Source organism: Saccostrea echinata, unplaced genomic scaffold, assembly GCF_033153115.1.
Source record: "Saccostrea echinata isolate AGI-Se365-2 ecotype Australia unplaced genomic scaffold, CSIRO_AGI_Sech_v1 ptg000030l, whole genome shotgun sequence".
Lineage (NCBI taxonomy): Eukaryota > Metazoa > Mollusca > Bivalvia > Ostreida > Ostreidae > Saccostrea > Saccostrea echinata.
This window is the reverse complement of record NW_026889779.1, coordinates 22,663,165-22,735,253: the sequence shown is the minus strand read 5'-3', so window position 1 is coordinate 22,735,253 and position 72,089 is coordinate 22,663,165. Positions and strand designations below refer to the sequence as shown.

Here is a 72,089-nt window from a genome sequence, read left to right as displayed (position 1 = left end):
AATATTATTTAATTTAGTATTATTCTTAATCACAAAAAGGTCTAGTCAGTTTTATTAACTGTATTTCAAACTGAAGTGCACTCCCTGTACTTACAATTGTTCTTTGACTATTGCTTCCAAACTTTTTAATTAAATAAAAACAAGAAAATTAAAAAAAAAAACTCTATCATGCCTAGATATCGATCATCTGAAATTAAACCTTCATACGGGTTCACGTTCTTCGATCGATTATGTTTTTTTTGTCCATCTTTACTTCTCCTGGGAATGTAAATAAAGTTAAAAATCATGGCCTTAAATTGCGCGTATGAAACGTCCAAAATATTAAAGCACTTAGATATCTTAAATGGCAACACAATTTCGTAAATATTATGAAGTATGTGGAGGATATGCCAGACGATGGGTCAAATACGAAGGAGAAGGTGTTGAAACTTCGTAAGAATTTTTAAGATAAGTAAAACGTGGAAAAAGAAATCGAAATCGCGTGTGCTAATTTAGTATGCTATATGCGAACCACCTATCATCATTTCTTCAGTAATTCAAAATTGACTTTAAAATTAGATAACATGATCAATGTGTACTGGTGTCAGAGAGAAATGAAATGAGAAGATAACAAACAGTAATGATACTGAAAAGTCATATTAAACAATACAAACTGTTAAGCAAGATCAAGTATCTTATTCCTATCCCGCCCCTCTCCAATGAAATACAAGATTACCAAAAAAGTTCTTTTTTTCTGCTTTTTGGTCTTAAATAATGTGAATAACGACCTTCAATTTGACCTAAAATTCGAATATTATCTCACACCCAGAATTATGTAATTAGATACTTACTTTTTTTTTTTTACTAAGATGATCTTTATCATAACTCCCTTGAAAGAAGACTTTGCCAGACTGTCTAGCTTACGGAGGGATGTATTTAAAGAAATCCCGTGCCTTTTCAAATCAACATTGATTATCCTGATATACGTCTTGTGGTGCTATTTAATTATACAGATTTTCGGTATTTAAAAATATTTTCATGATCTTTTAAACAAACTTTTATTTGTCGATCTTAAACTGCCGAAATTTTATTGATGGAAAATTGATGTAATTATCTATATATTGAGGATTTTTTTTAAATCGACGTTTGTATTTTATTTTTTTTTTTCTTTAAAAGACAACAGGAATCATTAGAACCTAGCAAATTTAACTATTGGAAAAGAATATTATTTCATGTTGATAAGATAAATATACAATACTTACTATACTCAGACATAGTTTTGGAATGTATTCTAAAATCAAAAGGTAATGTGTCTTTTCTAAACAGAGAGTAGAAGACCAGTATACCGTTTTACACTGCGTTTAAATAAGATAAGTAATAAAAGAACACATATTGTTATTGAGAGTCTGTAATCATATTAAAAGGAGTACATTTTTTCATCTGTATTTAATCAATTAATACACATTTATGAAAACAAAACATTGGGATTGGTTGATAAAATAATCTCAGTGAATCGTATTAATATACTTCTAGAGAGGAAAAGAAATAAAAGCTTAGGCGTTAAATCTGACCCTGCCTAATCAAATTAAAAAAATTACTTCTAGAATTTTCATTCAATGAATTATAGAGTTTCAAGGGCGGATACTGTTCTTATGAGAAATAAAGCAGAAAAAAATTCTCCATATGTTTTCTATGCAAATGAAATTGTTAAATAATAAAGATGTTGATTACACAATTCAACATGTAAAATATTACAAGAAATTATTATTTTGCAGTTTTATTCACCGTCAGAAATTCAACAAGATAAGATGTTGTTCTGAAGCTGAATTGGAGACGACTTATTAACAAAATCTTGAGTAGAAAATACCAACAAATAAACATTTTCAGATTAATAATTAAGTAGATTTCAAAGAATGACGATCAAAGGTAGAGTTAAAGTCTATAGCGCTTAAGGATTAAATATTATTTATTGCTTATACAGATGTTGTTTTCTCCTCGTCAAAAGAAACATAATTGTAAATTCCTTTTGACATCTGTGATTTTGAATACAAGTCTTTGTTATATATAACACCCAATGTAGACATCAATACTTAATCTGAAGAAATGAAGTCTGTGTTTTTGGTAATACTGTTATTTCTGTACTGTTCTGTCTCTTCCGTACCGGTCGTATCCTCTACCCCCGGCTGTTTGTATATGGGGAAGGTATATCCCCCGGGACAATCTATCACAAAGCTATCTGGTCGTGACAACGACGGCTGTTATGGAGTAACCTGTCTGGACATGGGGGACGGATCTTACAATCTTCTGAAATGGAATAACCACAATTGTCCACCCCCTTCAACAAGTATGTCAATATTTTCACTTTAACAAAATCAGTGAATTTCACATACTTCTCGATCAAGTATGTCGGTTTGTTTACTTTATCTAAGTAGTATATGTCAGTTTGTTCACCTAATCTAAGAAGTATGTCAATATTTTCACCTAATCTAAGGAATATGTCAATATGTTCACCTAATCTAAGAAGTATGTCATTATGTTCACCTAATCTAAGAAGTACGTCTAAATATAATTTTCAAATTGTTATGACTTCATTCCTGTGCTGAAAATTTTTCCAAAAATAATATTTGGATGCTAGAAGTTTTCTGATACGATTAATTCAATCTCCAATATAATAATTGCTTAGTATTTCACAACTCTGAGAAAATGTTAACTTTGCTCTGTATCTTATCAAACCATTTCTTATTCACCAACTGGTTATCAAGAAATCCGTACTATAATTAAAAAAATATAATAAAATTAATGATTTTAACGGGGTTTTTTTTATACAAGCACTTTTTTGATTTTGTTTAAACTTCGATATTTATTTTCGCCCAAAGGCCATATTCACTGTGATTTTTATAATCTTTGAGATGTCAGTCTGCTGTATATAATTCGCGTGGGAATTTGATTTTATAACTAAAAAATATTCAATCCCACGCAAACTGAGTATACACTATTTCCTACCAAATTTCCTATATTTCGTTATAATAAAAATAGGGGTGACTGAGGTAAAACTGTAAGACTAAGTACAATTGCTATATTTTTTTTTATATAAGAACTCTATACAAAAATAAGACAGTTATCTATACCTAACTCCCACTTCGATATAGAAAGGTATTTGTGATATTGTTTACATCTTCTGGCATTTGTAAGGGCAACATAATAACAATTCCCATTGCATATGGAATGATAAACAACTGTAGAGAAGTCATGAGACAATATATATATATAATAATATTCAAAGATATATAATCATAATAAAGAAATTTCAGTTGTTCAGTCACGAAAGATTTCATTCTCAATTCGGAATATAAAATTAAATTAAAATCCAATTTCGAAATAGGAAAACCATGCAAAGTCACAAGATTTCCGAAAACCGTAAACGTACTTTTGTTTTTTAGCTGTAATCATATTTTAGCACGTTTAGTGTTATTTCTTGTCTAATTTAAGTACTCTCTAATATATGATTAAGTCAAACCCATTAAGGAGCTTAGCCTCAAATTCGTTAATTCAGCATTGGTACTAATTAGTTCCCGAGGAAGACTGCGCTAATTCTTAAGTGCGCTTATTTATGTACATATAGAGTAGTCCTGAAACATATGACTTAATCTGGTCTTCATTTACAGTATGTCACAATATACGGCTAAAATTCTCACAAGGAAAGTTATTCACTCTTGTGTCTTTTTAATTACAGATGAAAATGAGTGAAGACATCCACGCATGGAATCAAATTCCTGAAGAAGCTGTATGATCTATGTGGATGGATTTTAAATTTTAAAGTTAATAAAGGTTCTGAGTGTGAACTATGCCACAGAAGGATTGTAATATTGACAAAGACTTGCTTATATTGTCTAAAGAAACGTAGCTTTTATTTCAGATATCCCTTGTAAGAAGAACACATAACTTTTCTTAACTTTCAAATGTCCGTATAACTTAAAAATATTACAGCAAAGTTATATCTATACATTACTCATTCCAAATAAAAGTACAAAAAAGGCAGTGATTACTGTTTTAAATTTAAAAATTGAATAGAAATCAATTCCAGTTGCAGTTGTCCATGATGACCGAACACCACTTTGAAAATATATAAAGAATCTACTTTTGTAAGAATTTTTGATTATAAATAAAGGCTGCAGCATGCTCTGGAATCAGTGAAATTAATGAAGTTGAACTATCATGAGACACAGTAAGCATGCAAAGAGGCCGCAATCTAGGGTGGACATCTGTATTTCATTCTTGATTCACGCTCTTTTTACATTAATCATTTGGCATGTATGTCTATATTATTTATTTGGAAGGTTATTATAACTGTATTTTAGAGGAACCTGGTTTTGATTCTACACCTAGAAATCCAACTTATAGTCATAGTTCACTTTCAAAGGATGATTTTTTTTTCCAAAATCACATTTCAGTCTTTTATACCTTTAACATTCCAGCAATCAAAAGTAAGTTCGATCTACCCTACATGTAATGGATTCCTAAACAATCACTCTTATTCTACATACAAGTACTCTGAAATTGATTTAAAGGAAGCATTATTTCTCATTGATATCTATGTAGTCCTTGGAGATCAGGTCGTCAAATAAACTGTTGCATTTTCGATAGGCAATAATTGTCATCCTCTCTAAGCCAACCTGTTTTTATGTCCCTGTGCAGCATAATGTATTCAAAACCTTCTATATGAGAAGAAGAAAACACTTGCTGTGACCTTCAATTCGACATTCAGATATTGATGACTTTTATCTATTAACAATAGTTTCTTCCATTCATATGTCGACTAGATTTATCCAAGTAAACTCGATATAAATTACACTACAGAGTCTGCCTCATCTGTTTTATATTCGGATGTTTTACTGACAATAGACGATAATGGGCAACTAACAACTGAATGACTTCAGTTTTTCCATCGTCATCTTTCCTTATTTATGCAATATTATTCCGTTTTCTATATTTTTTCAATATCATACATTGATTTAATCATTCAATATTTTATTCAAATTCCTAGGGGCATAAATATGTTCATTCGCTTCAAGTTGATTATTAAAGATGAGTTCATAAAATGTTCTTTTCTTAATGTTACAAATGTTCAGTATTAAGCTCTTCCATTCTGTGAATCTTTGACACTTTCACGCCGTGAATGAACCTTCAACTAAAATATTTCAGCTAAGTCTTGCATTTATTTAATCAATCATTATTTTATTCAAATTTCTAGGGACACACTCAATAACAAGTATTATAAGAGGACTACATTGATATTTTTTTTCTGTGTTACAACTCTGCCATATTTCACTCTTTCCTAGCTGTGTATCTTGAACAAACCAATGTTCATGTAGTAAAGGCAAATAAGCTGACCCTTAAGCTGAAATATATATACATTATTAAATGACTACCCATTTTTTTCTTGGATCTTTTTGGGGCAAACGTAAAGTCCAAATTCTTATGAATTAGTTTTCATAAGGAAATCGAAAATTTTAAAAATTAAAATTAAATTAGTGACTTTGATTGTGAAAAGAAAAAAAAATGAGGAAGGAACTGTTCATTTTTTTTTTTTAAATCAGTAACCAGAACAAATTGATATTTTGAATATCTATATTCTTTCACAATTTCGCTTTGAAATCTTTTAGGCAATTAATATTCTTTATTTTTCATTCAGCTCCTAACTTCTCAAATAATCATGATGATGAAAATGTCATTCAGAAAATAACAATTGTGAATACAATTTGAATATCAAAGCATGAGTTAGGTAAATTGTTAAAAAAGCCTTTCGAGAAAAGTAAAAAGGCGAATGTACGAACAACATATTTTTCTGAAAAAGTGACACTTGAATTGACCTCTGATGTTTTTGGAGGTCCGTGTTTGTTCTGCTCCCAATTTAGATTGTCTGAATGGACTTTAAGATTGAATACTGTTTGTTATCTCCATATGAAATATATGAAGATAACGAACAGTATTCAAGCTCAAAAGTCCATTAAACAATACAAATTTTGGAGCAGAGCAAACACGGACCTCAAAAACATCAGAGATGGGATCAGGTGCCATGGAGGAGTGAGCATCCCCTGCCGACCGGTCACACCCACCGTGTCTACCTTGTCATCATCAGGAAATAACGGAAAAATCCGTAGACAATTCAGTGTGTAAATAATGGTCTAACAATTAGTATGAAAAACATCAGTCAGCATTTGACTCAATGATAAATTGTATTTGCTGACAAGGTCATTGTATCGACCATAGAACTTACGAAATGATGACTTGTTTGTCAATAATTTACCTCGTTTTAGAAATTGTACATACGTAGAGCATGCTCTTACATATCGAATCAATTGAGAGATTTGCAGGCGACGAAGGTATATTGCTGCATAAGTAACGGAAGGTGACGATTGAAAAGTTAAAGTCATCACGTTTTTCATAAAGCCTGGTTGTTAGATTACCAAAGATTACCGTCTTTTTCAAGTAAAATATCCAAATATGAAACAGATATGTCAGACTGTGGCATCTTTTATCTCAAGTTCACCAGGATATATCGTATCGACATAAGAATGGAAATAACCATTGTTAATAGACAATACGTCGTCGATATTTCTAAATGTCGAGTTGAAGGTCACGGCAAATGTTTTCTTCTTTTCACGTATAAGATTTTGGACAAATTCTGCTTTATATGAATACAAAAAAAGGTCTGATAATAACGGGGTGCAATTGGTACCAATGTGAACTCCAGTAAAGACCTGGTCTCCAAAAACCATATAGATATTGTCAATCAGAAACTCAAGCATCTTTTTCATGTCAACTTCAGAGTACTTGTGTGTACAATCAGATTGTTTTGTAACAAAATAATTTTGCAAATGACCCATGAGTACGTAAATGTACGAGTTCCATTTTCATTGAAAAAGCAGCTGTCAATGACATCAAAAAGTCTGGACTTTAATTTATCGTGTGGAATGGTTGTGTATAAAGTTGAAAAGTCGTAAGTTTTTAAGCTGTTGTTTTTGGTAAAATTTTGTGATTTCAAATTTTTCAAAAGTTCCTTGGAATTTTTAAGTATCCACATCTGATTTACACCACATCTCTAATATATTGTTGCACATTACTCTTGAAGTTGCTCCTTCATTATTGTTAATATCTTAGTGAGGAGTAAAGAAAGAGGCTTGGTTGAACGTTTACATGCAATGTATTTTTCTGAAGAAATACAAACAAACCACATACATTAGAAACAGTGACCCTTTTTTCCTGTCACTAAAAGTCTGTTAGCATGTGGTTGGTCCAAATACGTGTGATCATAAGGTACGCGAAATTTTGTAAGAGTTGTAGCCCATTCCCTAACAAAAATTTTCGATAGTAAACTATATGTTGTTATACTGCATGCTTTAATATTTTGTTTCCGAAAGAATCCTTAATCTGTATTTTTTTTGGAGATTTTTAGCCTTAATATCCCTTAAATTCCATGCCAATGATATACTAATAAATTTTGGAAATAATATGTGAATACACAAGTAATATTTCCTTTTGATATAGAGAATTTGCATGTAAGAATTGAAGAACATGACATAAAATACTTTAAAATTTTAAGTAAATTGCTTTATTTAAGTATAAACTTCAATTTACTATTGTAAACTTTGTTTAACTATTGTAAAATATTATCAACAATAGTTAGTAAAACTTTTTTATTAGAGTAGGACTCATCTTTGAATGATTTCTTATAAAAAGCATTAATGGTTAATAATGGCTAATAATTGTCAACGGGTGGTCAATCTCGCAAATCCTATTAACAATAAAATTATGCACAGGGCAAAAACACGGACCCCCTGAAACACCGAATGCGGGATGAGGAGCTCTGAATAAGTAAGTACCCCCTGTTAACCGGTCACACCCGTCTTGAGCCCTCTCTATAGTTTAAGTGAAAAGTGTAATCCGTCAAAATTTATATGAATGTATGGATTAAAAATTGATATGAAACTCAAAGATCTTTCGAATTTGATCCCACGATAGTTGTATTTGAAAACAATTTCATTTTAACAACCTAAGAATACTGACTTTAAACGAGACTGCTTAAAGACCTGATAAATCAAATTATTTATCAGTATCCTGCCTCAATGAAAAAAATGATCGTACAAAGAACATGCTCTTGGACACTGATTCAGTTGGACACAGAAACATGGTATGCAGCTGATAATGAAATATAATTACATAAATAGAAGTTGAAGTAATCCTTTTTATCATAGAGTATATTTGCTTGTTTACCGTTATGTCTAGTTTTTAGTAAATCATATATAAATGAAACAGATGTTTTTTTTTTATTCTGTCGTGTCCTTTTTTGGATTCAACGGGATATTGTGAGTTGACATATGAATGAAAATTAATATTGCAAATTGATAAAATATCCTCGATATATTTAAATGTCGCATTAAAGGCCATATCAAAAGTTTTGAATAAATTCTGCTTCATTAAAATATAAAAATAGGATAGCTAGTAAAGAAGCACAATTTGATCCCTTTAAAGACTACATATCACATAGATATTGTCAATGCAGTACCTTAGCATCTTTTTAATTAAACAAACATCCGTAAAGATTCCTGTGTTACTCATAGCTGGAGTAAGTCACTTGGGTTAGGTTCTTTGACTGTGTCCGTGAAAAGCAGACTTTCTCCTTAGACCATTCAGCTCTGGGATCTAGTTCCTTTGTACCTTGGTGACCAGCCGTAGTGTCTTGGCGATGATAGGTTGTGTCTCGGTGAATTAAAGTGATACATGTATATATAACTTTCATAATGAGTTCTATAGGGTGTTTAAGTTTGTTGCAACAAAATTGTTAATTAGACCCCTCAGGTTGCAGCTTGAGGAGTAAATTTATAAGTTAAATTGGCATGTTCTTTAATTTATTATTGTCGGTACTTTGATTCTTTGAATTCATTATTATTTTGTTTAAAATTCATTATCAGGATAGGATATGAATTTATTTCCGGATTCTGGTTTTTGTGCTTTCAGGATTTTTCTATTTGTCATTGTATCCCCTGCAAGGATTCGGGCAATTAAGTTTGTTTTCATTTTGTATAAAGCATGATTCCTAGGACAAAAACTTAAGTGAAATCAATATTTATTTGAATCTAGTAAAAACTTGATTTCTTTTCAGTCGATGTAAATCTCGGACACATTTGTGACCGTTGATTGATTGTTTGCTGTTTTTATGTCATTTGCGAGAAGACTCCTCACCAATTACCGGTGAAGGGCTCGAAATTTAATCCTTTATTCGGAACTCAGTATAGTAAGTACTCTTTAATGTGCTAACACCTACAGTGAAACGTCACATACATTTATAAGGTCATATCCGACCTTGAATTTCACTTGTAATGCCTGACGACTGGCGAGAAGCGACAGTCAAGGCTAATGTTAAAGGTCTTAGATTTGACACGGCGCCTGGAACCAAAATCAAACCTGGATGTCCCGAGTTCGAGGTAAGTGCATTCTCCTTGATCTAACACTGGTTTAGAGTGTCCATTTTGCTTCTAATGATTTTAAACAGCAGATTTTATTATTAACAAATTGAATTTATAACTAGTAGACTAGTTGTTCTCGAACAATTAGAGGTCTTTCCACCTTCTTTAAATTTTCTTAATTTTTTTATACATATTTAACTCTCGATAGTTAAATTTCGAACAAAAAGAAATTAGGGAACGACTTTACTTTACCTGTCCCCAGAGAAACGCGCTAAAATATAGTGTCGCCGTAGGCGACTTCAATATATGTGAGATCGCGTGAGCGATCGAAAAAAAAGTATGAGGTTTTAAGCCTTTTTGATACCAAAATCGAATTCTACGGTTAAAAGTTTAGTTTAAAACTTCGTTTTTAAAGGAAGTTTTTAACCTCATTATCTGAAGAAAGTAATAAATATTGTTTATTCATTGAAAAGGAGACAAAAAAATAATTGTCAACGAAGCGCGTGCGGTGCATGCTTAGTGCCGATTCTTTTGTACTTTTTTTTCATGCTAACAAACCAATGTCGTTGAAGCTAAATTAAGATTTTACAAAAAATACAGATGCATCTGAATTTCCTAATTAATTTAAAAAAAAAAACAAGACACTAAACCTAATCTCTCGGATGGTATGCGAGGACTAACCCAAATCTCCCGGGCGGATGCTAGACTAAACCTGTGCGAGGACTAACCCTAATCTCTCTGATGGATGCGAGACTAACCCTAATCAGTCGAAAACTTGTGCAAGGACTAACCCTAATCTTTCAGGTGGGTGCAAGACTAATCCTAACCAGTCGAAAAAATGTGTAAAACTAACCCTAATCAGTTGAGTGACGTAAATCTTACATCATAGTGCAATGAGCGCACGGATCTTGCGGATCTGGGAACCGGTAAAGTAAAGTCTACCCGGAATTAGAAATGGCTTGAAAGTTTGCAAAAATGAAAATTTTCAAAAAGATTAATTGACCTTGACTTTTGATCTTTAACAAATATTCAAGTCTAAGGTCAAGGGTCACATTACCCAATGCTTCTACAACTTTTAGTTTTAAAGTTATAAGGTTAAATAGTAAGTGCAAAGGCATTAAAGGGCGATAACTCATATAAGAGGTCATCGGATCCTTTCCCACCGTATAGCCTGAAGTTGCATCTAAAGACCCTTAAGACATTAGTGAAGGTTTCGTGTCTCTGCGGTTTAAGAAGAGTAGCGATAACAAGGTTTTTCGCACAAGGGCTACAACTTTTAAAGGGGTTAAGCTTAGGGGACAAGAATGAAATCTTTGAAATAGTTTTAAATGGACGTATTAAAGATGCAAAGATATATAGTACGAGGGGTTATCAAAAAGTTCGTGGATTAGCGCCATAAAAATAAAACCGCTTTATGTACATCAATGAATTTTTTAACAATTAATAAGCATCATCTTTTCTAACTGTAAAATAAACTATAAATCATAAGTTTTATTTTTTAGTGAATCGTAAATGTTTTTGTAAGCAATGGTATGTCCAGGCGGCGCAACCTCGAAAAGAACGTATTTTATACCTGAGTGTAATTGAGAAAAACTCTATCTTATATGAGCATTTGGCATCTGAAAATTCCATTATTTCACTCAAGTGATATGACACAATTTTTTTCGTAAAAGTTGCAAGTTTTACCTCATTCTGTACATTCAATGAAATTTTATCGTAAATTTTATTTTGAATGTCCAAACAAAAAAGGGGTTAAAAATAACGTCGAAAGGGGGTAGGGTATCATTTTACAACCTTCTATAAGGTTTCAGCCCCTGGAAAACCTGGCATAACCTTAGAAAAATTTTCATTTAATGTTTAAACAGGCTACAGAAAAAAAAATTCATCCAAAGTACTTGTTTTTAAATACCAAAAGAGATTCAGCAAGAAAAGAAACACACGGTTAATATCGATTTGTAGTCAGGGTGTCCAAAGTTAGTCACGTCGAAAAGTGACGTTAATCATTGGTTGACGTTGAACTCCGACGAGCAAATTATGTTGCAAAATCAAGAGAGGATCTTTTCCTATGTATTGATTTAATATTTACAATGTTGATGCATTGAAATCAGGAGTTCATGGCATTGTAAAGTCATATAAACTTGACGGATTTAGGTCTTTACTTTACTCCCGAGAATCTCATCAAGATAAGTGTATTGAGGCAGAAGGAGTGTGCATTGAGAATTAATGACTTTGTCGGACGTCATGAAACTAAACGGCGACAGCGCCGGGTGATCATATAATTCCCTTTTTATTTAATGATAATTTGGCAAATAATCAACATATCAAGCTGAAATTTTCAACACTTCTTCAAATTTTGTTGTTTTATGTTCCCTATAAATTTTGTAATGAACGACTACATAGTATTAATTTTATCGCATCAGTCCACGAACTTTTTGATAACCCCTCGTATATGTTGAAAGACAAAAGAGTTGTTAAAAGAGCTATATTTCTTAAATTTTGAATAACCTTGACCTTTGACCTTGACATAAACTTCAAGGCCTAAGGTAAAAGAATCTAATGCAGTTGGTTCCATGTCTCTACGACTTATCATTTTGAAAATTTTCAATTATTCGTAAACATTAAAAACTTTCAGGGCAATAACTCAGTAAAGGGGTCGTCGTGATAAACTTAAGAGAGTACTCAATTAGTCAAAGACATTAGTGAAGGTTTCTTAACGATTTACGGTTTTTGAGGAATAGCAATAACAAGGTTTATACTGAAAGGGGCGATAACTTTTAAACTGGTCAATCTTAATTCTTAAATTTTATTTTTTTGAAATTGATTTAAAAGGACATATTTTAATATTATAATGATGCAAAGATATATATATTAAAAACAAAATTTAGATATAAAAAGAGCTAAATTTCTCATATTTTGAATGTCCTTGACCTTTGACCTTGAAGTAAGTTTCAAGGTCAAGGGTCGAAGATTCATATTCAATTGGTTCCATGTCTCTAAGATTTATCGTTCTCAAAATTTTTCATTATTCATAAACACATTTAAAACTTTCAGGGGCAGTAACTCATAAAAGGGGTCTACAAATCATTTCGTAATGAATAGATTGAAAAGTTTTCTTAAGTAGTCGAAAACATTGGTGAAGGTTTCGTACCTCTACGGTTTATGGTTTTGGAGGAGAAGCGATAACAAGGTTTCTCGTGCAAGGGGCAAGAACTCCGACAGGGATCATAGTTCATATTCAATGCGTCAAATCTCTTCATAACTTTTAATGACCTTTACGATGAACAAAAAAAATTTTCGATAAACCTTGAAACAAAAAATCAGCGGAAGAAAAATAATAATAAACAGAACAATTTCAATAGGTCTTTCCACAGAAAGGTGGAAAGACTTAATTATTCTTGCTTATGCTTTAAAACATTACATGTGCTTTGCAAATAATTGTAGTGTTATACGCTAACTCTTACAAAGTCTACAAACTGATGGAGAACACATTCACAAATACCATTTAATCTTTTATATAAGATTTGCTCAAATTGCAAAACAATAATTTTTAAAAATAAATTTTACTTGTTTAATACTGAATAAATATGTGAAGCATGGGGAGATAAATCTATCGTATTATCTAATTTCTTTCCTAAATTCAAATTTTACAGTAAAATTACTTTTGCAGAGATAAGAAGGATTCAAATCAGCCTTTTAATTTGTTTCTATAAAAATTAATTTCCTTCGATAGTACAGTATAACTTGTCGAATCCGGACACTTCTGGTTCCAAGGAAATTGGCCGTATAAGACAACATTCCGGATTAGATCACATTGTAAACAATTGAATCTATTGTAAGGGACTTAAAGTTTACATCGAATTAGGCAATTTCGGAATACATAACATCCGAATCAGAAAAGTGTCATTGTTTAATGCATTTAAGGTTCTTTATATCTAGGGCTTTATATCCAACTTATACCCATATCTCCCTTTCTAAGGAGGAAATTCTTCAAAACCTTATGTCAGTTTAAATATCTTTAATATTCCAAACAATCAAAATGAATTTGAATTACCATACTATACTGGATTATTACAAACAAAGATACTTATCGGGTTCCAGTAAATATTCTACCAAGCCTCTTTCTTTACTCCTGACTAAAATATTTACAGCAGTCAAGGAGAAACTCTGGAGTACTGTACAAGGGTATATTCGAGAAGTGGTGTAAATCAGATGTGGATGTTTAAAAACACCAAGGAATTTTAGAATATTTGAAATTACAAAATTTTACCAAAATCAATAACATCAAAACGTACGACTTTACAACACTTTATACAACCATCCCCCACGATAAATTTAAGTCCAGGCTTTTTGACATCATAGACAGGTGCTTTTCAATAAAAAAATATACTTAACTTGTCATTGGTCATTTGCAAAATTATTTTGTTAAAAACATTCTGATTGTACAGACAAGCACTCTGAAGTTGATATTAAAAAGATGCTTGATTTTCTGATTGACAATATCTATGTAGGTTTTGGAGATTAGGCTTTCCAAGAATCTGTTGGAAATACTATAGGTACCAATTGTGCCCCCTTATAAGCAGACCTATTTTTGTATTCATATGAAGCAGAATTTATTCAAAAACTTAAACATGAGAAGAAAACACTTGATGTGGCCCTCAACTCAACACTTAGATATATCAACGACGTATTATCAATTAACAATAGTTACTTACATTCATATGTCTATTCGATATATCCAAGTGAGCTTGAAATAAAAGATGCAACAGAGCCTGACACATCTGTTCCATATTTGGATATTTTACTAGAAAAAGACTTTAATGGTAGTATCATAACAAAAATTGCATAAAAATAAGAATGTAACATATTTTTGGTGTATTGGCACTATTTGGCGGAGAGAGTTATACCAAAAATATGTTACATTCTTATTTTTATGTAATTTTTTTTATGATACAGGTTAAAAGGTCAAACCCTAGTGGCCAGCATCTATGTTTAATCTTCAGAACTCGTATCTGTTACTTTCTCCGCCAAATAGTGTCAATACACCAAAAATATGTTACATTCTTAATTTTATGCACTTTTTGTAATGATAGTAGCCTAATAACAACTCTTTATGATAAACGTGATGAATTCAATTTTTCAATCGTCAGCTTCCCTAACTTATATAGCAATATACCTTTATCACCTGCCTAAGGAGTTTTTGTCTCCCAGTTGATTCGATACACAAGAGAATGCTCTACGAATGCACAATTTCTAAAACGAGGCAGGCTATTGACAAGCAAGTTGATGAAACAAGAATATCAACAGTCTTGTTTGAAGTCATCATTTCCCAAGTTTTATGGCAAGTTATAATGAACTTGTCAACAAATACAACCTATCATTAAGTCAAATGCTAACTGATGTTTTTCATACTAATTGTTAGGCCATTTTGTACACACTGAATTATCTACGGATGTTTCTCGATCATGACAAGGAGCACACTGCGGGTGTGACCGGTCGACAGGAGAAGCTCACTCCTCCATGGCACCTGATTCCAACTCTAATGTTTTGGTAGGTCTGTTTTTGCTCTGTCCCGATTTGTATTGTTTAAATGGACCTTGAGCTTGAATATATAGAGGATATTCAATGTTTTGTAGATGAATATGGAATTTATTTCACGAGTGGGACAGGATTTTTTGATATTTTCACGAGTGCGAAACACGAGTGAAAATATCAAAAAATCCTGTCTCACGAGTTTGCCTCAGTCTTTTCTTAACACAGTCTCATAGGCTTGATGTCATAGTTGAGCGGTTGAGACGTCATAGCATAGCAGTTGTGTGATTGAAAACATTACATAGCATGGATTTTAGCAACATATTTGGGAAGAAATTTGCAGTTTTACCTCTATCAAGATGCTTAGTTATTATATCTATCTTATGACAGGCCAGAAATTATTTTTTACCTAATTTGATATCCTTTCACACTGCGAGAGATTGTCATTTTGGTATCCTTTCACACTGTGAGAGAATATCACTTTTATTCAATAAATAAATCACAGTATTTCACTGTTGAACATGTAATAATGTTCGTTATCTTCAAATTTCATGATTGTACTTCAGTAAAGTTATGAAGTACTCAATTATATGCGGAAAAATGCCAAATAAATTGCGAAAGCTTCGTTTTACTGAATAAAGTTAAGGTTTTCAAACATAAACAGCTTATAGATTAATAGGTATGATGACTCGGAAGCATGATGTTTCTGGCATTATTCAGAAAAAATCCTTGTATGAAAGTGTTAAGGCGAGGATAAATATCTTGATCATTTTATTTTTCCTGTTTTAGGGATTCCGAGAGAGAGAGAGAGAGAGAGAGAGAGAGAGAGAGAGAGAGAGAGAGAGAGAGAGAGCTGTCCTCTCAAATTAGGAAACTATAAGGGTTCATAGGAATCAGTTTTACTGACCTTAGAGCGTTAGATCAAAGATGGAAAAAATGGTAGATTGCAATAATGAAGGAAATGAAATTCAAAAACTCAAAGTTCAGGGAACCACTTTAAAACTTTGAGATTTCGTGAGATCAAGAGCTGAAATATATATATTCACATTTCCAATTAATTTTCCCTATGATTCTTTACAAAATAGAAAACAATTCATTTTCTCATGAACTACCATGGATGAGCATGAATATCTCCATTGTTACGTCATAATACCCTAGTTGACGTCAAAACTATAGTGCGAACTGATTCTTGCTTTAAAAATGACAGTTGAACGACGTAATTTGTGGCAACTCATCAGAAAAATAATGTAAATATAAGAAATGAATTTAATTTTTGAAAATTCATAAGATACATGAACTGCAACGCTTCACGCCGGCATATTAACGCACTTCATGAAATATGGCGGCTTGAAGCGTTGTAATTCATGCCCTCATGAATCTTCAAAAATTAAATTCATTTCTTAAATACATGTATCAATTGATTTCTTAATCATATTTTTATTCGTATAATTTTTATGATAGTTGCATAGTTGCTACTAAAAAAATAATTGTTTTAGCTTAACGTTCTAAGTTCATAATTTATTTCATATTATAAATGTCATGGTCATATAAAAACAAAAGTAGAAAATTTTCTGCATAAATGTAACTTAATAAAGATAAATAAACGAAATGCCCTTTGCAAAGTTTTTCAGGTAACATTATTGAGTAGAAACATGTTTGGGATGTTTTATGCTTATTTTGCTTTGTTTTCATAGTTTTGTTCCGTTTGGGAAAATAAACAAAGCAATAGGTCTTTAGTCTTTACTTTAAAATATAAAAAGAATAGATATCAAAGTTAATCCAATTTTTTTCTTACCAAATTAAAAAAAAAAAAAAATGGGTCCGCCAAAATATGGAAATTTTCTCACAAAGATGTAATTCTTTTAAAGTTTGTTTTTTCACATATCAGCTAATCAACATTGTAAATAAATGTCAGTCAAATACCCAAAACTTAACATTAATTAAAAATCTAAAAATATTAACTATTATATCTATCAATATTTTTCTCACTTTAAAAAGGTCGGAGTGTATCCAATAATTAAATAAATCACAGTGATTTTTTATATGACGAACTGATTCAGGCAATAGTTGCTTGACAGAAAAATAAATAAAGGACCCAATATGACGTATTGATTATAGTTATAATGAACATTCATACTGTCATCAGCCACTCATTGTCTGGACATCTAGATTTATCACAACGACAGATGTTTCTCAAATCTAGGATGTTAAAAACCACGTCAAAGTTTAATCACTCACTGAATTCTCACCGTGCTTGGCACTTCCATAAATACAGCACAAAAGCAAGAGACTGCAGTAGATAACGGCCATGCAGTTTGCCTTTTTCTTTGTTCTGCTCTTTTGTTATGCAGCTCAAGTTGTATCCACTTCAACCACGATACCACCAGTCGCTGGTTGTGAATATAACGGAAAGATCTACCCGCCAGGAGACATTCCGGAAATGTCCGGTCAAGATGGGGATTGGTGTTACGGAGGTTACTGTGACTACTCCGGGGGAGCATACAACATCATCAATTGGGATAACTTTAACTGCGTACAACAAACTACAACACCGGCGCCGAGTATGTATTGTATTCTTAGCTTTAAATAAAGGAAATTGTCTTCCTGAACTAGCTCAATATTACATGTTATTTAATTTTAAAAATTGCTTCAAAAAGTAATCATATTATTCTATCGATAGGATTTTGAAATTATTCACCATTTTTAGTATATCAATCAGTTTTTTAAAAAAAAATGGGAAAATGTTCATGAAACACACAATTTAAAGTAAAGCTTCTGTAACAACCTTCCGTGAACTCTAAATAAAGAATACTACAAGACGTTAATGACCAACTTACAAATACATTACAACTGTATATGACAAACGGGGTGACTCCAGTTTTTCCATCATCAACTTTCCTTATTTATGTACATGTAGTACATGTAATATTCCACAATCACCTACTTATGGTGTAAATATTTAACAACTGATTCGATACTCAATAGCATGTTCTGAGTACTTTCATTTTTAGACTTCTGAAAAATAAGCTGATGTTACAGATTTCTAAACTATCGTGTTTATAGTCATCATTTCGTAAATTCTATGTTCCCTATAATGACGGTGTTTGCAAATACAACCTATCATTAGGTTGTATTTTGACTGTTCCCAACCTATTGTTGGGCGATTATTTTTATACCATTTTGAACTACAGATTATTCCTTCTCTTGGTCTATAGAGAGGGATTCTGGCGGATGTGACCGGTCGGCAAAGGATGCTTATTCCTCGTAGGCACCTGATCCTATTTTGGTGTTTTCAGGGATCCGTGTTTTGCTTTCTTCACGATTTGTATTTATGAGATTGATTACTGTTCATAATCTTCATCAAAATGAAGTTTAATGAGTAATTAACTTTTCATCAAGCTAAAACAGGAAAATTAAAGACTCTTAGTTATTATATCAATATAAAGAATATATATTGTATGAAAAAACTTGATTACTTACTAATTACAAAATACAAAAAAATTAAACTAAATAGTTCCATGTGTAGGACTTTTAACAACAGTTGAATTAATTACAAAAATAATGAAATAAGACGTAGCAGGGAGAGTCGTAAGCCAATTTTCATGAAATTTCCAGCATAGACACCCCACCTCATCCGAAAAAGTGACTCGGAACAAAAAATATAAAAGACATATTTGAACACATTGCCATATTAGTATAAACTAATATACTAAGTATCATTAACCAATGTTGCAAAATTAAACAGTTAATCAGCTTGATATATCCTCATTCACGTTCACATTTATATTAATTTTAGTTCCGTCTTCGAGAGAAGCCATAAATAATCACATTACAAAATCTGATATATATTTATATGTTTCTGACTATAAAAAAGTGTATCAACAACTAACAACTGTATGACGAACGGGATGACTTAAGGTTTTCCATTGTCAATTTCCCCTATTTATGTGGAAATACACTGACATCACCTGTCTATGGTGTTTTTGTCGCCTAACTGATTTGTTATGTAAATGCATGTTCTAAGTACGATGATTTTTAAACCGAGGCAGCTTACTATCAGCAAAAGTTTATCACTCACTTACCTGATCAATACATAGGGCCAACGGCGGGTGCGACCAGTCGACAGTTATGATTACTCCTCCTAGGCACCTGATCCAACCTCTGGTGTATCCACGGGTCCGTGCTTTTGTCTTTTTCACGATTTGTATTTTTTTTTTACTAAATTTATGAATTTAATCACTGTTTGTTATCTTCCCCTTTTATACCGATGTTACAGGCATTCAACAATCTCACTTTGCAAATTCCCCGGTCGTTGTAAAGACCTAGTTTGCAAATGCAACTTGGGTAATACCAATTGTTAAGCCACAGTCCTTTAGCAATTTTGAGTATGGATTTATCCGTTTTCCTGATTAATGCTGAGGGCTCATGGGGGGGGGGGGGGTTGTTTCGGGTCGACAGACGTTGCAAACTCCTTCTCGGCACTGATCCCGCCTCTGATGTTCCAGGGGTTCGTGTTTTTACCCTATTCGAGATTTGTACTGTTAACAGGATTACAAGGTTAACGTTGTTCTTCATATACGAAATATTTTCTCAAGAAACCACAGAATTTTTTTTTTTTTTTTTTTTTTTTTTTTTTTTTTTTTTTTTTATAATTTTTTAAAATTTATTTTATTGTTAACACAGATGATTTGCTTATAGTTTTGTGCTGTATTGTCCTGTTTATGAACAAACAATATCTACATTTTTTTTTGTAATTTTCAGACAGCAGCTGATTTCCCTGGAAAATGAATGTGCAATGTCAAAAAGAAATTACAAGGCAACTAGACAATACATCTCGGCAAGCGTTAGAATAGAACATTGTCTTTCTTTCCAAATTTCAACCAAACTTTCAAGATTAAATTTTGAAATAAATGTAAGGATAAAAAAGATAAAAATGTACCATAATGAAGTGTTTTGTTTAATTTTCCAAAACAATATATATATATATATATATATATATATATATATATATATATATATATATATATATATATATATATATATATATATATATATATATATATATATAATAAATGTATTACTTTCTCTATGTTGTTTTAGTGATACAAATGTAATTCATTTCATTAAATATATGATGCAAAAGAAATTGAAGATATCTCATTAAGGACCCTCTGAGACTAATATATATATATATACACACAAATAACAGATTAAATATCCTGGAATCAGATAGTAAAATTGGCACCATACTTACTTCTTCATGTATGAATTCATTTTAGTGAGTTATTTTATTACGTCATTTCTACTATTCGTTTCTGGCATGTGACAAAAAATTCTCTTCCACGTGCCTTAAGTAAGTAGAATTCCAATATCATACAAAAAATTCATGACAATTATTAACAATATATTCTTATCTAGAATAGTGTATCAAAAGGAATAATTTGGCACTATGTTATAGTATAATTAAGATAAAATTTCTTAAATAATTCTTCATCCTTCTTCTTTGGTCTCTCCGACCTAAAAGCAAACAAAATTGATTTCTCTTGAAAACACTTTTAGCTTTGTAAAAAATAAAAGTGAAATTAAACTAAGCTTTTGATAGTTCATTGTTGTGAGTTTAAAAATGTTGTAATGTAACATTCTAAAATTGACTCCCCGAAATGTTACAACGTTTTAACTGTTAGAATATCAAAAATATACGAGTATATTTTAGCATTCATGAATATTTAGTAACAAAAGGTGTTTTGTGACCAATCATGGCTCTTTTGTTGAGAATTCAAAAGATGAACATCTTTTCGGTCACAAAAAATCATATTTAACATTCATATTCAACTTGTTAATTTACGTAAATTATTTGTAAGTCTTCCCCCTCTTCAAACAAAAAGCTTTTTTGCATTTTCCCCTTTCTGTTTTGGTTCTGTTTTTAATTTTGCAGTTATATAAAAAGAAAACCAGAGTCTGCCTAACACTTATATATCTACAAAGTGATTTGCTTTTATCGACATGTATGAAGATTTACAGACTAAATCAAGATAAAAGAAAAAAATTGATCTTTCTTTTGTTATACATTATTCACTTAAAACATATTAAATTTCATTCACTTATGTGGAGTGTTTAAGTGTATAATTTCTGATGCAATCTTAACATGGCGCACCTTTTAAAAAGAGTAGTGTTTGTTTTTTACAACATCTGTCGTGGAAAATATTGACGTTTAATGCCAATCTTTTTGTGTTCCTTAGCCATAATACACAAATAATAATTGAACGCACCTCGTTGACAGCTAAGATTTATACATATATTGTGAGAAAACTCGGTTATAATCTATATTTTTCATATATAAAAATATGGATTAACCTTACTTCGATATGCCATTAACACATATGGGAATAGAGTAGATCCTTATATACTGCTGGAATATGGGTAGTAATTTTTAAGTATTTCAAGTAAATTAAATACAGTGAAACACGCTTATAACATAGTGCAAGGGATGGGCAATTTTGCTTCGTTATAAGCGTAATTTGTTATATCCGTTTACTGTAAACCAACTATTATTTGCGCCATCTTTGATTTACGATTCTTCAGTTTGAAATTAATCCGCGACGATTAATTTCCGCGACTGAGGAAACATTCTCTTCAAATACAAAGCAAAATAAATGGTTTGCGGCGATTCATTTTCGCGAGTTAAAGTTGGTCGCGAAACTCGCGGATATATCTCGCACGCGAATAAAAGTTTGTTTACAGTAGTTAACAATATATTTTAAAGTCCCGGAGAAATGAAAATCACTCCGCTGTAAGCATCAATTTAGTATAAGCATGTTCGTTATAGCGTGTTTCCTGTAATATAAAGCCGATTTCCTACTTACTACTCTATTCCTCCTGTACTTCTTCCACAATACTATGGCCACCACCGCCCCAGACACTGCCAAAAATAGCAAACTACCACCAACAGCAGCCGGTATCACAGAGGAAGCTTAATATAATGTTATAATCATCATTAACACCTAGCAGTGACTTAAATACACTTCTGTTTAGTATAGAGGAATACACATAGTAAAAATTCCATGAAAAAGGATTATGACTTAATAGAACTTGATCACATTGAAACATATCATAAGTTATTTACTCATTTAATTGTGACAGAAACATATATAACTTTTACAAGATAAAAAATAAAGAAACCTGAGGATAATTTTGATGTTTGGGCTTGGTTCGATTTCTGTTGGTTTGCTGAATTTGGATCGCTGGACTGTAGGTTGTTAGAGGTTGAAGTAGTAACTGAAGGAGCTGTGGACATTGCGCCTAAACACATATAAAGAAATATCAAGTTATGATACGGGATGTAAATTGATTCCCATCTCAAATCTATTTGAAATTTCCATTCCTTACAAACAGTAATTAATGTTTTAGATCACAAAAGTCATTAAACTTAAATAAAGAAGCATGTATACTTTTATCGAACAAAAATTAATGTATGTCCTTTTTGTTATTCAAATGAAAATTAAAACGCACTCCTTACATGTGGATGATTTCCAAATTTGAATCAGAAGCTTGGCAGATTTAGAAGTCTGAGGATACATTGAATTTCCCCAGTCATCGTTGATGTAGATGAGATATCTAGAGCCAGACAGTACTGGGGTCCAGATCCGCAGGGTATCACTGGAAGCTGAGTAGATGACGCCGCCATAGGGAGACATACTGTCGTCATTCTGCACTGCTCCAGAGGCCGGAAATAGAAAACCCTTATTATACCCATTATCAGCAAGGACCTGAAAAAACTTCACTTTTAAATTGTTTTCTCTCTCATATATTGTTAACTATTGATTAATTTAAAGATGTTTTTAAATCATGACCAAAAAGCTTCACGAAAACTCACTCTGACTATCATTAAATCCTCGTTTTGGTTGTATATTGTGTTCAGAGATAATTCCTGGTTGCTGTTCTGATTAAGCTGAGTTGTGACGTAGTGCATATTTGTAACCTTCCAGGATTTTATTCTTACTAGACCACGTGACCATAACTCTGTTGCAGAACCCCAACCATCATTAGCAGAAAAGAGTTGACCTAGTAAAGCAATATAAGATATTGGTAATTTTCCTTATTAGCTTTATGTGTACAAATTATGTGTAAAATTAATTAGGAGGTTGAAAATCATCTGCTGAAATTACATGCATAAACTTATGTATATTCGTTATTAGCTCGGTAGATCACAGTTAAATTCATTGGCTGTATAAGACATTTCTTCAATACATTACTTTTTAATATTCATGCTACAATAAAGTTTCTAAAGATGTGCATTTTGTGTTCTGTTTTGAAGCAGAAATATCTTTAATTTTATCAGGAAAAAGTTAATCCGGCATTAATGAGTGTTGTGGGAAAATTGATCCGTACACATGGTTCAGGACTTTATGCACATTCATGTGCTACTTATTGTAAAAAGTTGCAAAATAAATTCAAATAGTTATTTTAATGTAAAGAAAACATATTTGTTATGCGAGAGGAGTAATACGACCTTTCCATAGATTAAAACTATATATTAATGTACACAACTTTTAGGAACATAAAATGTAACATGCATGAACGTTTTAAATCCATGAAGTGCCATTTTTCAAGAATGTTCTGAAGAGCAAAATGCAAACTCCTGATACGGCCTTCAACTCAAATTTAGATACATCGATGTTGTTTTATCAATTAAAATAGTTACTTTCATTTATAATTCGACTCGATATATCCCATTGAGCTCGAAATAAAGGACACTACAGTGTCGCCCACATCTGTTTCATATTTTGATGTTTTACTGACTAATTAAAGACGATAATGGCCAGCTAATAACTTTATAACAAACGGAATGACTTCAGCCTTTTCATTGTCAACGTTCGTTATTTATGTAGTAATATTCCAATATCACCTGCATATGGTGTTTATGTTTCCCAACTGATTTGATACGAAAAACATGCTCTTATTACAATGAATTTTTAAACCAAGGCAAGCTGCTGACAAATACACTGACAAGGATTTCCACAATCCCGTTTATAATCCACTTTTCGCCAGTAATGACCTTGTCTGTAAATACAACCTATCATTGGGTCGTACTTTGTCTGACATGTTTTATGTCATGTTAGGTCAGACATATTTCATGTCATATTAGGTTATTGCTGTTATAATAAAGATGACTACGAAGTATTCCGTCTACCTGCTCAATACATACATGTAGGGCTCATGGCGAGTGTGACCATCGACAGGGGATGCTTACTCCTCCTAGGTACCTAATCCTAACTCCGGTGTTTCCAGGGGTCCGTGTTTTGCCATGTTTTGATTTGTTTTGTTCACTGGGTTTATGAGATTGATCACTGTTTTGTTATCTTCGACTTTTACGTTTCAAACAAAGTTTATTTGAAAAAGATGAAAATAACGATCAGGTGGATGGAATATTCCAGAGTCAAACTAACTATAAAACAAAGGCCTAGCAATTGATATGTGTGTCTATCAAAATACGATCCAATAATAGATTATATCACAAATTATTACTCATTATGTACTATTTTTTGTATCTTTTAATTGTCTTTTAATCAATAAAATAAGATTTTCTGAGAAGTTTTATGAAGCAATTAAGTGTCTGCAATTTATCTTATCAGAGAGATATATGTTCAAAGCAATTGATTTGTAGAAGATTGTTTTAATTCTTAGAACTACATATGCATTCATTGCTGATAATGAGAAAAGAACTTAAACAATGATATAACAGGAAACAGGAGGAAAGAAATTCCCCCCTAAGACAGAAGAAGGTAGATTAGATGGGTTTTTTTTGGGGGGGGGGAATATATTTTCAATACTTTAATTGAGGGTAAGTATTAACTTTTGAGTATACACCTGTAGATGTGCTTAGAGTTTAAATTCTAAAACAGCAAAATAAAGTTTCAGCAGTATATCCTTTTAATGTGAAAAGTATAAAAAAAAATCCTTTTCCTTTACCCAAGTGCAACTTTATAATTTTTCTTTTTAATGTTCTAGAAAGAAAATATTTGATCAAAATCGTCCTGTATATTGTAAGACTATATTCAATACATCTTTCAGAATAAATGTAAAAAAGATGCTAAAGTCAACTTGAACACAAGTTTACCATTTTTACGATATGGTGCCCATACCCTCACGTGACTTCTATTATAACCGTATATCACTCCTCCCCAAGATGTACTGGTGTCTGGTTTTAGAGCAGACATAGATCCTAAAAAACAGGAAAAACGCTTCAATGTAAACGATATTATTGTCAACAGCTGTGTAACACGAAAATTAAAACGTATGACACAAATACCTATCCCGTCCGACAGCCATTCAGTGCCCTCTTGGCGGATCTGCACAGTAATTAAATCAGGAAAATTTCCTTGGTTATGAGGAATTTCCAAGAATGAACCCTTTCCTAAAATAACAATTTTCATGATATTATTCACAAAAGGTAATAAAGTTTTAATCATAAGAGGGAAACACGTGAAGAAATTATAAACGCATGAATATTATATGCAACAAAGTGGAGAAAAATTTATTTGTTTACGACCTAGTAGATAACATGACAATTTTACCAGAATTATTGAATGGGATCCATTGTGATTCGTATGAGGTATCCGGTAGATCACCAGGGCACCAGACTAAAGTTCGTACCTGTGCTCGACTTTCATTTTGGGCAACAGGGCCTCGCCAAGTAGACGCACCTGTAGATTAAATTACTGTATACTGAAGTTTATTATTTGTTCATCCCTACTTTTAAAGACTTTGTGAAAGGTACAAATCATTGGATAAAAATGATATCCAATCACAATACATGGGAGATCCTACATGCCAACATGGAACAATTGAATGGTCATCTATCAATTTTTTTCTTAATAAGTGAGAGACAAATATCCAAAAAAATATCGTTTCACAGCAACGAAATGTTCTCTAACATACTAGTATTTTTTCTGAGTAAGTTAATTACATCTAAGTGTTGGACAAAATTTGCATGCCATTGAGTAATTAGCAAGGAGTAAAAAGATGCAAGGACAGGGAATAAGGAATCTAGATAAAGTTTTATAACTTCGATATTTTTGCCAAGAGTGTATAAATAATTTGCTTTAATAATGGTTTTGAAAATACATGTATTATAAAAACTTTCATCCAATTTGGCAATAGCCTTATTGAGAACTTCAACCAAAAAAAAAAAAAATTGATGTTCATCTGTGCTAATAACTCAAAGAGGAAAAAAGCGAATAGGAAACCTTATAAAGTAAATACCTATTATTAATAAATCAATATCAAAGCATAAATACAATAGAAATTAACATTACTGATAAAAGATTTCTATTGTGAAGGTACATTTAACTTTTCACAATTGAAGGAATTGCATTCTTAAAGTTATTGAGCAAAATATACTTGTTATTCCTTACCCGATATAACAGTGCTATATTTGGTCGTCAGAATAGTGCTATACAAGCAATTCCGGGCCATTAACAGTTTTTACGAGGGTCGTTCAAAAATTATTTGAACTCTATTATGTACTATTACAAATGTCAAATAGCTATGATATTCTACAGAAACACTTTTTTAAAAAAGATTCTAGTAAAATTTTCGAATTTTTAAAAAAAAATATTGATTATTTTAATCTAAAAATATTGTTTTTTTTTTTTTTTATTACCGATGAGGATGTACGGAGCACTGCAAAAAATTTGAAAAACGAGCTTACAGAAGCCAAATATTTTGTCTGTACAACAAGTCCATGTAATTTTTTAACTGCCCTCATAAAATTTGATTTAGAAACGTTTACCTGTATATATTATTGTTCCTGAGGAATATCCGTCATTAACACCGGGTATAATCAAAACAACTTCGTCTTTGTTGTATTTATATACAATTCCGCCGTATGTTTCATTTCTATCATCATCTCTTTGTGAAGATCCGATTCCGGGAAAATAAAAATTTGTCCAGTTTCCGGTTTTAGGTCGGATCTGGATCTCTACTTTGGCGGGAAAATCTCCACATTCGTGTTCCAATGTAATAGGTTTCCTTGTTCTTTGTGCTTCCACGTCCGTCCATTGGCTGAGGAAGTGAGGACTATTAAAGCATCGATTGGCTGACCGAAATTCTAAAAAATCAAACATTGCAATTAGTATCAAAATAAAAGATAGTACTGATGGTGCACTTTAGTTTTAAGGTTAAATCAGTAAAAATATAAATTAAATTTACTGATTAAATTTTTTTGTCTCAACTTTAGATTTGCAAATAAAATATACTGATTAAAATTTTTGCCACAATTTTAGATTTGCAAATCATGTTACTCTTGACTTTTCCTACTACAGCATTGAAGAAATCGATAAAATACACAGACTTACCCAATAGGCAATAGATGATAAATACTATAACAAGGAAGCTGTTGAAATCGTTCTTCATTTCTTTTTTTAATAAATGAAATAAAAGAAATCGTTCTGGAAGAATTATATATCAACACCCATCTTAGGTTTAAAGGTTACAAACTTCTACTACCCGGACACATACAAGGAGCAAACACTTGAAAAGAGTGATAATCTGAAAGACCAATCACATAAATAAGCATTGTAATCTTAAATCTGGGTGACTTTATAGAAGACCAGGGATTATCTCTGTCATAAGCAAAATGATAAATCTCACACGATCTCCGTGTCCAGAGATATTAAATAGTCAGACATTATTACATCTTATCAACACAGGAGGAAAAAAGATGAAAATATTGAGATAGAAAAGGGAACTAGCCCTTGAGTAATATTACCTTATTTTTAAAAGTGTAAACAGAAAGACGTGCAGAATCTATACTGAGTCGAGGCTTTTTAAAATACAATGACTCTGTTTTGTCTATTGCAGTCCCGGACATGCATTATAGGAGATTTTATACCATTTTCTTTCCGTTCTTTTAAAATAATAAATGGATTGAGTAGACAATATCAAGTGAGCGTTAGGAGGCTACAACATTATTAGGATATCATTTCCTTGATAACCATTTCAGTGCTTTGTTGAGCAAAAATGGGTAGTGGGTGAGAGAAGAGTTTTATTTAACTATGAAGGTGGAGGGTTTCCTTAATTCTGGTTCTTTTAATATGATTTAAGTTCCCAGTTATTTACTGCATTCACACTCCATAGGCGTGCCTATCGGAACTAAAGTGAAAAAGAGAAGAACATGAACACATAGTAAAATTTTGTTTCAGATGGTCGATATCTAGGCACTCTAGAGGTTGTCTTTTTTGGTAATAAAAGAATGAAATGTTTGGAAGCAATAATTCAAAGAATATTTATAAGAAATAAAGGGTTTGTACTTCAACTTTAATTATGGTGGAACGCAAGACTGGATCTTTTTGTGATTAAGAATATTGCTTATGTTTACAGCCTCAATTCCTTTGTTGGAAGATTTGTTGAAGAAATAGGCGGGTAACTTGAGAATTTATCTTTTCTGTAACACGTGGTGGTTTAAAAAGCCCGTGGTTTTTAACATCCATACACAGAGTCAATGAAATAATGAAAATTATGCCTAAACATGTATTTTTAAATATATATATTCATAAATATTTGAAGTGAAACTTTGTGCGTCTTTCAGATAAGACCTTAAAAACCGAGGTCCCGTGTCACGGCAGGCGTTGGCACAATAAAGATCACTCATTGCTCAATGGCCCTGAGTACCGCATAAAGCCCTTCACAGGTATATGGTGACGTCTCTATATGAGTGCAAAATTCGAAGGGAACGTAAAACAACTTGAATCATTCATCTTTTCTAAATTTTCATTCGGTGTAATTTCAATATCCTTAACAATCTTTAAACATTAACGTGATGCTATTCCTTTGTTCTTATAGTCTGAACTTTACCTGCAAAAGTATGGTATGACAGATTACTGTGAATTGGTTGAATATTAGTGTCCAACAATACCCTTGCCCTTCTAGATTAAAAAAAAAAAGTTTACAAACATCACAAGCATTAAGCCTGGATGCTGCTCCGATACCTAAAAGAAAAGTCAATGGAGCAAGTAGAAACCAAATGTTTTCTCTTGCAAATGTAAGACGAAATTTTCATGGAGAAAAATTAGGTAAATCAATATTATGATTGTGAGGACAGTTTGACTATGTAGAAATTGTGTATTTAGTTTATTTTGGAAAGAAAATAATCATTGAACAAGAATTACAAAAGAACTAATGCAGCTATATTTTCTTATTTTCCCTTATTTATGTAGCAATATACCATTATCACCTGCATATGGAGTTCTTATCTCCCAGTTGATTTGATACGCAAGAACAATATCTATTCTCTAAAAATCAGGCAAGCTACTGATTAATAAGTTGAAGAAACAAGAATATCAACAGTTTCGTTTAAAGCCAACATTTCGCAAATACAATGTTCGACACAATGGCCTTGTCAGCAAAAACAATCTATCATTTAATCGAAGAGAGATGCATTTAATGTTCACTAAAAACCGTTTTAATCAGTTACATATTTTGAATAATCTAGAGATAAATTTGGTTGAATTGTTCAATGTTAGATGATCATGATCAGTATAAATCTGTTCCAAGCAGAAAACAACAGTCATGTTTTACATCTCAAGCGTCTCCATCGTTATGCGGAAAAACCTGTAATGCAAAGTCGAGAAATTAAAAAAAAAAAAAACTGAAAGAAAAATGATTAAAAATTGTATCAAAGTGACGCAATGCTGTATTTTAAGTAAGTTATAAGAGCTCTATTGACAATTTCATTGATATGAACTTGCATGCGATTTTCCTATTAAAATGTTTGATTGTATTTTTTACCTCATTTGATGAATTCTCTTTGCATATACAGTAAATAATTATTGCCAGGAGGAAAATAAGTAATAAAAGTCCCCCTCCACCGACTACAAGCCAAAGAACGGGAACCGTCACAGACCGGTCGTACCACAATTCTGCAACAGTAAGACAATACTTACAATATTTATATGGCTCATTTAGATACCAGCATTGCTAACCTAAAGTCGCCTGTAAATTTTTAAAAATAATTTTTGCCTTCTTATATTATCGCAGATGGAAAAAAAAACTGTAGCACTATTTTTTTCAATCATTGATTAGCTGTCAAAGCTGTAGTTAAGCAATAACCAATCACCATAATTTTTATATGCACAAGTTATATAATGCAATAGAATGTTAATATTATTCCTCAGGTAGAAATATTACTGTCTACTGTTTATTGAAATTATGCTTTCCGAAATAAATAAGCGTTTTTTGATATTTTGGTTCACACATAGTAAATGTGATTCCCTTTTTTATTTCATAGTTCATTTACTTGCCTTTCTTATTTAAATCTCTAGCTGAGGCATTCCCCAAACTCATAGATGGATGTGACGGCTTCAGTGTTGTGACGGGAAATGTAGTCGTTTTTGGAGTTGTCCGATGGCTCGGAGGAATTAGACCTAAATTATTTGGTATTAATTTTTCTTACATCTTAATGTTAGTAACATTAATACATTATTTTCTTTTCTCTAAATTGTTCTCAAACATATTTTTATCTCTCAAACAAGATGTTACCTATAAGTAGCATGATATCCAAACCTTACTGAAAATACTTGTTTGTATACTTTTCTAAAGTACGTTTTACTGCTTATATTTCCTGTATTAATACTCTTACATATTTGTCCAGCTTTCCACACGGATATCCTGGCAGTAACAGATTCAGCTGATTGTGTATGGTGTCCTCCGCCCCAATCATTGCTGACGTAGACCAGGAAGTGACGTCCGTCTAATTTTGGGTGCCACAGTCTGATTTTGTCTGAGGAGTAGGAATACATAACTCCTCCGTATTGTGTATTTGTGTCAGCATTTTGAACTGACCCCACTCCGGGAAAAGCAAACCCTCTATTTTCACCATTCGTGGGTGAAATCTACAGATAGTTGGGAGAATCATTAAAGCTTTAACTGATATTTCATAAAACTAACACATTAAATTTCAATAATTACACGAAATGTTCAGATTATGCCCTCGTGCCCTTATATAAGTTAATTGATATTTCTATACAAAGGGGAAATTGGTTGAATTGAAGATGATGATATAATTGATTTTCTTTGGATAATTTTTCTCATTATATATTGCTTATTAATAATTTATGAGATTTGATATTTAGATATCTTCAAGGAGTATGACCCTAATGTCTTATTTTAATTTCAGAAATACTGTCTTTGGGAGTGAGAAGTTTGAACACGTGGTGTTTGTATGAACACTGAAGGCGTTAATTTAAGCAATAACATGTTTAGTTGTTTGTTAATGCGGGAAGTAATGGTTGCAACTATTGCAGAAAAATGCATAAACCGCGTAAGCGTGTTATGTAATTGTTTTCTGCAATGGTTGTAACCCTTGAATCCACACTTTTCAAAAGTTATGTCCGGGGGGGGGGGGGGAATCGCAGAATTCTTACATTGACTTTTGTAACTTTCAGGCTTGTAATTTTGGCTTAAAAAATCGTTACAACTTGTATTTTGATTGCCCCAGGATGAAGCTCCCCGTACACTGAAAGAAAAATTTTTAAACTCAGTGAATATTTCTCGCAGCATGCCTAAATGTTGCAGTGAAACGAAGAGAAACATTGGGATCTTTTTCCTATTAACCTTCTGGTTGATCCCACAATGGGAAAAAACTTCTGCAAAGGGTGGATTGGACTATTGTGGATTTGACATGGAGAAACTAATAGGATTATGTTATATACAGCTGGATATACCATTTACTTTTCTATTTTGAATTAATATATATGCAGAAAACACAGGAATGAGTTAAAAATAAACTGAACAATGGACCTATCAGTCAGGACAGAAAGGTCAAATTAGATTGGTATCATGAAGATGTTGGTAGATATAGATAAATATGAATATATGAATTTAAATTAAATTTTTTTACTCAGAAATTTTTACTCATCTTTTAAACAAAAATAAGTTTGTTCATAAAATCGAAACTTGTTGAAATAAGAGTACTTTTAAGTGGAATATTAAAATTTTGCAAATAATTGTACCTTAGATATGACTAAGTTTTAGAAATACCAACTTGTATATTTTTCTTCAGTATAAACGAAGGTCCCAACATTCACATATTTAAATAAGTTTTTAAACCAAAGTGTTTCTATGCAAGATTCGAGCATTTTAATATTTCATATTTTGTAGATGGCAAAATGCCAACTTTCGTGAGTTACACTATATCACCCATTTTGTATCATTAAAAAACTTTATTGAAAAAAAAATTATTGCAATTGATAGAATGATGTGTCTACTTTTCAGATATACCTGGTTTACCTATACTTAAGGAATAAGTGTCTAATTTTTTGGATTCATGATGTGATCAATCGAGTGGCTTGCGTGATGATTTGCATAAACGCCAAACGCATTTATGCATAAAATTATCACGCAAGCCAATCGATTGATCATCGTCATGAATCCAAAAAATCTGACAGTTATTCCTTATATTTACATGCTCCTGATTCTGCAAATTCCCGTGCTAATAGCCCCGCTTCTGTCTCTATTTGTCCCGCCTTGCAGGTGATTTTTTTTTTAACCGCGCAGGCCCCTATCGATGAACCAATAGATTTATGTAGAAATAAAGTATTTTTACAATTTGTAATTTTATCTCGGACAAAGACATTGGAAATGTAAATACAAGATTTTAAATGAAAGGTAAAACTTATTGTTGAAAAGGGTGATATTTTTTCCACAAATATAACTGGATAATGGCTAGAAAGGACAAATTATAGGACGTTTGGTTGCCATAATGAATTGATCGGAAAAATATATTGTGATTTATTATACTTGCGGATAGTGTAACATGTCAACAAAGTCTCATGAAAATTAGAGAACACTGCATCCGGACGACTTTGCATGGTTTTACCATAGACATGCTTTTAGGAAATTCAAATAAGACATATAGTTCCTTATTGAAAAAGTGACTAGTTTTCTAAGGAAAGTCCGATTTACCTTTGTAGAGTATATTCAATTGATTATCACAAACAAATTGATTACCAAACAAATTTTCTTTTCTCCAGAAAGAACACAGAAGAGTTATATAGCTATTTTTCAATGGAAATCTAATTAGAAAACTTAAGTTACGTAAAACGTAAAAAAAAATATACTTTTAAAAATGTTCTTAGAATCATTACAGTAAAAACAAACTACATAGTATTTCTAAAAAATTTAATTTTTTTTTATATTGAACTGAAAAGTTACGTTTTTCACTTTTCATCAAACTATGTGGCTTGGCCAAATATAAGTTGTTTAACTAAACATATATCACTTCTTTAGTGAGATGGGCACATATTTAAGCAAAGATATTTGAATTTCGGAGGGACAAAAATTGTTTATGCTATTTATCCTTAAAAGAAATGTTATTAAGCACAGTTTCTAGTGCTTGCAAATTTTTCTTTCATGCTAAAAACATTAAAAAAAATTTGATGGTGATAAAACTGAAATAGAATAAAGTACTCACTGTAAAGTATAAAATATCATGGTCAATGTTTAATGGAACAGGCAAGGGAACTTGTAGATTAGGAATCGATGTTCTGCGATCTATTGTTACGCTTTTACTCTTTGTGTTCATCAGGTAGCTCCATACGTAAACTTTCAACTGACCGGAAATAACGGTGTCCACATCTCTCGGCAGTCCCCATCCGTCAGCTAGGTTAAACAAGTTGCCTACAGTTAGAAAAAAGGATACATGTAATGCAAAAGGTATATAAATTAACAAGTAAAATATATGCAGAATGTGCATGCAATAGATCATCATAAATTAAGACAAGTGTCTTTTCATCTAACAATTGTATTGACCATTAAACAAAATCGACTAAAAAGTTTCTTCCTTGAGTGTTAGGAAAATAATACCATTCTCTGGAGCCCAAATCCTGACAGTTCTGGAGTTGTATGCGTAAATTAAACCACTCTTTTCTTTTCCAGTTCTTGAAGTAGACATTGACCCTTTAGGAATATCATCAGAATTAGTGAAAGGAAAATCATTTCGAAAAAAGAGATAAAATTGTATAATTGTTATGCACTTCTCTTCACCGATTAAACAGATAAAGATTTCAGCTGATTCCATCTAGCAAAATAGACTACTTTGTTTATGTTGCTAAAAATGTTTGACATTACTATACTCTTGGTAAAAAAAATTACAGGAGTATTTGAATGTTTTGTGGTCTTTCAATGAATATACTTCAATCAAAACCTTAAACATGCATTAACAAATCTCTTAACAACTTTTACCCATGACGTCAGATACCCAGTCCCGGTCTGTTGAACCGTGACGGAGCTGTACAATAACCATATCTGGCATGATTCCTAGTCCATGATTGATCTCCAAGAAATTATTGTTTCTCGCTAAAGGAATGAGTAGCATTTTTATTATTAAATTATCCATTTATTTAACCATAATGTTCATGTATTTAGTGTAAGATGGAGTGTACATGTATTTTATACGCTATTCACCTTGGTTGACAAAAACAACACCTACCATCTATATTTGTCCAACTGGATTCAAAGGCAGGTGTGGGAAAGTTACATCTACACCAGACACGATATCTGACATCTGCGGCTGTCTCGTTTACCTGGATAACGCCATCCCATGACGATCCACCTTAAATGGACGAATATAAACTACATGTGTCTAAAATTACTTTCTAATTTAATATAACTGGCGATTTTCATTGATGTGTAAAAATTATCTCTATGTGAAATATTTTACTTTATCATAATCCCTGATGATATTTGTTGAAGAGATCTCATTTTTTAATTCTGCATGGCGAAGAGAGAGGGATGAGACTAAATTAATATTAAACTGAACTTGAAATAAAAGACACCACAGAGTCTGCCACATCTGTTTCATATTTGGATGTTTTTATTTTTATTATGGACAATAAGCACCAACTGTAACAACTAAACTGTATGACAAACAAGATGACTTTAGCTTTTAAACTATCAACGTTCCTTATTTATGTAGTAATATTCCGCTATGGCCTAGAAATGGTGTTTATACTCCAAATTTATTTACTAATCAGAAGCGTGCTCTAAATACAATCAATTACTACTGACAGATAAGTCGGTGTAACAGGGAATTCAACAACCTTGTTTAAAGCCAGTGTTGTATCTATTACTATGGATTATTGAGGATGCCCTGCAGACATAACCGACAACCATGTGCTGTTGACTCGTTTATTATAATAGTACACTTCTGGTACATAAACTAATAATAGAATGATGATAAGATATAATAATTCCGGCTACTACATTCCTCCCCTCTTTAGATAATTGTTACAATGTTAAAATTCTAAACAACTTCTAAAATTATCCTTAATTTTAAACAATTAATATTTTAGGTATCACTACCTAAATTATCCAGTTTATAGATTAAACACCGAACTTAATGATAGTCATTACATCTTTTGCGATCATTACAAGAATACAAAAAAAAAAAAAGAAAAACAATAAGGACTTCTTAGTCCGGTGACCTGCTGGGGACTATTGTGCCCCTTTTCACAGCATGATCACAACTTAAAAGAACATCAGGTTAACACAAAATCTTTAAGGTTTACATGAAGCTGCTTCATTCTCTGGCTTCGCCTCAGTGGTTGAGCAACAGGTTTCTGTGACGTATTCTCAACTAACGGACTTGACTTGCACTGTTTCATAGCACAATTTATTGGATCAGCTGTTGGAATGTGTGTCTCCAACTCAATTTCTTCACAATTAATCTCGTGCCTCCTTGATCTGTTCCCCAACTCTGCGTTGACTGTTGAATTAACTTTCTTGAACTGTGACATGTTGCGTGTCACCTCTCCGTTGACTGTGATCATGGATCCTTTCTTGTCTGTTACAATTCTGGGCTCGAGTGAGAAGTATTGCTGCATTTTATCACCACGTTTTTCCTTTGTCATCACAACTGTATCTCCTACACCAATGTCACGTGACTTTGCTTGGTTTCTCCTATCCGCATAATGCTTCATGTTGAATTTCTTCTGGCTATCTCTCTCTCTAACTTGAATGTCTGTCAAAGTTGAGTCTCTGTTAGTGATAACTGGTAGCCTTGTCTTCGGATCCCGATTGAACAGTAGATCAAATGGTGCACGACCGGCGGATGAGTGTGGTGTTGCACGGTATTGTCTGAGAAAGCGATACAACTCTTGCCGCCAGTTAAGTCCATCAATATGTGCAGAGCGCACAACTTTCATTAACGGCTTATTAAAACTTTCGGCTTGAGCATTGGCTCTGGGCCATCTCGGTGTTATCCTTCGATGGATGAACCCCATGTGTTCTGCATATCTTCTGAATTCATATGATTGGAATGGACTTCCATTGTCACTTTTTATTATCTTAGGTATCCCATATGCACTTATAACTTTATCCAGTACAGGTATGGTGGATTTGGCTGAGACGGATTTTACAATCTCTACTACTGGGTAGCGTGAATATTCGTCTATTATCACAAATAAATAGTCTCCACTAGGTAACGGTCCGCAAAAATCAATGCTCAAATTCTCCCAAGGTCCACCAGGTAGTTCGGACATTTTCAATGGCCCCATGGCATGACGTTCAAGAGTAAGGAGTTGACAGGCTGTGCAGTTTGTAACACGCTTTTCCACTCTCGCATCCGTGCCAGGAAACCATACTTTCGACCTAAGAAAAGCTTTTGTTCTTGCCATTCCCTGATGACCTTCATGTGCGATGTCTATAGCCCTGTAAGATATTGCGTGTGTCACGAAGCAGAATGTTATCACTGTGAACAGTAAGTTCGTCTCTCACTGAGCAGGGTAGCCTAGTAGATATCCTCCTCTCCCCTTCACTACATAGAATGTACACACAGTATATTTCTGTGGAGCTTCTATTTTCACATCACATGTGCCGAGCACTTTGATTGTGTCCTTAACACCATGTGGAACTAATTTTCCTTGTACTTTTCCTGTGTGTAAGCTTGGTTTTCCAATCTTCTCATTATCTGTCTCATCTAGAATGTTCACAGAGGATCCACTGTCAGCCAACAGTTTAATTTTCTTGTCGTTCAAGTTCACTGTAACATAGGGGCCTCGTACTGTGTTGACTCTCTCTGCATGTCCTATGAGTTTAACTCCATAGCAGTAACCATCAGAGTCACTGTCACTACAGTCTGGATTATTGTGCTCTTTGTTCACTGCCCTCACTTTCTGAGATTTCTTACTGCGACACATTTTTCTGTAGTGTCCTACTTTATGACAGTCATGACACTTTTGTCCTTTTGCTGGACATGGGTGGTCCGTGTGTGGAAAGGGTCCACCACAATTCCAACACTGTCCTTTGTGTTTTGGTTTTGAGACATGGTGTTGTTTTTGAGTGTTTTTGAGTGACGTCGGTGTAGTCGTTTGCTAAACACTTTGTTTACGCTCGCTGTATCAAGCCTCTCCATTGCTGTGGCTTGCGAGTCTGAGATTTCCATTGCACGTCCAAGCTGGACAATTTGATCGAGGGTTTTGTCAGCTTCTCTAAGTGCCCTTCGTCTTAGCTGATTAGACCTACAGCTTTGGATGATTTGTGATAAAATTTCACTGTCTGTGTCAGCAAATTCACAGTTTTTCGCGAGTTTCCGAAGTTCTGTCAAAAACTCATCAAGTGACCTTCTTTTTGTTTACAGCAACGAAAGTTATAGAGATCCAACTGAGTATTCTTTCTAGGGCGAAAATAATCAGTAAGTACCTTTTTCGTACCGCTGTAATCCGGAGTTGATGTCCCTTTCTGCGCCTCGTATATGTCGTAGGTTCTTTCGCCCACATAGTGTAAAAGTAAAGCTCTCTTCCTATCGTCTATACTTTTAATTGCGTTTTGATCAGGTTCCTAACCTTCAGGCACTACGGGATTCACTAATTTCAGGGCGATAAACAAATTTTCCAGGCGACCAATCCATCTGTACCATCGGGGCCCTGCGTTGTTTTTGTCTGTTTCTGGGTCGAACTGTGGAAATATAGGCAACGTGATGTCCATCCTCGTCGCCACTTGTTGTATCTATTACTATGGATTACTGAGGATGCCCTGCAGACATAACCGACAACCATGTGCTGTTGATTCGTTTATTATAATAATACACTTCCGGTACATAAACTAATAATAAAATGACGATAAGATATAATAATTCCGGATACTACAGCCAGCATTTCATAATTTCTATGGTCGTTATAATGCTTTTGTTCGCAAATATATCCTATCACTAGGTCAATTTTAACGGACACATTTCATATAAATTGTTAGGCCTTTGTTTTTATACTAGATCTGACTACGGAGTATTCCGTCTACCTGATCAATACATAGGGCCGGTTGACAGGGAATGCTTTTTCCTCCTTGGCACCTGATCCCAGCTCTGGAGTTTCCAGAGTCCATGTCTAATGCCATTTTCACAGATGTGTATATATTGTTTGTTGACTTTTTAAAAAAATATATCGATTACTGTTCGTAATCTTCACCTTTTTTCACTTGTAAATTGACGTTGTCATGGATTATCCTCGATTTTATATAACGTTTACGTTATTGTGACGTCATTTATGCTTGAAAGAACGTTACGTTACTACAGCTTTTAACAAGACTTCTAAATAAACCACTATGCAATCAAAAGTGTTTTCTTCCATGTGTGATGTCAAAAGCAGTGGTATCGTCTGTTTTAGTTTACATACCTTCAATAGAATTTCGGGTTTTAAAGGTAAGCGCCATTTTAGGCTAATATTATTATTCAAAACATTCAGTGAATAAACCGCCGAAGAATTCAGCGTAATTAAAAAGTCCTTCTCGCTGAAAAGTCAGACCCTGGAATTGAACGACTACATATTGGAGACCTTATCTATAGAGACATTTAAACGGAAGTCGCAAATGCACATGAGTACATGAATGAATTAGATTGTAAAATTATACAGACTAAAAAATTCAAGGAGCTCTGCATATATCTGCAATAGAATCAAACCAAAATGAGTCGTGACCAAGAATAGAATTGCATCGCTTAAATCACTCACACTTCCGCAGTTAGAATTCATGGCAGCATTGATCGCTGCGAGATTGGAAAATCACTTGCAAAACTCATTTCCATAAAAGAATATAACCTACTGGTCACACAGCCAAATCCTGTTACAATGGCTGTCTAGCAAGAAACTGGTCGTGCTTCTTTGCTGCAAAGTTCGTGTAAAACAGAATATTCGAAGATATGTAGTACTTTCACATGGAAATACTATCCCAAACATGACAATCCTGCTGATCTACTGATTCGAGGACCAGGCGCAACTCCATGCATGAAAATTACGTTATGGAAATGCGAGCCATCATAGATTTACAACAATGAAGCATGCCCTGTTGTAACCCGCAACCGACCTCAGTATATTCCGTAGTAGACACACGTTGTCGAAAGACATTGCTACTAAACCTGAAAACATTTTGATCATCATCAACGTATCAAGATTAGGCAGTTAGAGAATACTACTACCGGTACATTTAATTGCCGACATTACATAATCGAAGAAAAATCGACAATTTAACATCCGAAGAGCTGTTGATAGCTCAAAAGAACTTAATAGAGGGATGTCAAGCAAACACCTTTTCTGAGGAGATTTTGAAAATCACCTTCAGTGGAGACAAACCATCTATTGTCAGACAACTTCATCTATTACTTGATAACGATGGATGCATAGGCTTTAGAGGTTGGATTTTGCCAAAATATACAACCATACGAATTGTTATTTATTTCCACAGAAGGATGTTACACACTTGATCATTAGGCACGCTCATAAGCGCAGTAGCCATATGATATATGCATTCTAGTACGACTGCAACAGTATCATTCATCCGACAGAAATTTTGAATACCAGCAATCAGGCAGGCTGTAAATTCTGTTACGACGAAATGCGTGGTTTGCAGAATACTAGTAGTAAATGAAAAACACTAATCATTACCAGAGAGACAATAGCTTTGCCCAATTCTGTACATAGGAATCAGCATCATTTGCTACATCCTCAAAACGTCAGGGGCCGTCAGTCAACTCGTTGCCGTTGGACCACTGACAAATTTTATTCGATATTCCATGGGCTTGTTTCTCTAATTGAGAAGGACCAATCAGAATGTTTCATAAGTTCAAAGGTAAACAGGTGACACCTCATTGCATGTGTCACAGGTTGTTATCATCGAAAGGTTTAATGTGATCAGTCGAGATATAAGAAAACCAATCAAGATTTTCCCCAGCTGCTTTAATCTAAAACCATAAAGAAAAATCTAAAAAAAATATATATATATATATATAGGAGTTACTGGAAATTCATTCCAAATGTAGCTTCATGGTTTGGAGGTTTTAGTGAGCGACTAAAATGATAGGCCATTTATATATTTTGAAGCTCTACAAACTGTAGTCAAGAAGGTTAAAGCGATAGTGACTGATCGACCTTTAACGTAGGTCTCACCCAATCTCAATGATCCAGACAACATCACATTTGCTGTACGGATACCATACCCGACAGAAGACACAAAGAATTCAAACGATTCTAGCTTTTTTGATTTGCCTGGATAACGAGAACACAACTTACCATCATTTTTGGAGCCGTTGGAAGAGAATAACATTATTTTACTTCACTGAGAGAGTATCATAGAGCAAATGGAAACTGAACGCAGAATATAAAAGTCGGTGATATTGTCCAGATCTACCTCTGATCACGTTGCAACTAGCTGTCGTGAAGGAACTCATACAGGAGAGAGACAGATTCCTCAGAGCCTCCACTTTACAAACGAAAAATGGACATACAATTTCAAAACTTTACCCAATGGTAGGGAACAATAACGATCTTCAAATACATTTTTCCGATCGAATGTCAAAGCCAAAAACCAAAGAAAATATCGTAAACCTTAGAGTTTAGTGATTGTGATCTTAATATAATTTGAACTGTTAATTTAATCTGATTTTTAAACATGTATTTTTCATTTAAGTGCCCTGAGTGCCATGGTCATGGATTATATTTTATATAAAGTTAACGTTATTTTAACGTCATAATGTTTGTATACTATTTACAAGAGTTTTAAATAAACCACTTTGCAATCAAGACGTGTTTTCTTCCTATGCGATACTAAGTACACTTGAGAACAGACATCATCTTCCATTTTTTCCCAAAACTTTTAGGATGTTATCCGCAATAGTCCTCAATTCATAAGCAAAGAAAAAAGCAGAAATCTTACCAAAATAGACAGTTTATTTCTAACGTTCAACAAATGAAATTTTCATACTATTAGATGTGATGAAAATAACTCTAAAATGCATTAAATTCGGAGAATTCAAGCTCTGAAAACATACCCGAGAACAGTGTAATACCCGATGATTTCCCGTTTTCTCTTTTAGGAACCATAATCCTGATGCTTGAATCAGCTTTATACTTATAAACTACCCCTCCATAGGGACTGTCAGAGTCATCCGTCCTTTGCGTAATACCGCTCCCCGGAAAAATAAAGTCTGAGCCAGTGTGAGCTTTGACTTGAACGTCTACTTTCAACGGGAGTTCGTTACAACTCTCCTCCATTTCGGCAATAAAGCTGACGTCATTGTCTTGGATTGTGCTCTGGGCTTTTACTGAAAACCACGTTCCAGAAACGGCTTTGGGATTAGTGGTACAATTACCCGCTTTACTGGTAACGCTGCAGTTTCCTCTAACAAATACTACAATGAATCAAATTCTATAATCAATAAAACCATTTTAAAAAGAAATTTTAAAAATTGTAAAAACTAGTAGGAATGTCAACGATTATAAGACTATCGTTCGGCCATACTGCCTATCAACTAAATAATTTTTACTCATTTACTCTTAAAAATGTACAACTTTACGGTAATTTTGAATTCGAGGTAATAAGACTAGATTCACCTTATTTATTTCAAATGCATCAGTGTTTTCGTGAGTAAAGTCGCGTTATGGAAAGGCTTAAAACCGTTCCTACATTGTAGTTCATTGTTCTCGGCAAGGAAATAATTTGCGCGATTATTTTTGAATGTTAAACATGCTTCAAAATGAAAAATACATGAAACTGAACTGGTGTTTTGTGTCTTTAATAACATCAAATTTATATATCATTTTAAAGGACCAAAGGTCAACATCCGTCAAATTCGTCGAAATCTTAAATTGGAACTTTTCTCGCACCTTCCCTCCAAAAAAAGCTCTAAGGTACAGAGCTAAAAAAATTATGCTACCACAAACGTAATCGGAACTGATTTTTAACCTCTTAGTGCTGAAAATGGAAAGAACTTTAAAGAAGTATTTAGATTCATGTTTTAAATTTAAAAATTCCGACAATATGTAAGATCACACATGATATACAGATGCATGTAATTTATGAAACATTTCTGTGTGTCATTTACTGTTGTTTTTTCATGTTTCATATCAATTCATTTCTGAATGTATTGGTTGTTCATACACCATTTCCTTACTAACAATTGTTGCAAGCTATGTATGTTTTGATGGAAGAACATTAAACTTTTTACCAAATGCATGGGTTAATGATTTAGCTGGAACTGACACGTGTACACGGTCTCGGTTGATGGATGAAATATGAAGATAACCAACAGCATTCAATCTCGAAAGTCCACTGAAAAGATACAAATTTGGAGCAGAGCAAACACGGACCTCAAAATTTAGAGGTGGGATCAGGTGCCATGGAGGAGTGAGAATCCCCTGCCGACCGGTGACACCCGCCGTGTGCTCCTTGTCATGATTGGGGGGGAAAACCGGAAAAATCCGTAAACAGTTCAGTGTATAAGTAATGGCATAACAATTAGTGTGAAAAACATCAGTCAGCATTTGACTTAATGATAGGTTGTATGCGCTGACAAGGTCATTGTATCGACCGTAAAACTTGCGAAATGATGACTTACTTGTTTCATCAACTTGATTGTCAATAGTTTGCCTCGTTTTAGATATTGTTCATACGTAGAGCATGCTCTTGCGTATCGAATCAACTGAGAGACATAAACCCCATATGCAGTTGATAAGGGTTTATTGCTACAGAAGTAAGGGAAGTTGACGATTGAAAAGTTAAGTCATCACATTTATCATAAAGCTTTGTTGTTATCTAGGTTACCATTAACGTCTTTTTCAAGTAAAATATCTAAATATGAAACAGATGTGTCAGAATCTGTGGTATCTTTCACTTAAAGCTTTGGATCAATCACGTATAATTAGACAGGACAAGCGAAAAAAATTTGAAAAGCCTATTTAGATAACATATACAGAACAAATAATTTGAAATCAAATATGTTAAGCTCAAATATCAATTCTACTTGAATGTTAAAAATACTAAGAATGTGAAATATATATAAAGCATCCTGTAACAGTATGAAAAAGACAGACTCTTGACATTGACACACACACAAAAATATTTGAACGAGTACTCGGCTATCGTTCTTCTAAAGCATCCGAGTATTCGAATAAGCTGTCCGAGTAAAACTGACATCCCTAAAAATAGTAACGTTAACAGCAAGATAATCACAAATAAAATGCTAGTAAGTAAAAAAAAAAGAAATCCGGATCTACATGGAGAAAAATTATTTTATATCACATACCCTGTAGTGTTTCATCCCTGATACAGGTATTTTGCAATATGTGAGATATATAGAGAATATCACACTCTTATTTTGATCTCAAACCTGAGATTGGCCCTGAGATGTGGTCTCGGTCCGAGCCTTTAGCCCCAGATCAAATCAAATTAATTAGAGTGGATGTTGTTTATAGCATATGCTTAAAACACACTAAGAATTCAATGTTTAAAAATTTTTATCAGTATTTACAGGAGAAGAATACAGCACATACACATCGCTACATTTTACAATAATTTTCATTCATTCAAGGGATGTACATTGATTGCAATATTTCCACCAGTGTTTGCATTTGTAACATGTTGATATTCGTCACACCCGTCATCAATCATGTCACATTGTTCTTGATAATTGTCTGTAGCAGTGCCCACAGTTCCCCTAGAAAATACGGTGGACATTTCAGTTTTCTTTTTGCATGATTGTAAAGTGGTTGTAGTTATTTATTGACTCCTGTAATTTGCATTATCAAGAACCATGTGACACGAATTTTCTAAGCCAGGCAGTCCAGTTTATCGAGACGTCTGCGCATGTAAACACCGCTGGACAACAGCAGTCAGTTCCATGGTTGATCTTCGCATCTCTTTGAGAATCAACGGAATGAAAATACAGCCAGAAAAACCTTCAACATGTCACAAAATAACAACATTAGTGGAAATATCACAATCAATGTATATCCCTTGAAGGAATGAAAATTGATGTAATAAGGAGCAATGTATATATGCTGGGTTTTTTAAATTTCTAAACTTTGTTATCTTGTGTTTTAGGCATGTAATAAAAACAACATCACACTCTAATTTTGATCATGGACCTGAGATTGGCCCCTCGGGTGGTCTAGGCTCTGTAGGCTAGGGCTGAGACCACCTCTCAGAACCAATCCCAGCGATAAGAGAATACATAAATGTGTCATACTTTTTGTAAAGCTCGTAAACTGCAAAATTATATCGCATCTTTTGAAAATAATAATTTCTTTATTTTCCTATTGAAACCTACTTTATTGTTGAAACATGTACCTGATGATGCCACTTTTAAGTAGTCCATTTATTTTAAGCTTTAACACGTTTGAATTGAATAAAGGCAAACCATAAACTTGGAGAAAAATAGGAAGGACGAGGTTTGGTATTAGAGAGACACAAAGAATACATGCAGGCATGTATCGATATTCTTATGTTATGTATGTCAATGGATTAAGGATGACAAAAGAAAATATGCTCATTTTAAATGTCGGAGATTTCAGGAGAACCTGATCCAATACATCAAGCTTTACTCGTTCTCTCTTCAAAGTACAAAATTATTGTTTATAAAACCAAGTCGTCTGTATTTTCGGTTCCCAATGTAATCCCGGTGAATTAACTTAAAGTGTGCATGTGTTTCAGAACAAAGCTCCATTGTGATACAAAGAGAGGGTATTGAAGGGGATTGAGAAATTACATTTTGAAATCAAAACATGGTCAATATTTCGGTTATCTTTAATCACAAGTCTTAAGTATCAAATTTGTGATTTTTTTATTATAAAATACAGTCAACACACAGTTTTAAAAAAATGTACTCCGGTACCGTTATTGGTCATGACATGTACACGAAAGACCTTCTGAATGCCAAAAAATAAATAAAATCTACATTTTTGTGCCTCTTAATACTAGGAATGGGTGCATGTAACACTTTTTAATATTTCTATCATTTTTTCTTTTTCTTTTTTCATTTTGGTCATTTCGCTTTGTCCTTAATATTGATCACATCTTAAGTGCACAACATGAATGCTTCATTTTCGGTTCAGATGGTAGCTCATGACAATAAAACGTGTCTTGAACCAAAATCGATGTCATTTGAACAAAGTTGGCTCACAGAGAATGGAAATATAAAATTCATGTAAAGTTCATATTTATGACGAACAACGACAGATCGGTACAGATATCTACAGATCAGTTAAATGACTCTGGTGACCTAAAGGTGGATTTTTTGAAACAAATTATACATGTACATTGTAGTTATGATGAAGAATATAGGGCATTTTTTATTGCATGGTCTAACGAAATAATATGAGTTTATTATGATGGTAATCGAGAGTTTAAGGATAAAATGAACTTAGCGTTACAGCGTGAGATATTTTGATGATATAAAACAACGCATTTGCTTCATAACTAAATCGAAGATTCTAGATCTGTAAAACTGCAAAGCATCAATATACTTTACTAAGAATTTTAAGTGTTCAAGTTTTACCATATGTATACTTCATATTGTATTATGTAGAAAATAAATTAAGTAATACTTGACATCATATTGAGGTAATTTTAAACATATCAAGGCTAAAAAATTTTTTTTTTCTCCCTGCAAATATACAGAGTGTTTTAAGATGATTCATTTTTCAGTTAAGCTGTAAAAATTAGGAAAATTTTATTGTCATTTTTTTTATGTGTAAATATATTTATTTTGAGAAAATAGTTGTACCCATCGCTTTAATGCTTTAAAATATTTTTTTAACAAACGAAAAAAAAACCCAAAAATGAATTTGAATTTTAATAAATAAATACCTGACTATTTCATGCATACGATGAAATCAACATATCTATAAAAATTTTGGAAAAAAAAAATTCTCAGTTGCCTATACAATAACATAAGACTGTAGTAATTAATATTTTGATGAATTGAATTTTCCATGCTCAGCCAATGGGATCTTTTGAAAAAGTATTTTCAGCTTTTTTTATGAAAGCGATATTTTCTCTTTAAGCATTTTAATTTAATACTTCTATATTTTTAGGAATATTTTTCAGGAACTATGTATTGTACATACTGTTTAATTTATACTGAGTGAAGAATTAAGAGGAAAATTACCTTCTAGTTCCTTAAACACCTTTGAAATATTCACTTATTTACTTACCTGTGAAGTAACCACTTGTCAACAACAACAACCAAATCACATGTCTGGCTTTGTTCATCGTGAAATATAAAGAGTGGGTAGAAAAACTGCAATGTTGAACGTATTCACATTAAGTGGAGATTTCTAGTGCAGTCTTTTAATAAAGTAGGATAAAAAAAAAGTTCTCAATAAGCTGAAGAGATTAACATTGGGCAGCACTATCAGATACAAATTGGGACATACCATAAACATGACAGTGTAGCTACTCATTTTAGATGTTGTATTTTATAAATCCAATGTAAATGATTACAAGTGCTCGTTCTCGATAAAAATGGTTCCCCTGCAGGGGCTGCACGAACAATGAAGTTTTTTTTCTTATAGTTATAAGAAAAATATATTAGGACAAGGCACAATTAAGACAGGCATGAGGAGCAATGTTATCTCTGACATTAAATATGAAAAACAGAAACTGCTCGTGAAGAAGAAATCATAAACCCTTTCCTATTTGTTCTTACGATTATTTCTTTTATACTCTGTATTATTTTGGGTTTTTTTTTATTATTGAATATGCTAAATACAAAGGGGAGCAAATCAATAAAAAAGACAGCCTTAAGGTATGTCACTCGTGAAATTTGTTATATCAAGGATCTTTTGAGAAGTATATTATGGATAAGTACTCATATAGTATGACTCAAAATCGCAGAGAAAATGGGGGGGGGGGGGGTCAGTGTGCATCTAACTGAGCTATGGTACAATTAAAGTGACCTTTTTGCACTTAAATTGTAACTCTTTGGTTAATCACTTTAACCGTTATCATATTTTATAAGATGTAACCATGGCAATAAACATAATCTTATTTTACGTCAAATAGTTTGAATAATATTTATCATTGAACAAATCATGCAAATTAATGCGCGTAAATTATTGTGTGACCTTTTTGCACTAAAAAAGTCTCATATTTGGGGTATTAAAAATCTAAATAGGCAATAGAATATTTTCTTGTATCAAACTTTTTACGACTTAAGTGCTGATCGGTCAAAAGTATCGAGTAGTTTAAAATAATGAAGGAAAAAGTTTGGGTCGGTGACGTAAATTTTGAAATATTGGTCAAAATATGCGATTTTCAGGCAAAAAACTGTGTAAATTTTATCTCGATTTCCTTAATATATCTTCATTTCTTGGTAATGTTTGTTGAGCGAAGGTGTAAATTTTGTTATAAAAATATAAATTGAGACCTATATTGAATATTCCAGGCATATCATAACGGAAAATATTCTCTGAGTAAAAGTATGTGAGGCTTAAGTTCCCAAGATACTAAATTTAATAAATGTGTAGATTTGCAGAATTTTCTGCTAAATATCCTTCCGCCACAAGAAATAGTCGGTTATAAATCTTGCTTCTTTGTGAATTTTTGAGCAGTTTTTTAATTGAATGTTGAACATTTTACATTGTTTAATTTAAATATGTTATAAAGATTGAATTGTAATAAATAGTTTTTAAGTAAGAGGTTCTGACTGAAATTTTCTAAAAGGCTGACGAGTGACATACCTTAAGGTACTATATATGCGACTTTTTTTTGCTTGATATTTCAAGCCATAAACAGGATACCGTAAATGAAGAATAGAAACTTTTAATTTGCTATAACAGTTTCGTGCATATTTAAGATGATTGCTGGATATAAAGTATCATTGTATAGTGTGAATAAACGGATATCTAAAGCTGAACGAAAATTGTAAAATGTATCTTAACTATATTCATTTCAAATAGGATAAGGAACTGGACAGCAGGCAAGAATGCATGTGTAAGTCTCTCTTTGTATAGGTCATTTACAAAATATAACGTTTTGAAAAATGGAAGTATAAAAAAGAATGTTACAAATCAAACAATTAAAAAGTGCATACATTAAAAAAAATGTACTCAATCAGCTGTTTACAATTTTTTTTTTGTAAGTTGTATAGCAAAAACGGGCAAATGCATGAATAATATTGGACTTTGCTCTTTTATAATTTTAAATATATCAGTGTTAATGATATATTGATGTGATGCACAGCATCAGATACATTTCTACTAAGATCACATTTTGTTTCTTTTCTCCATAAAATAATTTCTTGGTGTTGAAAGAAATATTAACTCATTAAGATATTGTAAAGTTATTAATAGAACTTGTCCTTTGTAATGATTTAGAGAACAATACAAAAGCTGTTTTTCGAGGTCCGTGTTTGCTCTGCTCCCGAGCTGTATTTCATTTGTAAGGCTCATTTCAACTGCAATTTGGAGGAAGTCGGTTTTAATTCACATCTGGTAATCCAACCTATACTCAGTTTCCTTTCAAAAAATTAAATTCTTCAAAATCACCTGAATGACCAGTTTTGAATACTTTTAACATTCCAGTCAATGAGTTTGATTTACCGTAGTTATACTGGATTCCAAAATTTCATAAAAATCCTTACAAATAAAGGGTAGGGTCTCTCAATTGTTCAATGAAGACCTTATCCTCATACTCCTCACCGAAATATTGACTGCTGTGTACATGAAACTTCAGACGTATTGTGCAACTTCAATGTCAAGAAGTGGTGTAAATCAAAAGAGGATTGTAAATAAAAACTCAAACGAACTTTTGAAAAATTTACAATCTCAAAACTTTTCAAACATCAATAGCTACAAAACAACTAACGTTTTTACGCTTCATATAAATTAATGAGCAGTCTGTTTGATATCATAGATAACTGCTTCCTCGATAAAAATGGAACTTTTTTTCATATATTGTGATTGGTCATCTTCAAAATTAGTCAGTAAAGAATCATTCTGATTCTACATACAAGTACTCTGAAGTTAATTTTAAAAAAGATGCTCCTCCATGGCACCTGATCTCACCTCTGGTGTCTTAGAGGTCCGTGTTTGCTCTGCTCCTATTTTGTAATGTTTAATGGACATTTGAGGCTCGAATACTGTTCGTTATCTCTACATATTTCATGCTGGAGTTCCTCATTGCCATTATCTATGTAGTCTTTGGAGACCAGGTCTTCCAACAATCTCTTGTAATTACTCTGTCAAATGAGTTGATGTTACAAGGATTTTCACAAGCCCGTTTAAAGTCAGCATTCCGAAAATTCTAAGGTCGTTATAATGCCCTTGTTTGTAAATACAAAGTATCGTTGGGACGTATTTAGTCTGACATGATTGATACCATTTGTTAGGCCATTGTTTTTATACTAAATTTGACTATGGAGTACTTCATAAACATGTATATGAACAGTACATAGCCTCATGGCTGGCGTGAATGGTCGACAGGGATGCTTACTCCCCCTAGGTACCTGATCCCACTTCTTGTGTTTCCAGAGGTCCGTGTTTTTTCATGTTCACGATTCTTTTTGTTTATTGGATTTATGAGATTAATCACTGTTCGTTATTTTCACATTTAACACTGTTTAAAGTAAAAAAAAAAAACTCATAAATTTCCAATTTGCAAATTCAATATAGTCTTTTCAATGATTGTGAAAATTTCAGTGTTAAAATATAAGTTGCCATACAAAACTAAAAGCATATCACTTTAATCTTTATAAATACAAAATGTTTGTCTCAGATTTTTTCTACATCAAAAATGCAGAAAAACATATATTTACTTTCGATATACGTATATATATATATATATATATATATATATATATATATATATATATATATATATATATATATATATATATATATATATATATATAACAGATCATTATCTTTTGGTGGGACTACTGTCTTAATGCATTCCAATCACACATAAAAGAGCATTAGATATTTCATGAGATGTTAGATTAAAAAAAATTTAAAGGTTTCTAGTCTTTTCAAGTGTTCTGGCCTTTTACAAGGTTCTTCATTAATTTTCGTTCGTTTTTGCTTGACGATCGATTATTGGTGATAAATATGAGAGATGTAAGTGCATGTTAAGACCTCCTGACATATAAGGAATCCCCCCTGTCAAACAGAGACTACGGGGGATCTCTGGTCACTGAAAAAGCTTGTCCTCGTGACGAAAGATAATTTATGTTCACTTACTTGTGCGTGAACATCAAAAGTCACACAGGGAGTTGATGTGTTACATTATCGCTCGAACCATAGCTATCACTTTGAATGCAAGTCTCATTCCTTTTAATTTAAATTATAAACACCAACGTAATGAATGGAACACACCGATTAATGTTCAAAATGCTCAACTTCAAAAATTATTTTGGACAAAATAAAAAATGAGTAGTTATGAATAAGATGTTGTTACGTTTAATGAAAGACTGATTTCTTTAATCAAAGCTATGGTGGCATATCCCCCCCCCCAAAAAAAAAAAAAAAATTGCAAGTTATTTTTTTGATATATTATACCGACATGAATATGACAGCATTCAATATAACTATATGTTGACATAAAGGAAAAATGTGATCGGATTAGAATTAGGATAATTTCATAAAATATTGTCCACAAAAACAACAAACATATCTATGCTGAAATACAACTTTATGTTGAAATGCAACTTATTTAAATGTTAATAAAAAGTATTTATGCTATTAATTTAGACTTTTATTACAATACAATTATATGTTTTGTATTTTGCTTATATAAAGGAGAGGCCACTCAACCTTTCCTAAATATTTTGTGCATCTTCGACGACTCTTTATAGCCTACTTTAATACCTAAGAGTGATATGAATATGTTTTGAAATTTGTCTGTACACAAAGAAGATGAATGTACCGGTAACTCTAAATAAGTTTCTTGTCAACATAAATACGTTGCATATCAACATAAATAAGTTGCATCTCGCTTTTTGAAAGTCATATATGATATTTAATATTTTATTAAAAGTTTCCAAATTCTTAAAGAATCACATTTTTCTTGCATGACAAAATACATGTCCTTAGTAATGATGCATGTTAATATATATATACATGTGTATATGTAGAACAAGAACAGAGATATGGGTTAACCCATATCCAAGTTATTCGTAATATAATTTTTTCAGTAAACGACTCAGAAAAACTTATTGCTAGCGATCCATTTAAAAGAAAATCTTTGGTTACTATACGTCTATGAAACTGGCGCATTTCTTCATGTCTATAGCAATCTCGTATTACAATGATCAGTCTTCCGTCAGTAGAAAACACTGAAAATTCTCATGTTTGAAATGCTTGCAAGGCATGTAAAATGACGACAAACACATTCTATAATATGGTACATTAATGACATTCGTAAAAAAAAATATATTAAGAATTAACGTGGAGTTGCTGTCTAATCTGTACACTGATTTGCTTCAAAAGATGTTCAAGTCATTCGCTAAATTGGTTAATTATATATACAATTTTTTTTACACGAATATAGATAACCGATTTTAATAACAAGAAATGGGGGCAATTTTTCGCTCTGTGGCTTTCTGTAAGTTACTATATAACAGATGACGAGTAGTCTCCTGTATCGTTGCTGAGCAAAAGTTTTCATCACTCGCTTCTCAAGCAAAACACAACATACACTGTGACACAATTTAATTGGCATTCTTTTTCCCAGGCAATAATCTACTAATAATATCATGAATATAATGAACAATACTCACGAAAGAAAGTATACATGTGCAAAGAACAAATTGCAATAAAAAGAAATTCATAAAAAATGTCAAAATTTTGAAGAATGACGTATATATATTTTTGAAAAAACACTGAACAGGAAGCAGACGTTGAAATATGTAAAATTATTATTTTCATTTCCAAGGGAAAAAGTTAAATTTTCAAAATTATTTTATGTAAGATTGGATACCTACCGGTATAACGAAATACACATACTTTAACATTCTAAACATTTCTTATAACGTTGTATCTGCTAATCAGGATTTGAACTATATATTCAGAGCAATTACGCGATGAGTACATGACTTAAGTACTATATATGCGCTGATCGAATACAGCTGTATATTAAAAATAATTTGCCTATATACGGACAGAAACGTTCCACCTTAGGTTCCAATGAAATAATTTTTTTTACAAGTTTCTAAAACAGCACCTTTCTAGGTTTAGTTCTGGCATAATCCATTTTACTTACAATGTGTCTATGAATTGAAAATATATTAAAAGTAAAAGGAACCTACCGGTAAAATAACTAAAAGCAAAACACGATTAAATTACTTTTTTAAACCCCCTTCCTCCTTTTGATAACCTGAAATTACCTTTCGATATTTCTTTCCTCATAAGATAAAATTCAAATTTCACATGAACATACTTAAAATAGGGAACGTGATCTTATTTATTGTCTATCCTGTAGATATTTTAAACGACTGAAACATCAAGAAAGACACATGGAAATAAATAGTTTTTGTAGGTTTATGTCTGTAAAACTGTGTGGATTAAGGACACTTCATTATGTTTGGCAAAATATTAAAGGATTTACAAGAAAATTTGCATAGGGAAGTGTTATGTAATAACTATCAGTAATGTTCTTTATAGCCATCTGACTGGTAAATCTGTACTCATGAAGAGGTTACTACGTATTTCCTTGTCAGAAAAAAAAAACCCGATTATTTTCTGGTCCTGTCGGAATCCTGACCAAACTAAAACATTCAATTCGCCTTTTCAATTGCTTCACATTCCCGCACAGATAGGAGAGGTTTAATAAAAAAACCACTTGTTGGATATTGTTAAAGTTTGAGTTAAGTTGTACTTTTTGATAATGATGAAAGACTGACTGTGATAACCGTTAGAATATAGCTGTACATTGTATGTGTACTGCACTGGGTTTGATTCTAGAGTAATGTCTCGATTCATTAATTTTGACCAAAAAGATAAAAATTCTTTTTTAAAATTAATATTAAATGTAATAATATCTTACTCCAAATCTCATGTGTAAAAAACGAAAAGATTTAGCCTATCTTTCTAAACTTTAGAAAAGCAACATATCAAAAACTAAACTGATTTTATGCCTTTTTCTTTTATACTGAAATATTTAACGTAATACAGTTTTTTTTTTTTTTTTTTTTTTTTTTTTTTTTGCTTTGTGTATATTTCGATAGAAAAAAAAAACTACTCGCATTCAAGTATATTTTTCCCTTTTACCCCAATATGGCAATTTCGAGAATTACAAAATAAAAAACCTCAGATCTCTTGATAAAAATGGAAATTAAGCTAAGCAAACTCTAGCTTGGCAAAATCTACATCCCTAGACATATTTGGAATCAAACAATGAGTAAATATAAGGACCTCACCAATTAAATGCAAATATGAATAGATAGATTGATTATATGTTGATTTACGTTCCATTCGAGAACTTTTTCACTCATATAGAGAATTCACCATATACCGGTGAAGGGCTTTAAATTTACACCTTAACTCGGCACTCAGGGCCATTGAGCAGTGAGAGTTCTTTATCGTGCCAACGCCTTCCATTCTCAAAAATTTCAAGGAACTTTACAAAAATTCGAAATCACAAAATTTTACTAAAATCAATCACATTAAAACGTACGTCGACTTTTCAACAGTTTATACACCATTCCCAACGATAAATTGAAGTCCAGGCTTTTTGAAATCGTTGACAGCTGCTTTTTCAATACAAATGGAACTCGTAACTTTACTTACCTTGTCATTGGTCAATTGCAAAAACATTTCGTTAAAAAACACTCTGAGTGTACACACAAGTACTCTGAAGTTGAAAAGATGCTTGAGTTTCTGAATGACAATAACTGTGAAGTTTTTAAAGATAGGTCTACCAACAGTCTTTCAAAATTCCCATGGGTACTAATTGCATCCCATTAAATTAGCAGATTTATATGAAGAGAATTCATCCAAAATCTTATACATGAGAAGAAGAAAACACTTGCTGTTGCCTTCAACTCGACATTTTGATATATCGACGACGGATCATCAATAAACAACAGCTACTGTTGACCACTGAAATAAAAGATACACACATCTGTTTCATATTTGGATATTTTACAAGAAAAAGAAGTTAATGGTAACCTTACAACAAAGCCTTATGATAAACGTGATGACTTCAACTTTTCAATCGTCAACTTCCCTTACTTTTGTAGCAATATACCCTTATCACCTGCATATGAGGTTTATGTCTCTCAGTTGATTCGATACGCAAGAGCATGCTCTACGTACATGTACGAACAATTACTAAAACGAGACAAGCTATTGAAAAACAATTTGAAGAAACAAGAATATCAACGGTCTCGTTTAAAGTCATCATTTCGCAAGTAATAAGGTCGGTACAATGACCTTGTCAGCAAATACAATTTTTTATTAAGTCAAATACTGACTGATATTTTTCACACCAATTGTTAAGCCATTATTTACACTCTGAATTGTCTACGGATTTTCCCGTTTTCTCCCGATCATGACAAGGAGTACACGGTGGGTGTGACCGGCCGGCATGCGATGCTCACGCCTCCAGGTGGCACCTGATCCCACCTCTGATGTTTTAGAGGTCCGTGTTTGCTCTGCTCCTGATTTGTATTTTTTGAATGGACTTATGAGCTTAAATACTGTTGGTTATCTTGTAGAAATATACCTTGGATATTTTACTTGATGAACATCTGGCAAATAGAACTATTTTTAATCATCTCTATATATACAGATATATATAGTTGAATATAGAATTTTTAGGCCTTTGATTTTATACTGTATTTGATTATGGAATGTTCCTTCTACCTGATCAATAGATAGGGCTCACAGGGTGTGACCGGTCAACAGGGGATTCTTACTCCTCCTAGGCACCTGATCACACCTCTGAAATTTCCAGGGGTCCGTGTTTTATGCCCTCTTTACAGATTTGTACTGTTTTAAATTATAATTTTTTTTTTTTTTAGATCGATCACTGTTCCTTATCTTCACGGTGCGAACACTCGTGAAAATATCCACATCTCATGTCTCACGAGTGAATAAAACCCATATCCAACTACAAAAGATTGAATTCTCGGGGTTTCCTTTTGACACTGTCCATTTGTAAAGCAATGTCGTGGGTTTCCTTTTGACACTGTCCATTTGTAAAGCAATGTCGTGGGTTTCCTTTTGACACTGTCCTTTTGTAAAGCAATGTCGTAGGCAGGCACACCTAAACAATTGTGAAGTTGAAAATTAAACAATTTAAAGAAACTTTGATTTGTTCGAGTCAAAATGATTTATTTACTCACATTGCTCTCTACAATGGGCATTTTCTTAAAAGGGCTTGGATCCAAATGTGAGGTTAACATTTTCTAATATTTTCAGTGTAATAGCATGTCTTATTGGTTCTGATTAGAGCATTTCACACCGAAAATTAGAATTTTTTTTATCCGAGAATTATTAAAACTACGAATTTCGGGACGCCTTTGATTGACATGCATCCTTGCAATTTCACTAGGTAATTGTGAATATTTAAGAAAAGTAAAGAATTCTTTTGTATTAATGAACAACATCAAAAGTATTATCCATAATATTCAGAGTAAAAGCATATGAAAGCATACTTGTACTGTCAGTAAGTGGCTAGTGATGTGTGCAGAGTAAATAAATTGAACACACCCATTAAAACGTAAATATTAACAATAAGAGAGCTCGTATCCATGTTTACAAACACAGATGTGTGACCTGATGTTATCAAACATCCCCTTGTCAATGAATTTTAAGAATTTTCATGCAAGTTTAATTTATTAAACCGAAGTTATTATTTTTTTAATCAAAAATAGAAATTTAAAGTTGTAATCAAAACGGCAATGCAATTCTGTGACCAGACCCCTTTAATAACACTCTTCGCGAAGGGGACTGGAATCGCAATTTTTGCCATCATTTTTTTTCACTTGAGAAAATATCACTTCTGATATTTTTACTGTAAAGATTATAGCTTTTATTCTTCAAGGAATAAATTACAGTATTTTACAGTTGAAAATGTAATAAAATTTCAAAAATTACAACGACAAATGTGTACTTAAGTTGTTGATATCACTTTGGTCTCTTTATAAATCGGTTAGTTTTTAAATTAGTTTTTTCAGCCGAATACACTAACACTTGAGATTGACGTATCCCTTGTGTAGAAGCAGTAATGGACTTTGTGGTATTGATTACAATCCTCATCGTACGGTTGACATGTGTTGTAATAATAACTTCTTGCACATGTGCAGCTGTTGTATCTCGAGTTCTCTGCATAAGGATACTTAATCCACTCATCAGTAGAGCGCATGCCCAACACTTTTTGACATTTCTTTGTCCTATGCTCAGGGTAAAGGTAGAATGATTCTTGATGGGGTAAAATTATTGGCTTGTCAACATTTCCGTCACTTCTAAAATAACAATACGAAAATACTCATGAATAAAAAAAAGTCTAAAATAACAATACGAAGATACGCATGAATAAAAAAAAAACTGTTTCATTGCTGCATCAGTATCACTAATGAAAAGTCGTTTATTCGAATTCCAGTTCAGTATACTGCTTCATGTTGTAAATTTCCACCATGAAAATTAAATATTAATAACAAAACAGAGGAAAATAAAATCTAGTTTTCGAGTTAACCATCGGGTTAGAATTCTCAGAACTCTCAGAATTTTTTTTCGGATTTGATTAGGGTAATTTTCAGAATCTTAATAATAAAAAAAAATATTTTATATAAATATCATATCAAAACATTATACTACCTGCAGCAGTAATACATTTTGTAGGACTGTCCAGATGTTGCTTCAAGTTTTGGTATGTTTCCGGAGAACTCAAGTGACTGGTCGTAGGTAGTAGACAGGTACTGCTCTCTTGGGTAAAGACTATAAGTAATGGTTACGCTAGAAAAACCTGTCAATCAGAAAGAATTATAAGATTTATGGTAGAACACAACAACTGTGCACGGAATTAGTCTTAACTCATGACTTCTCAAACACGACAAATAAATAAATAAAATATCTATAATGTCAATATGAATGAACGTTCTGAAGAAAAAATATGAACGACATTTGTTTGTCATATTCCGCAAAAAAAAAAAAAATAAAAATAAATAAATGAATAAATAAATTAAAAAAAAAAATTAAATTAAATTAAATAAAAAAAAAAAATGAGGACATTTGACATAAGAAACATTCGGGATTTTACATTTTGAATGTGTTCATTTGAATTATTTTATTTAAGTATAATTAACTGTCAAATGATCAAATGTAAGCTTTGTTTCTTTTACAGCTATATATGCTGATGAGCTGATAATTAGTTAAATATAAAAGTAGTCTTCAATCCAATCTCTGTGCATAATCTTGAAATTAAAGTTCACATATAATGTCATTTAACGATTCTATTAATTTTTCCTTCTTTGAAGCTTTTGACAAGACCTTTCCTTCCGTACCAATACTTTTAATCTCAAAACCTTGATCTTGTAGTATGACCTACTTTTGAAAAACTTTAACCTTGACCCTATTTTCTGAATGATTGGTGTTAGGGCTTACGTATTTCACACGAGTATTTATTGTGACAAGACCTTTCTTTGGGTACCAACATTTTTTAACTCTTTACCTTGACCTTGGAGTTTGACCTACATTTAAAAACTTTAACTTGACCTTGAGCTGGCCCTCAGTGTTTCACAAACACATCTTGTTTTTTTTTTTTAAATTTATTTCTCTTTCTCTCTGTCTCTCTCTACAATGTATGTGTAAGTTGTGATTTTGATCCCAAGACAGGGGTACTCTGAAAATAGCCTACTGTATTAAGTTCTCAAAATTATTCCTCAGATCCTAACCTATCGAAATTTATTTCGAGGAAGGCCTGCCCTGAAGGACTTCTAGGTCAATGCATGTTTATGCAAAAGGTTGTGCTTAAACGGGGAAGTGCTGTTTTGGTCATTTTTGAGGGTTAATTTTCAAATTGCAAATAATTTCCTGAAATTACCAGTTCAAAATCCAAAATTGAAATATTTAGACATATATACTATAGAAAATAACTAATAAACATTGATTTTCAGATGTGACTTTTTTAGGAAAATTGTTCTATCCTATACGTTAATTCTTTTGAAATTCAGAATACATCTTTTTTCTAAAATTTGAATCATACATTTTTTCTAAGAGATCTTAAACACTGTTAAAGTGTAGAATGTTTATCATGCATGGATTTACCATTGATAAATCTATGTACGTGGGATGATCAACATTAATGTCACAACTGCTATAAAATCTTTAATAATTGAAAATTTTGATTATTTATTTTTACATACTTATACCACTATATAATTTGACTTGTGCTTTATAATTTCATTTAGATATATGCAATACTTTATCAAATACTTTATACTTTGATCCTGAAGCATGAACCTTCCTTACAAAGTACTACATGTAGTATGAAAATTTGGCAAAATGGTGAAATGGACAACCCTACCTGATGGACAATTGTTTGATACTTGAGCGATGCAGTAAGATCCCCGAGGCCATGGATTGGAGGAATCACCAGATGAAGTTAAACCGCAGTAGAACATGTTGAGGATTGTTGCGTTATGTAGTCCTGTACAAAAAAGGTGGAATTAATCTCTTTATGCTTTAATTAAATCTATGGTATCATTTCTGGGAATTACAAAGGCAATGCTCCTGCAAAAGAGAGTTCTAGTTCTTGATTTTTTTCTATCAGCAATGATTTGATAACTTCAATGATATTTTATATTTTCGGTAAAGTTATCACGAGCATTGCATTCCAAGAAATAATATATTTATTACATATCTGTGACGTAATGTTTAATATTCATCATATTTTTTTTTTCAAAAACGAATTCCTGTAAATTAAGACTCATCAATATTACTTGAATATTGACAATATATACAATGAGACTTGAGAGAATTAATCATGTAAATGACGCACGCTGTACATGCATATGGTAGCAGCATTTGTAATTACTCTAAAATTAAGATATGTTTATTAATCAAGGATTGTTTGTTACCTTTCAGATGAATTTCATTCTGATAATGAAAGGTATTGTTTGGGAATGAATCGATGCGAGTCGAAAGTTGGTGGGTGAGATTTCCTACTCTCCATGAACCACTATCCTTGGGACAACCGCCAACAGGTTCTGGAAGTGCGAATGGCGGAGACGGCCAGAAAACCGGATATTCCGGACTAGAATCTAAGATACGGATTCAAAATTATTATGATAGCTGTTGTAAATCAAAATGTTTTGAGTTTACTAACCTTTCTAATTTTTTTATCTTATACTTTCAGCTAGTTTAAGGCATATGCAACCGTGAAAGTATCACCATCAAAGCCACCCATTACTTTGTTCAGTCAGTCGGATCGAGTTTATTTTTCTCTTTGTTCGAAATAACCAAGACTTGTTTTCCAAACAAATCCAGAGATGATTAATTCTTCGGTTATTGAAAGGAAGGCCGTCACGGTAGCTCATTCGGTAGAGAGCTCGCTCCGTGATCGGAAGGTCGTGTGTTCGAATCACTGCCGCGATTGACCTAAGTCGATAAGAAATAGGTAGCAACTGTTCCTTCGCCAAGCGCTCGGCACTTTGAAGTGAGAGTTGCGGGTCCTTCGGAGGGAACCTTAAAAACCGAGGCCCCGTGTCACAGTAGGTTTTGGCACGATAAAGAACCCTCCCTGTTCAATGGCTTGAGTGCCAAGTAACGGTCTAAATTTGAAGCCCTTCATCGGTATATGGTGATGTCTCTACATGAGTAGAAAATTCTCGAACAAACATAAAATCAATCAATTAATCAATATTGAAAGGAAGTGCTGATTGTATTATTATTTTTGTGGTACTGTTCTGACTTTATTCTTTAAAGCAACTTACAACCGATTCGAAATACTGAAAGATATTACTTATCTTAAGCTTTCATATAGAGAAATAAAAGCTTAGCAAGAATTATGAATAAATGGAAAGGCCATTAGGTAAAGAACACCAAAACGACATAGAAAAAGTTAAAATCTTACAAAAATTTTAAACTCACACAGAAATAAAAAACTTTGCACAAATAATATTGTGATTTACCAAGTTAACATTAAGGGTGCAACGATAAACCGTTTGACGGTATATCGCGGTATATTTTTCCACGGTTCAATTCACGATACGCTAAACTGATACCGCGGTTCGGTTCAATCGGTCCAGAATTATCCGAATCGTCCGTTTTGTTTCCTTTTTTACAATTTCAAAATGGCTCCCGCGCAAAACCACGTGAGGTCGCCGATAAGGCATTAACGGAAGTTAAACTCATCTCCACCATCTTACAGACCTCAGATTTAACACGGAGAAGGACTGAATGTGGTTATAAGTTAAGATGTTAAGACAAATGATAAACCCTTTAGATCTAAACGTATTCTTTGGTAATACACGATATTTCATCAACTGTGCATTTCGATGAAAATTCACTGTCTTGTTGACTAAAACGTGTTAACACGAGAAATATGACAAATGGTTTTCTACGTAAATAAAATGGATAAAAGAATGAATGTCTTCCTTTTTCATTCCAATTTAAAAGGAAGATTATTAGGAAAGGTCCCGTAGTCCCCTGTAAATGTTCATCATTGGTTTGGAAAATTGTCAAAACTCAAAGATCTACCTAACAATCCAATTCAAGTTAACAAAATTTTATTTTAATTATTATTAAAAAAATATGAACATTTTATATAACCCTGTCAAGTTAAACAAAAAAATATGATGACAAACTTGAAAGACTTTTTTAACCTTGTCATGTATCGTGATACGTATCGTATCGTGAACTGAATACCGTGATACGTATCGTATCGTGAGGTTAGTGTATCGTTGCACCCCTAGTTAACATGCACTGGTCAATAATCAAGGACTGCATAAAGACGGAAAAAAAGAGGGATCCAAAAGGGTATTTTTTCTTACAAAATATCACGGTATTATTACCAACTAATGACATTCATTATCGATTTGTTTATATTTGAATTATTTACTTCAAAACAATTACTCTGTCAAATGAGTCAATTCTAAATATGAACAGAAAATAACCTTTTGCTGGCGGTGCATTCAGAAATTCTGCATACAGACTCAGAGCTTTCTGAATATTTTGTTGTTTCTCGGGTAGCAAACTATCGAAACCGGATGTACAAAGTTGCTTATGCACTATGTCCTTTGGCAGCTGCCAATAATCTATGTCCAACAGCTTGTCTATGCTTATAACCTTATATTTGATTGGTTCGCTGACTTGCTCACTGCCCTTCGACATAGACGAAATGGTGATCATCTTTGAGGCAAAGGATTCAAGGGAGGTTGAATTATCTAGGAATGTTTTAGACAAGGCGATTGAAGACTTGTGTTTTCTTGAAGAACCTGTCGGTACTAGTAAGTCTGGATTCTGAGTACGTATAAAAGACATTGATTTATTTAAAGTATATTAACTGTAGTAAATTACTAGTTGTATTTTATGGGTGGGAACTTACAGTTTTTATTAGAGCTTCTACAATGTCTTTTACTGCTATCCTCTTCCTTGTTCTGTTCTCCCAACCAATCTCCACTTCCATGACAACATGCTAGAAAGAATAGCAAGAAGCTGAAGTTTCCAGAGACTCAACCCTTTCTTGATTTACTTTACAATGTCAGATTTCTCCCCTTACCCGGTCTTGATAAAGGATACAAGACGGGTGTGACTGATCGGCAGAGGATGATATAACCATTTATCATGTTTTCAGAAGTTCGTGTTTGCTCTGCTTGCAGTTTGTATTGTTTCATTGAACTATTGATCATTATTATATACTGTTCGTTTTCACATTTCATGAAAATACACTCACTGTTCCCCAATCCTCCAGGAAGTTCATGTAGGTCTGCTGGTCATAAGTTCTGGGAAGTGAACAAACAGTTGCTGCAAACTCGTCTCCAATGTCGAACTTACGACTGTGTGCTAAACTTGTCATAAACCTAGATCTACCTTTGTTGCAGAGCCTGACTTCGTCAATATAAAAAAAGCTTCCCTGGTGAGTATCCGAGCTGATGAATCGAAAGCCTACAATACACATAGATAAATAGAAAATTATCTTTGAGTTGAATATCCTTGTCCATTGTTTGATATATATATTAGATAAGCAAGTTAGGTGTACTTTTTAAGGTAAAAAGAAAGACAATTCACTTATTTGTTTGATAACAACAATATTTACCTTCGCTTAAAGAGAATGCATGGTTGGTTATATTCTCTGTTGTATTCCCTGCAATAAATATATTTTCGTATATACAAGAGAGCTCGAGATGGTCACTGTCTTATAAAAATAGTAAAATAATCTAGCTGCTGTTACCGATACCTATCAGATCATGCAGAAGTCTGGTTTGGTAGGACTTCGTGTTGTAAAACACCTCCTTATATTGTGTGGGAAAACACAGAGAATACTCATGGTAGGAGAGTTCACGTGGAGAATCAGGCGGATCCAACTTAAGAATCTGACGCGTCATCAAGAGCCCCGGATCCTTTCCCGCGTTTATATGGCTATCACCGTCAGGATTTCCTCTCAGGAGGTTGTATCCCATCCCCACAAACAGAGCAGCCGGGGGAATCGTCCCAGAAACGTAGTGAATGAGTGTCATACAGAAGCATGTTATCATAGTAAACTGAAACGAAAAGACATCAATAATTCATAAATCGTCTAAGAATAGACACGAACAAGGATGGCGGATATAAAAGTAAGAAACAGAAAAAAGGAAAATGAATTGTAAAATTTTCATTCGCCCTTAATAATTATTTGTTACCTGTCTGGGAGGTAAAACTTAATTATTCGAGGAATATATTTTCCTTGAAGTAGCTAAAAAACCTATTGACCATTTCCAAGGGTTTTAATACTAGTTTTTTTTTTCTTTACTTCAGGATCATAAACTTTATTTCCGATTTCACCATTTTATTCTTACAAATTATGGTACATTATAATTACAACTTGAATGGGATTATTATTTTATGTATGTACAATGTGTTTATACAGATAAACATATAAAGCGCCTTACCATTTCTGAAACTTTCATGCCGCTCTACACACCTTATATAGAGATAAAGCAATGAAAGTTCAAGATTAAGGATTGTCATTTTCCGAAAACAGCAAAGATCTTCATATTCTGAAAAATGTTAGAGTTTCTTAAATAATTTTTTTTCAGTTTTTCTTTCTTTTTTTTTAAATACACCCCTATGCTTCTTTATGAAAATATGCATTCTCATTTTTTTCTGTTTAGAAAGCTAATGCACGTTGGCAATTGAAATATGCCTGCTGATTTATCTGAAGATAATCAACTGAATTGGACATATTTAATTTCAACTTACATTGTCCACTCTGATCTGTTGATTTTATTCGTGTTCAGATATATACTAATGCATTTTGTCAACAGTTGCTTCCTTGATTATCGTCTATAGTCAACTAATAAATATCAGAAAGAAATGGTGGAGAGTGAAATCACAAAATCAGTCATCTATGTATTTTTATCTTTGAAGAAATATTTACAAAATATTTTTGAAGAAAGTGTCATTCTGACATACTGTTACATTTACACCCAAAGGGAAGCTACTCCAACGGTTCTGAAGAGATATTACAATAAAAATATACATCACTCAGTCAAATTTATTTAAATATCTATCTGGTATTTCATTTTATTCTTATTAATTTTAAGTGTGACTTATATTGGAAGCTAGTTGAAGCTACTTATGTACATTAGAAAAAATAAACCCGATAGATACATGCAACATTCTTTGGCTGGAACAGTTTTATATATGCAAATCTTGCATTCAAAAATAAAATCTCGTCACCCTAGCTAACGGAAACATGACACATTTCTTTTCTTCCTATCTAATATGCTACAAATAAAGGTAATCGGTTGATACCGAATATCAAAATCATGATATATACAAAATCTGAGTGCATGTGTAACAATTAAACACGGGTATCCATCCTGAGTAAAAATGTTTTACACTGTACTACAAAGTAATAATCCACACCTAACAGAAAATATTCTGGATACTTCGTGTAAAGATTAATTATTGCTATCAGATAATGTTCCAAATCATTAGATAAGAAGCTATGATAAGAAACTATATACCTGAATCATGATTCATATTTGAGTACCTTTGTATACAACACTGTGTCAGGTTAAATGTAAAAGTCTACAAGACATTCCCGTGTTATCACAGTTTCATTCCCATAGAAAATTTTGAAACTGCGTAAAATCTAACTTCATATGAATTTAATTTTACTTATCACCCTGAACCACTTCATTTAAATGTTTGATTACGGACTTGTATTTTTTCCAGGTCGTGTTTGGCATTAGTAACTGATCAAGAGATTCGACCCAGCATGATGTTCGGTGACAAAAATTAAACTTAACCTAGAGCTTATATTATTCATCCATTGGCACACAACAGATTATGCACATAATTATTTATTATTTGACATAACCATGTAAAAATTTGAAAGAAAACATGACGTTAATGACCATACAAGCTCTTTTTTTCTATTTTAATTAGCTACATGTATGTACATAGTTGGGTGGGGGGGGGGGCGACATGGTTAGCTTTTAATGCTAACGTTGCTTGCAGTAATAAAGAAAAAAAATTAAAACGTTAGATTTTTCTTCACTTTCTACAAGATAAATTTAAAGACCAGAGACAGATTCTTCAATAAAAAAGGGGCTCGGAAATTTTTATATCTTGTGATTGGTCATGTACAAAATTACTCAGTTAAAACATTCTGATCCACATGCTAGTCATCTGAAGCTGATATTAAGGGGATGCTGGAGTTCCTCACTGACAATATCTATATATGTACGTGTGACCTTTGGAGACCAACTATTGGAACTCCGATGGGCATTTAGTGTGCCCCTTTATTAGCCGAACTGTTTGATATTCTTATGAAGCAGAAATTATTTTTAGAAAACTTTTTATTACAAGAACAATTTTTTTCCTGTGGCCTTCAATTCGACATTTATATATATATATCAACGGAGTTTTATCTACAGTAAAAATAATTGTTTTCGTTCGTATGTCCATTGAACTCGAAATAAAAGACACCATTTGTTTCATATTTGAGTCTAACTGACTATTGGCGTAAATGGGCAACTAACAACTAAATTGTATGACAAGAATCTAACGGAACAACCTCAATTTTTCCGTCGCCAGCTTCCCTTTTTACATAGTATTCCACTATCACCGGACCTACAAATGTTGTATATGTCTCCCAACGGACTTGGTACGCAAGAGCATGCTTTGTGGACGATCAATTTTTGAACTGAGGCATGCTACTGACAAATATGTTGATTTTATAGGACTTTCACAACCCCGTTTAAATGCAGCAAATTTCATAAAAATTTAAAAATTAAAGTTTGACAAATTTTATGATTAGTTATAATGACCTCTTTTGCAAGTACAACCAACCTTTGGGTGTTTTTTGACCAACGCGTTTCATGAATACCAACTGTTAGACTTGTGGACAAGGGACTGCTTACTCATCCTAGGCACGTAATCCTATAAGTCTTGTAATTACAGGGGTCCATTCAAAATATGTATTGTTTAAAGGATTGTGAGTTGTATTGTTTAAAGGATTCTGAGTTGTGTTGTTTAAAGCATTCGGAGATCGATCACCGTTCCTTATTTTCACTTTTTTCTTCATAAAGAAAGAAAAACGTGACGAAAATTGCTCTGAAATTGTAAGGTATTAGTATCATCCAAATCGTATTAAATTCGGATCTTTTGCCTGATCCTAATTTTGATATGTCGTTTTTTAGCGTGATTTCAAATCAGGGAGCGGATCAAATATCTGTGTGAATGAGATCGTTATCTTCCTCATTTAAAGAAGTGCGTTTCTCGTAGTTTGAACTGTTTTAGTTTTATCATCAATGTTCACCTAATGAAATATCTTTCTGAAATGAATACCTACATTCTAGCTGCAGTTTTAGCTCTAAAACATGTAAATTTGTTATATATCCGGGCGTTTTACTGAAGAAACGCCACGCTGTGTTATCGAGTTGATAAATCATGTACTTAATTAAATGCCATTCTAAAAGGTATTCAAGGGAAAGAAATGGCAGGATAAACCGTGAATGATTACTAGTAAGACTTTCAGAGTCACGATTTATCTCCCTTTAAATGTTCAGCTTTTGTTGAGTAGGTGTGTGTAGAAATTGACAAATTGACATTGAAAAACGTAAAACATGGCCGCTCTCAATGTTATCAGCAACCCGTAAATTCTTCAGAAGACGAAATAAGGATAACAGTCCGATTGGGAAGATTTACGACAAAATGGTTCTTTGGATTTCTAGAATAAACATATCGGACAATTAGGCTGTTGAAATTGAACTTTACTTGATTTAGGGCCAACTTGTAACTTTATTAGAGCTATTTATAATAAGTTTGCAAAACTTCCTGCGATTATACGTCTCAAATTCCGTACAGACCTTGCAAAAATGGTGCAATATTCCGCTATAAAAAGAAAATTGGTGCTTGTAAATCAATTCTGTTTTTCCTGTCGAAGCAGTTGGGGTTCTTTAAGGACAAATAACAAACACAAGACTTACTTGCAGTTACAGAGTGGCTTGACCAAGACACAAAACTATTTAAATCTCAAAAAGTACATCAGTCAGTATGCGCTGTTTTACATTCATAGTGTAAATTGACGTAATATATTAAATATTTCAACAGTAGAAAAATTTAAGAAAACGCTTAAAGATCAAATATAATATTACATGTATTTACGTATAGTTTTATTACAATTGTTACTGTCATACGAACTATGCACAAATTTATGACATTGCGATCCAAGAGAGACTGACGGAAATACAAAAAAGAAGGTAAAAATAGCTAAACTTTCTTTTAAAAAAACTGAAAAGAAACTTGGTCATGCTTATTGCAACGATTTACATAATAGGATGAAAGGAAAGAGAAGACAGTGTCAATATTTTACAAAGCAAATATTGTAAGTAAATTGACACTTGGAAGAATATCACACGCATACATGGGTTGTCTCTAGTTCTCAAACAACGTAGTAACAAACAAAGGATTACAGTTCTACCGAACCTCTCACTGCAATGTTTAACTGACACTTAGGTAGGTAATATTGACATAAAAACAACTCGGCAAATCTTCACACTTCTCTATGTGTTTTTTGTGTTTGCTCTCAAACACTTCCGAAGGTCCGAAAAGGCGACCAAATGATGGAATCGGCCATTATATTACCAATAATCTCAGGGGTTTACTTTGTTTTCAAAGTCTTTTTTAGAAATGGCTCTTGAAAATCTAATATTGCGAACTGAGTGGCTTCTTGGCTCTCGTTTGTTCCAATATAAGCACGTCCTCAACGGTGACAAAATCTCACGCTTCTGGAATTCGGTTGTATATCTTGTTTTTTCATTGTATCCATTTCATTTCTTTATATATTGACAGCTGTTTTCATACATGTAACATTCTTATCCCATTTTTTTTTACGTTTTGTATCAACCTGCTGTGCGCGTGAATAGTAATTAACACAATATCATTTTCATCTCAGATGACGTTTGACACTTTGGTCATGGTTAGGTTGGAGATCGGAGGGGTTACGTTCATTTGATAATGTTAATTTCAAATTTCATTGCTTATTTTCAGGTGCAAAGCGTAATTTATCACAATCAATGCGATACAATACCTTAATTTAACTATTGCACTGGGTTTGTGATTTAAAGGTTTAATAAGAATGTTAATATCTTAATGAAGCCATTATAGGGTTCAGTTAATGGCACAAATATACAACTATCAGAAGGTTTAATATCTGTAAATATTTACAATATGTTAAGTCACGCTTAAGGTAGACCAGAATGGCTTTATGACACGAAATTGTCACCGAGTCGACCCTACTACATTTGTATTATCAAAAGTAATCTGGTTTTCGACAAGATCTGATGGTTAAATGTTCAATAAAAAACGAGTATTGCAAAAATTATACAGATCATACAAGTAACTACGTACTAGGTGTTTTTGCCGCACCATAAACTTTGATAAATGCAGATGCTTGACAGAGACTTTGATATTCAAGCCGTTTGTATTTTTCTTCTTGTGGTGTAAAGCTTCAATTTAATTAAATATATAGTAATGCTGAGCAGCGGAACTATTTTCGTCACTGCAGATAATCACTCGACAGCTTGAGAATATTCACTGAAAACACCTGTGAATTCTTTTTTTGATTTTGTCCAATTATTTCGTTACCATTTCCTTTCAAGTAAACGAGAAATTCGTAAATCTTTAGAAGACGTGATGAAACAATCATTGATAGTACTTAAAGAAGTCCCCTTTTGTCTGTCAGTCATCATCAAAGCCCCGCCCACTTCCTTGCAGGTAATAATTTAAACTGGCGGAATGGTCAGTGACAAGAGAAATTCGTTATCGGTGTTGGCGACCTACATAAGACAGGGGACAATATTTATGTACCTATAATCCTCCAAGGATAGCCCCTGTATAAGAGTTGTTCGGCAGGTGGGCGGAACTTGTAAGTCTCCTGCATCGCTGGATAAGTTTTGTTTGTGTATCATTTAAAGGCACCCACGTCAGATACATGCTCACATTTAAGATTCTTAAAATAAGGATGTTTTTCAAATGACATGATGCTTCTGTTTTCGTCTCCTGGTAATCTTATTTATTATGTTAGAATTATACGGTAGATTCGGACTTTGACTAAATTCAAGATGAATTTCAAAAGGACTCTACTTTGTGTAGCGGGTAAGTTGTTTAAATATTAATTTAAAGTGAGTGAGAAATTTTAATCTTTGCTAATAATTTGGCAATGGGTTGAATTTTTATTTATTGACAGACTTGCTTTATTGTAAGTGTGATCTGATATAATGTTATCAGTATCAACTATCTGGTTTATCAAATTAAAATGAGTCTCAAGACTCTGTAATTAATTTATACCAGCGAAGTTTAAATTCGACCTACCTGCACGTGGGATATCGTTCCTGATTACGATTTAAGATAACAGCACATTTAATTTGTTTCAGTGAGAATAAAAGCAGAAGCTGAAATGCTTTTTAATTTGAAGTTTGACGTTTTCTTTACTTCTAAATAGTTTTTATGCAAAGGAAATCACTGGTGATGATTGAATTTACATTAATTTTAAGTGTTGTGTTTTGTGCTTTCTGAACCGACGTTCGGGTAAATAAAGTCAAACTCGAGGAAATCTTTCAAACGTCATATTATTCAATACAACACTAATGTCTATGTTTTGCTCAATCAAAGTTCCCTCTATAAATTATCATATTGAAAGATTTTAAAATACAATCCGAGTAAGATTCCCGAACTTTCCATAAAAATTCTTGGACTTTTTAACATTCTTTTCTGGTTTCTACTTGAAAAGAATCGATAGAAAAATAACGAAAAAGAAAATTGTGAAGTTTAAGAAAATACAATAAATTCTCTAAAAAATGAAGGAATTATATGTGCAACACTTCTGGAAATTAAAGCAATTATTTTAAATTATTACCATATTTATTTAAAAATATCGATTAGAAAACTTCCAAACGTTAGAGAGAGAGAGAGAGAGAGAGAGAGAGAGAGAGAAAATTGGGAGGGTGGCGTCTCACTGTGGGAATATTCACTGTTCTTAGTGGAGAAGTACCAACCACGCAGTTTGTTTCTTTGTACAACTTGGTGACAAGTTTTCGTTTCGTTTTAAAGTCCTTAAATGGATACTTTGTAATATATGGAACTGACACTTAAATTGAAAATTTAGAATGAGCATATTTTACTGAGAGCGTAATAAATTAAACTTCATGAAAATTAAGTATGGGTGTCCAAATTTTTTTCTGCGTTGTCATAATTCCTAGATGAAAAAAAAAAGGTCCACGTACTTTACATTTAAGTGCCTGAAGATAAATACTCACAAATTAGGGTCATAGACGACAAACCTATTACCTTTCTTCTATCAGGTAAAAAAATATGATGAACGTTTTTACGTAAACGAACCTACTTACATAATTATCATGAGAGAGAGAGAGAGAGAGAGATATTTCGATTTAATTTGCAATACTAAAATGTTTGAGTCTCGAGACTTTAAATTTCAATATATTTAAAATATTAAACAGTTGCTTCCCTCGCTAAAAAAAATCATAGCACCATATTTTATTGACTAATTGCATCGTTCTTTCTTACAAAATATTTCCAAAATCAGAGTGTTAACACTTTCTTTCGACATTGATATGTGTCCATCTGGTATTCAACTAAAGCATTATAAGTATTTGCCATTAATTAACTCCAGTGATTGATACGCAATATTTAATCGAACGTGAATGAAATAAAACACAATTTGTTTCAACTCAGTAACTTTGGTGGGTATTACTTTGCAGCATGTATTTAGATCGTCAAGGTAGTGAAGAATTAAGGTGCACTTGCAACATGCGTCATGACGTCATAATGAAAAACGAGCTCACTACAGAACAATGCATTCACTTTTCACCTATGTTAAACATAAGAAGTACGTCTCATTCATGTTACTTCCGGCAATACATATCAAACGCATTTTAACTTCTAAGTATATCTGCATTTATACAAAAGATGTTAATCATATTTGAACTCTGACGTCACCTTTTTTGAGCGAGATCAACCGTTCAGCTGTACCCTGCTCGTGTCAACAGATCATGTACTTAACGAAGTGATACGTTTTTTATCATTGCAAACCATTGATAAGTGCTTGGCATTATTATTTCTAGTACATGTTCTTTACAGTATTCTGAAATATTAAAATTTGTCCAGATCCACTTTGGAAGCACTTCTGCCTGCGGCTGCAACTTCCGCCAGTCTAAATGATTGTAACAAAACACGGATCGTCTTCTTTATTTAATCAGAAAACATAGATTTCATTGTTTGGATAATTGTTAAGGTGGCCTTCTGACACGCCACACCAATTTCCTTTGTATTTTGCCATTTTAACACAACCAAACTAAGCTCGCGAGGGCACATCACGTGTATTATAAATTAGAATATTATCTACAAGATTGGGTTTTATTGTTACTAGGAATTAAGTTGATGTATATTGAATGGGTCCCTCACTCGGTGGTAGCGGTCAACTGCCGGACCACCGCTTTCTTTCATTGTTATAAAACTGGGACAGACACTATCAGATATCGCCTCCTCGTCTTTTGGAATGGACTGCCGATTCTCTAAGATGCTCAAATTAAAAAAAATCATGTCTACTATAGACATTGCCCAGATAAAGGATCGCAAAAGATCATGATTTTGATCTCTTGGTCAAAATAGAGTAATGCTGCATGTACTTTGCTGTCGAAAAATAACAAATATAGTTTTCCGATGTAGACCTCATTGTCTGTATCCAACAGGATGGAATCGAGGCTCGTGACAGATAAAACAAATGTTCGCACCCTAAGTGTTGTCGGAAGTTACTTCAACTCTGTCCTACCTAGTTACCACGCCATCTTACGTAATCTAGGCCTCTGAAATAGATAAGATGGAATCTAATCTAATTAAAATTAGATATTGGATCCGCTCGCATACTCGCTACACTAACATGTTAGTGTAGCGAGTATGCGAGCGGATCTAAAATCTAATTTTAATTAGATTGGCCTGTGCAGTACATGAAGTGAAGCAATCTTCAAGCTTTGTTTGCTTCCTGAACGATCATGTTATTACACAACCATTCTGCCCAAGAGCCGCGGAATTCGCCCCCTGATTTATTTTATGCCCCCGTATCGAAGATGCGGGGGTATATAGTTTATGCAATGTCCGTCCGTCTGACTAGCTGTCTGTTTGTCCGCAA

At 32.9% G+C, this 72,089-nt stretch overlaps 4 protein-coding genes and 2 long non-coding RNA genes across 6 annotated transcripts in view; 3 read left to right on the top strand and 3 right to left on the bottom strand.

Moving 5' to 3' along the window:
- The first annotated feature begins 2,107 nt into the window (after window positions 1–2,107).
- Window positions 2,108–3,853, top strand: LOC133196555 (uncharacterized). The gene is made up of 2 exons (XR_009722375.1): window positions 2,108–2,323; window positions 3,713–3,853. It is a non-coding gene; the product is annotated as an uncharacterized LOC133196555 (long non-coding RNA).
- A 13,379-nt stretch (window positions 3,854–17,232) lies between these two features.
- LOC133196554 (uncharacterized) lies at window positions 17,233–19,919 on the top strand. Its single transcript, XR_009722374.1, has 2 exons — window positions 17,233–17,536; window positions 19,737–19,919. It is a non-coding gene; the product is annotated as an uncharacterized LOC133196554 (long non-coding RNA).
- Window positions 19,920–20,465: 546 nt separating this feature from the next.
- On the bottom strand, window positions 20,466–27,389 carry LOC133196069 (uncharacterized). Its single transcript, XM_061332015.1, has 10 exons — window positions 27,332–27,389; window positions 26,767–27,084; window positions 25,550–25,678; window positions 25,285–25,389; window positions 25,093–25,197; window positions 22,849–23,036; window positions 22,492–22,741; window positions 22,155–22,274; window positions 21,839–21,945; window positions 20,466–20,492 (listed from the first exon to the last, which is right to left on the bottom strand). The coding sequence occupies exons 1-10, from the start codon at window positions 27,387–27,389 to the stop codon at window positions 20,466–20,468; spliced, it is 1,407 nt and encodes a 468-aa protein (XP_061187999.1).
- Window positions 27,390–28,118: 729 nt separating this feature from the next.
- LOC133196068 (uncharacterized) lies at window positions 28,119–46,502 on the bottom strand. The gene is made up of 10 exons (XM_061332014.1): window positions 46,445–46,502; window positions 41,284–41,643; window positions 34,462–34,584; window positions 34,215–34,328; window positions 33,837–33,929; window positions 33,445–33,650; window positions 30,613–30,865; window positions 30,275–30,397; window positions 29,763–29,893; window positions 28,119–28,127 (listed from the first exon to the last, which is right to left on the bottom strand). The coding sequence occupies exons 1-10, from the start codon at window positions 46,500–46,502 to the stop codon at window positions 28,119–28,121; spliced, it is 1,470 nt and encodes a 489-aa protein (XP_061187998.1).
- A 9,903-nt stretch (window positions 46,503–56,405) lies between these two features.
- On the bottom strand, window positions 56,406–63,339 carry LOC133196067 (uncharacterized). Its single transcript, XM_061332013.1, has 10 exons — window positions 63,322–63,339; window positions 62,625–62,934; window positions 62,490–62,537; window positions 62,127–62,338; window positions 61,779–61,868; window positions 61,348–61,693; window positions 59,311–59,493; window positions 58,758–58,880; window positions 57,050–57,197; window positions 56,406–56,697 (listed from the first exon to the last, which is right to left on the bottom strand). The coding sequence occupies exons 1-10, from the start codon at window positions 63,337–63,339 to the stop codon at window positions 56,406–56,408; spliced, it is 1,770 nt and encodes a 589-aa protein (XP_061187997.1).
- Window positions 63,340–68,900: 5,561 nt separating this feature from the next.
- Window positions 68,901–72,089, top strand: part of LOC133196553 (protein APCDD1-like) — a 16,643-nt gene continuing 13,454 nt past the window's right edge. The window contains exon 1 of the mRNA XM_061332424.1: window positions 68,901–69,040. Coding sequence (XP_061188408.1) covers window positions 69,007–69,040 — 34 coding nt within the window. The 5' untranslated portion in view covers window positions 68,901–69,006. The remainder of the gene's footprint in view (window positions 69,041–72,089) is intronic.

Excerpts from the sequence above, each read along its gene's own strand:
- LOC133196069 (XM_061332015.1), bottom strand. The coding sequence starts at position 27,389 with ATGAAGAACGATTTCAACAGCTTCCTTGTTATAGTATTTATCATCTAT. Across the intron at positions 23,037-25,092 it reads GGCACCATATCGTAAAAATG|GTCAACTCTTTTCTGCTAAT; the intron begins GTAAACTTGTGT and ends TTGCTTTACTAG. Across the intron at positions 22,275-22,491 it reads AATTTGGAAATCATCCACAT|GCGCAATGTCCACAGCTCCT; the intron begins GTAAGGAGTGCG and ends ATATGTGTTTAG.
- LOC133196068 (XM_061332014.1), bottom strand. The coding sequence starts at position 46,502 with ATGAACAAAGCCAGACATGTGATTTGGTTGTTGTTGTTGACAAGTGGT. Across the intron at positions 30,866-33,444 it reads ATGATATTTTATACTTTACA|ATTTCACCCACGAATGGTGA; the intron begins GTGAGTACTTTA and ends AACTATCTGTAG. Across the intron at positions 29,894-30,274 it reads TAGAGATTTAAATAAGAAAG|AATTGTGGTACGACCGGTCT; the intron begins GCAAGTAAATGA and ends TTACTGTTGCAG.
- LOC133196067 (XM_061332013.1), bottom strand. Across the intron at positions 62,538-62,624 it reads GCATGATCTGATAGGTATCG|GGAATACAACAGAGAATATA; the intron begins GTAACAGCAGCT and ends TATTTATTGCAG. Across the intron at positions 59,494-61,347 it reads GAATGCACCGCCAGCAAAAG|ATTCTAGTCCGGAATATCCG; the intron begins GTTATTTTCTGT and ends TCCGTATCTTAG.